We start from the raw sequence: 72089 nt of genomic DNA on the forward strand, positions 1-72089 counted from the left end.
GCAGAAAAAAGTTCCGCAACTGTCCTATTAACATACCAGATTTGATTTGACTCCATTATATTTCATCAAATAGTTTAGAAAGCCCCCAGCATAAAACATCATCATAATTGTAATCATATATTTGGAGATTTAACGTGCACACCATAATGTACCATTAGTTACACAAATAACTAATAATTTGCTAATGACAATATTATGTTAAGTCAGTTTAGGGGCAATTAAAGTGAATGATATTTACATATGCCTAATGAATCACAGTCGATGGCAGATTAAGAGATTCTAATGAATATTCATCCAGACATTCGCAACCAGCTTCACAGTTTATAAACTGAATTATGGTTGATTTGCCCTTTTAAAAATGAATATGTGAGTATCTTCTGCATGGAGAGAATGAACAATTGGGCCTGACTGTAAAATTTTTTTAAAGCAATGTACTGGTCAGAACACAAAACATTTTTATGCACTCTCATACCCCCGGCTTCGCTGTTCTTTTTTATATCACGGATCAGTGTTGATGAACTATCTCCATTTTCATTCTAATCCATGACATGAAATATAGAAATTGTTTAGTATAAGATTAAATGGGATTCAAGTTTTATGCAGCCCCACTGAGGAAATAATTACAGGTAGTTTTTGCCAGTGAGACAGTGAATACAAACTCTATGTCGTGCTCTCTCTGTCCCCGTGTGACGCGGAAGACTGTTTTGTAGCCGTACTTGGTCATGATAAAATTGGGCAAGATTTACCATCCTTTCAACCTGGTCCTTTAAAAAAATAATAAAACAGGCAGAAACACCTTCGTGCGGCCCTGTTCATACAGGTGCAGACCAAACAAAGTTATGGGTTGAACATCCACTTTTTCCTCAAAACTGTAATCCTTCCGGCTTTTACTAGCCGTTCCTCAGAAATATTGTGAGTCTTAGGCCTGTGGCAAAGGTGAGAGTCGAACTCTGTCAGTCTTTCCCAAGATCCTGCAATAGGTCTATGAGAGACCGGATGTCTACAGCTTGTTTCCGGTTTACCTTAAATGAGGCGAAGTTGCCTCTCTGTTGTTTCGTATTATAAAGGTATTCATTATTGCTAGCATTTTGTTTTTCTTCATAGGGGGTTAGAGGCTGGAACCCCAGCATCTTGGTCCCTGGGAGTGCAGTAAGGTAACTGAACGTCTGCTGAGCAGCTGCCCACACGAGATGTCAAACTCCGACTACTAGCACTACAAAGCGGGGGGCCTTCTAGACCGACAAGTGGTCTCAAGGCATGGGGATAAACTTTGAAGCTGACCTTTCATTTTGCGTATTTCCACGTGGACCTTAATTTCACTGCATACGATTAAAGCTTTCAAGGATCAACTGGTGTGACCCGTGTCAAAGTTAATGACTTCTTGCTTTCCGGAAATGTCAGTAGAGTGTACGTCTTACCTGTCAGGTTCAGAAAAGAATTGATCTCTAGTGTTTCCTCTTGTTCTTACTCTTGCTCTCACTGTATCCGGGTGTTCGTTTATTTTTTATGTGGGGTTTGGCATTCTCAAAAGTCTTATAAGTATTTCCTGAGTTTTATAAGCCTTTATCTGTAAGTCTTGTAAGTATTTTTTGGGGGAAATCATCGATGCAACATTTATCTTTTTATTGATTTTTTTAAGTTTATTTATTTATTTATTTTGAGAGAGACAGAGACAGCCTGAGTGGGGGAGGGGGAGAGAGAGAGAGAGAGAGGGAGAGGAAGAGAATCCCAAGCAGTCTCCGCACTGTCACTGGGGAGCCAGATGTGGGGCTCGAACCCACGGAACTGCGAGATCATGACCTGAGCCAAAACCAAGGGTCTGATGTTTAACCGACTGAACCACCCAGGCGCCTCTAACATTTATATTTTTAGAGGTTTATAGTAGGAGGAGGGAGCTGGTGCCTTAGAAATAAGCTGGTATTCTCCTGGACGAGGTACAAGACATCTACAAGATGGGATAAGTGGGATTAACCCAGAACCTACTTTCCCCCCCGAGGAATGCATCATCCTTCACTTGCTTCTACTTGGAGCCATAGGGTCTAGGTCATGGACATTTAAGCCAGATTAAACATTATATAATGTGAGGGAAATTACAAACCAGCGAGCTAATATGTTACTGGGGTCTGGTACATCCTATTGGCCCCATCTCATTCTTTGTCAATCACAAGGCCCAGAGGAGGCCTTGTGGAGGCCTGGCCTCCACATGGAAGAATGGCCCAGAGGATTGCAATATATATTGGTGGAGATCAGGAGCCAGGCTTGCTATTCCGGGTCTCTAAGCACTGCAGCAGAGGACTCTGGGCAGTCCGGTGACTGGGCACCCCAAGTGAATGCTCAAAGCCTGTGAGGATGTCCCAGGAACCCATGGGGGTGGGGGAGAGAGGGAGGAGAAGAGCTTGATCTCCATTCATCTACCATGGAAGAATCATTCCACTGCCATCACTCCTATATGTTAGGTTTCCTTGTGAGACTGTGGCACTATTAAGGGTGGGGGGCTATGGGGGGAAAAAGGCAAGTAACACCAATAACAAGAGTTCACAGATGTTTGAAAATTACTAGGGCAATAAAACACTAAGAAAAAAATATGTATTAAAGGAAAACTTCAAAACTCCTCCTACTTGGAAGAGGTGTCCAATGGTAGGTACAATGAAATGTACGTACCTTCTTCTCCATTACTGTAAGAAGTCTCTAGTAATCCTCGGGAAAATGGAATGTTCCTCCTCAGCTTTGCCCTCATGCTTTCCTTCAGAGCATGACATGGACCTTTCACTGTGACAATTATCACCAATCACCTTGTCCAACACACACAGTTTTGTAGCTTTAAGGCATTTCTCCTTTTTATCACAACCTCCCTTCTTATTCTTCACTGACCTACCGTATACTATGGGCTGGGTTATGAAACTTCAACTCAGGATGAGAGGAGCTGGTTGTTTACATCAACTTCCTAGACAAGTTTTATTTTTATTTCATGCCATTTTCATATGACATAGCAAGACAGCACTGAATGAGCTCTACTTTGCTGCCCAGTGATGAGGAGAGCTTTCCCAGTGGTCCTATTTTATTGTATGTATTTATTTTTAAAGCTTATTTATTTATTTTGAGAGAGAGAGAGAGAGAGAGAGCGCATTAGCAGGAGAGAGGCAGAGAGAGAGAAGGAGGGAGAGAATCCCAAGCAGGCTCCATGATGTCAGGCAGTCAGCACAGAGTCCGACATGGGGCTCGAACTCACAAACCATGAGAGCACGACCTAAGCCAAGATCAAGAGTCAGACACTTAACTGATTGAGTCACCCAGGCCCCCCACCAATAGTCTTATTTTAAAGTGGGGAGGACAAAAGGGCATGTTAAGGAATGAGAACAACTGTGGTCCACTCAAAATGTGGTTCACATGAGTAAATCTGGGACACATTCATGAATATGGTCAGAGTTATGTGCAAAACAACAGGGGCGCTGGCATTTTAAAGAGGCATATATAGTTATGCTTTTTCTGTGTCACTGAAAAAGTTGGCCACTTGAATTTCATTGAAGTCACAGACTGCTCTGTGAGATAATCATTCCCTCTGTAGTCTCTAAGTTAGGAGTTCTTCATAAACCCTTGTATATGTCTTGCATATTAGATTCACTTGATATATTGTTGTCATTTGGTATTTTCACATTTAATAGCTTGAAAGACTCTAGTTCATTTTACAGATGAAAAAAGGAAGCCAGAGAAAATTTGAGTTTTTCAAAATCACCATGCAAGTCAGTTGAGTTTCAAACCCATGCCTCACAGAATCTTACTCTTGTTAGAAATTCTGCATAAGTAAGATGCTCATTGTTTTGAAGTATGGTTACCAAGTAGACAAGCAGAATCCTTCCACTATACCTTCTGCAAAAAGCTCTATCTGGATTCAATCAAATACCTGGATCCTTCTCATCATCTGACCCAGCCTCCCTGCGTGGCCTGGACGGCCACATACCTAGGCTGGTGACAACTCATGTGCCCCATTCTGAACCATCATACCCAATGTGGACCAGAGAAAGTGAAACCTGAGCCTCTCATTTTTAATGTACCAGAGATCAAAGTAAGTGGGTTTACAGGCTCAGAAGCTCTTTTAAGCTCAGAATCGTATGAAAAATACAAAAATATAGGCTTTTATCTATTCTCTGTATGCAAATGAAGTTCCAGGAATGAAGAGTATTTATATCATTCCTTAATTCAAAAACTTAGTGATAGTAAAGATGTCAATTCTCCCCCAAATCAACTACAGATTTAAAGGAACTCCAATAAAATTCTCTGCAGGATTTTTTGATGGTACACACAAGTAAATCCTAAAGTTTATATGAAAAGGCACAGAAACCAGAATAGCTCAAACAATTTGGAAAACATAAGAATAAAGTTGGAGGAATCACATTATCTAATTTTAAGACTTAGTATAAAGCTCTGCTAATGAACACTTTATGTATTGGCTAAAGGGAAGTTAGATAGATTATGAAACATAATATAGAATTTAGAACTAGATTGACCATTTAGATTTGGCCAATTGATTTTTGACAAAGAAACAAAATTTGATAAAGAACAGTATGTCAAAGAATGGTGTTGGAATGATTGAATAACCATAGGCAAAAGAAAACAAAACACATGAAAACCAAAAAACAAAAAACCTTGACCTCATCTTCGCATTTTATACAAACATTAACTGAAAAAGTACCTAACTGTAATACATAAAACTATAAAACTTCTAGAAGAAAACACAGACCTGGAGTTAAGCAAAGAGTTCAACAGGGTTCAGAACAACTTACCCCAAAATATGGCACCTTGGCATAGTGAATATTTGAAGCTGAAGAAACATAAGAAAATGCAGGTGCAGCAGGGACTTTATAACATCTCCTTCTTTCCTAAAGCAGGTCATAAGACCCTCATGTGAGAGGTGCCCTCCCTACACCTGGAAGAAAGGACCATCCTTATCTCTGAAGATGGAGAGGGGTGGAGAGGAATTCAAATGAAATTGCTAAGTTTCCCCTAGTTTACTATGCTTGGCTCATACCCTTTGGTCCTGTCACCTTTTTTCATGACTTTCCACTCTTCACCAAGCCTGGTATAAACATGCTCAAGTTTAACTGTTTCTTTGACTTTTCATTTCCTTCTGAGGTCTCCCATGCCACATAAAACTTACATTAAATAAATCTGGATACTTTTTTCCTGTTAACCTCTTTTGTCAGTTTGCATTACAGAGCCCCCGCCAGAGAACCCAAGAGGGTAGTGGGAGCAAGGATTTTTTTTTCTTCCCCTGCAAATTCTTAGACATGACACCAAAGACAGGATCCATCAAAGACACTGATAAATTGAATTTGCTCAAAATTAAAAATTACAGCTTCATAAAAGATGCAGGAAAGAAAAGTAACAAACTGGGAGAAAATATTTGCAAATCACATATCTAATAAAGAAAGAACTTGTATCCAAAATATATGAAGAGTGCTCCAAATTCAACAATAAGAAAACAAAAAACCCCACTTTAAAAAAAGCCAAAATATTTGAACAGTACTTCATCAAAGAAGATTTACGGAAGAAAATAAGCACATGAAAAATGTTCAACCTCATTAGCCAGTAGTGAATGCAACTTAGAACTACAATACAATAACATATCTATTTTGCGGCCAAAAAACAAAAAACAAAAACAAAAACAAACCCAAGCCAAAACAACAACAACAAAAATCGTTAATACCAAATACTGGCAAGGATGAGAGTAACTAGAATCATCACACATTTCTGATGGGAATGCAAAGTGACACTACTCTGGAAATCAGTTTCACAGTTTCTTAAAAAGTTAAATACCCACATACCACATGACCCAGAAATCTTATTCCTGGGTATTTACCCTAAAGAAATACAAATGTTTGTTTACACAAAAGCTTGTATCCAAGTGTTGACAGCAGCCCTATCCGTAATCATCAAAAACTGGAAACAACCCAAATGTCTTCATTTAACAGATGAATACAATGGAATACCATTCCATAAGGAATAAACTATTAAAACACACAATAATTCGGAAGAATCTCAGAAACACTGAGCTGAGTGAAAGGAGCAGGTTCCGAAGGTTACATGCCTTTCCATTGGAGAGGTTATCTAATCAAGTGGAATCCACATAATTCCATTTATATGACATTCTCAAAAGGACCAGCTACACTGAGGGAGTACACATCAGTGGCCACGGAGGCTGGGGATGGGAGAAAGGTGTCACCACACAGGGCTAGCACAGGAGAGAGTTTTGGAGTGATGAGACTGTCTTGTATCCCAATTGTGGCGGTAGATACGAAGCGTACATATGTGTTAAAACTCCTAGAACCACACACACACAATATTTATTGTCTGTTAATGTAAAAAAAATACCTGTAGTGGAATTTTGTTTCCTACTGTGTCAAATCTAAACTTTGTCTGCCTACTTGTGAGACCCTCCATAATTTGCTTCTCCACTTTGTTGCAAGATCTAGGGACGTTTTCTTGCTGTCCCATGAGCGACCTCAGGTATGTCCCCATACCATCCATCTTCTATACTTTGATGAACAAACGTAATTGATCCCCTAGAAAAGGCTAGCCATAGGGGCTGCAAGATCTTCTCAACTATGACGTCCTCTCCTCTCTTCTTTTTATTCAAAGTAAGTCCCGCTGAAGCCTTAGCCAAGCCTGTGTTCTGGTCATTCCTGCAGCCACTGTCCCCTGTTTTCTCAACACTTCTAAGTCATTGACGCCAGTGAACTAACACAACCCTGTGGCTGTACATGACACAATTCTGTTGCATTTCTCCAACTAAGTTTTAGGTTCTTTAAAAGCAAAACCTTTTGTGTGTTTGCTTGCTTTTTTAGTCGGCCCTGAGATGATCAAATGGCTCTTAACACAGAGTCAGTGCCCGTTAAACTCTTCATTTCAAAACATGCATTGGCATGAAGAGTGAGTAAGCCGTTAATCCCTCAGAAATATGCAGACAGTTCTGAATTTGAAGGAGGTTTGGGTTTTTCTTATTTCTAGTTCCACTGCTTCTCTTGGCATTGCTATGAACTCTTTGCCTTGCCTGACTTTTCTCAGCAAGAATCATATTGTTTTATTCAAACTTTGCTTCATGGGTGCCTGGGTAGCTCAGTCGGTTAAACACCTGACTTCAGCTCAGGTCATGATCTCGTGGTTTGTGAGTTTGAGCCCCGGGTCGGGCTCTGTGCTGATAGCTCAGAGCCTGGAGCCTGATTCGGATTCTGTGTCTCCTTCTCTCTCTGCCCTCCGCTGCTCAGGTTCTGTCTCTGTCTCTCAAAAATAAATAAATGTTTTAAAAAAACAAACAAACTTTGCTTCACACCCTCAACCCTTTTCCTGACCTGTGTCTCTCAGAAACCTGAACATTTTCCCTTTTATCCTCTGACTTGTAGCTTATGGTTTTCATTTCGTTCTATCACTTTCCTAGAACTTTCTTAGGACTAGATGGTTTATATTTTTTTTAAAATCTTTTATTTATTTTTGAGAGAGAGAGAGAAAGAGACAGTGCACAAGCAGGGGAGGGACAGAGAGAGAGGGAGACAAAGAAATCTAAAGAAGGCTCCAAGCTCTGAGCTGTCAGCACAGAGCCTGATGCAGGGCTTGAACCTATGAATGGTGAGATCATGACCTGAGCCGAAGCTGGAAGCTTAACTGACTGAGGCACACAAGTGCCCCAGGACTAGATGGTTTATACCCTACATATGTCTCCTCCACACCTCATGTATTTATCTTTACATTTTTTATTCCAAATCTGTTGTTTCTACGTGTTGCATGCTTATGGGCAGATGATAAGAAAGACCTAATCTTAAAGTACTGAGCATTACGGTCTGTTTGCCCATTTCTTCCTTCGGTCATATGTTAGCATCCAGTTGTGAATTACTGCAGCCACTTCTGACCTAGAGTTCCTGCTTTGTCTCTTTATCTTTGCCCTCCCTTACTGTCCTGATGGGAATTGTGGCTGCTGTATGCCTATTATAATCATACTATCATGTTGGATGGGAAATGCAGCTTCTTAGAGAAGCTCAAAAGCAACAAGAACTTGGATTTGAGGTTCTTGATGTTATTTTTATCTTGGTCCTCAAAAGTCATGTAAAGTCTCTTCACTGTTTCCATATATAAAATAACCTGGGTTGGGGCGCCTGGGTGGCGCAGTCGGTTAAGCGTCCGACTTCAGCCAGGTCACGATCTCGCGGTCCGGGAGTTCGAGCCCCGCGTCAGGCTCTGGGCTGATGGCTCGGAGCCTGGAGCCTGTTTCCGATTCTGTGTCTCCCTCTCTCTCTGCCCCTCCCCCGTTCATGCTCTGTCTCTCTCTGTCCCAAAAATAAATAAACGTTGAAAAAAAAATTAAAAAATAATAATAATTAAAAAATAAATAAAATAACCTGGGTTTACGTGGTATCCTTTCAGCTGAGCATGGCCATTTTTATTTTCTGGAAGGATTTTGACCAGATACAAGAGGTAGATAAAGGTGGTCCTAATAGAAAAGGAAGGTGACAGAAGACTGGGAAACCAGAGTCCCCAGAAGAAGACACAGCCCATGTCCCTCCACCCCAGACAAATTGCAAATCTCTGTCTTCCAAGAAGTAACTTATTTCTTTGCATGTTCATCATAATCAGCTGCTTAAGCAATTTTAGCAACAAAATCAGCAGAACATTTGCACATTTTTTTACGTTTGAGAGAGAGAGGGAGAGCAGGAAAGGGGCAGAAAGAAAGGGGGAGAGAAAATCCCAAGCAGGTTCCATGCTGTCAGCACAAAGCCCCCACACAGGGCTCGATCTCATGACCTGTGAGATCATGACATGAGCTTAACCGACTGAGCCACCCAGCCACCCCAGAACATTTGCACATTTTAAGATAAATCAGAATCTGCTCACCTCCTAACTTCCAGTGCAGAACAAAAAATAGATAATATGAAAATCTTACAATGTAGTCATGTTTGCCATCCTGTGGCTGAAGCCCATGTTTGATGGCCACATTGGCATTGAAGAAGAGAATTCACAATTCATTCCCAGAACGGTAGGTTAGTTGACGAAGTCAAGGTTAATTCAAGGTGAGTCAAGTGTGGGCATATTAGAGCCAGAGAGGAAAGATGGACAAGTTTCGAATGGCTTTATCCCTTAGGTTTGCTTATCTGTATACACTACGTTTTCTACAACTATGCTAATAATGAGAAAAAATGTTATATTTTACTCAATTGCTATACAGGTCTGCTTTGTTTCTTAAGAAGACATACAACTTTTATTTATTTTTATTTTTTTAGGACCTATTACTTTTAAAATAAAACAATAATTATTCATACTGTTTTAAGCAAGTAGTCTGGAGCAGCATCAGAAAGAGGCAGGACTTTTGTAAGGTAAGGATCATTCCATCCTCAGAATGGAATCATCAGAATGGAGATTGAGGAAAAAAAAAGGATTCCAATTAAGAAAAGAAATCTACTTGTATTCATTCATTCATTCATTCGTTTGTTCATTCACTCATTCATTCATTGAACATTCCAAAGTGTGCACTATTTGGTAAGGATACAAAGTCATTTTAAAGTCCTGAGAGGAGGTCTCACGATTCCTACTTAAGTTGACAGAATAGGTTCAGGTGGAAATTCACACCCCTTTCCCTTCATATAGAGAACGAAAATAAGTAAAATATGTTTTAAATTACAAATGTATAACCCCTATCAATAACAAGAGAGTATGTCTGTGCTCCAGAAATAAGACTGTGAGAGACGATGGGGGTTCTAGTGTTCTAGGTGCTAGAAGAGGAAACTGGCTGCAGCTTCTGAGAGTTCCCTGGGCAAAGGGAACAGACCATGAAACTTCCCGCATGGAGTTGGGCTGGCTCTGCGATCCAGAAGGCAGAGCAAGGTGGCCTTCCTAGAAAGACAATGTCGACAATGCTGCAGTTATGGCCTGGGGCTGTGACTAATAACCAGCAGCTGCCTGAGGTGCCAGAAGAGAAAATTTGGGATCCCCCAACCAGAGCTTGTGCCTAGTAGCACGTGCTGGTGGACAGGTGGGATCAACAACATTCTCATAGACAAGACACCCCAACTATCCACACACCAGTTGGTTCTCAATGGAAACCTAGGCCAGGTGGGGGCAACCACAATTTCTCAGACAACAAGAGGCCAACAAGAGAAGAGGGGCAAGAACACAAACAAAAAGACATTTCCACTCAAGACGGCATGACAATTAAAAATTGAAAGCACGGAAGCGAAACTCATACCATCATTGACGGCCAAAACCCTCAACAAGTCAAAAATTCATTCCTAAAAGAGTGGAAGTAACACTGTCTGAAACACATTTTAAAACTCCCAGTGAACTAAAGGAAAAAAAGAAATACCTCCAAAAATAATAAATTGTAGGAAGGAATTATGAAACAAAAGCAGGTGGATGTGAGAAAGAACCAGGAAAAAATCCTGGAAATAAAAGCTATCAACGCTATAATTGGAAAAAAAAATAACACTACTCTAGAGGAGCACAGCCCATTAACGAATTGGACAGCATGCCGGGGTGTTCACTCAGCATACAGGGCGGATTGAAACCATGAGACAGAAAAGTGTAGATTTAAGCTTCTGCTAAGGTACAGTGGAAGAGTTCCCAAGTGGAGAATCAAGGACACGGTGGACATTCAGCATAGCTGGGAATTTTCCAGAACTGAAAGGCACACGTGACCAAATTAGGCTTTGGAATAGGATGGTTCGTGTTACCACACGCCCAGCGGTAGTCCCAATGAGACAGAAAAGTGTAGATTTAAGCTTCTGCTAAGGTACAGTGGAAGCATTCCCAAGTGGAGAATCAAGGACACGGTGGACATTCAGCATAGCTGGGAATTTTCCAGAACTGAAAGGCACACGTGACCAAATTAGGCTTTGGAATAGGATGGTTCATGTTACCACACGCCCAGCGGTAGTCCCAAGTGATAGGCAAATGGAAACAGCTCACCGCTTGCCTAGCTCTTGCTCTACCCTCTCGTGCTCACTCTCACACCCCCAGGGTGGTCACAGTTACCTCTGGATACCTCAGCCCATGACTCTTCTTCCTCCTCGTCTCCCACAACGGTGGGAGTACCGTGCAGCAGGAAGGCACCTGAGCTAGGCGTGGCCAGGCCTGGTGTGCCTCTGAAGCTGAAGCGTGCCACTCTCCTTGGCACACGAAGTGTATTGTTTCACTGAAGTCGTAACACAGGTTAGCAGGGACCATCTTCCCAGCTCAAGCCCGTCTCTCCCCACCTACCCCATTTCATGTGTCAATTCTAGGTTGCCAAAGAGAAAGGTCGGAAAGGGTCCAGCCTTTGGCCAACTACGGGACAGACATCAGCTGTCACCCGGAGACCTCCTTCCCTGCACTCTGCTGCATCCCCCAGGCTTTGGGGTGATATTTCTAGTGAACATCTCTCCATTCCATCAAGCAGCAACATTTAAATCTCTTGTTCCACACTTTGCTGGCTGTGGCTTATAAATGTTTTATGTGCCGCTGAGCTTGCAGCATTACTATTTTATTAGAAGGTTAAATATCTTTTCTTCGTAGCTGTTTTACTAGTGAACTTGTCCTTTCTCTTAAAATGTTAGCTTCGTGCTTGTTACGAAATGGAAACTGGCAGGATGTTGTCGTAAATAGATCTTCAAAAAGGGTTTGACCCATTTGAAAGCAAGCCGGGACGACGCTAGGGCTTTTTCTTCTTTTTTCCTTTTGGATCGATTTCAAATAATTTGGGGAGAGAAAGGGATTTTTTGATACTCTAACAACCTCATACGGTCCTTCGGGCCTCAGTCTGTGATTGCCGAGATGTATTAAATTCAAATTCTGGCAACAATCCAAAGAACCATTTGTGAATTTATGCAGGCGCACATCAGAATGGAGCAGGCAAAAATAGAGAATCAAGTTCTGGATGATTCTGGACAAGCCACCGGACAATTCTGAACATCAGTTCTCTCATCTATCCTGTCTCGTACATTCGTACGCTGCCTTTCTCCCAAACTGAGAATCAAAAAGTTGGGGGAGTAGAGTGGGGACAAATCACCTTTCTAGAAAGCTGGACTGGGCTTCTTGTCCTCCATGACAGAAGAATGGTGTTACAAAAAGAAATCACGCTCTCTCTAAGAAATAGCTGACATTACCACCACCAGCTTCCTTCCCAAAGGGAACCACACCAAACCATGTTCTTTCACTCTCCCACGTCTTTGTTCATACTGCCTCCTTGACCGTCTGTCTCTTTTTCACCTTAAAGCTCCTCGTCTTCAAAACCAGGTTCAATGGTCATCTCTAGTCTGCAGCATTTTCTAGACTCACCCCCATTGCTCACACATACATACATCAGGTGAGAATCACTTCTTCATTGCTATTCTCATCTTAAGCCTTCCTCTATCTATTCATTGATCTATTTCCTCAAAAATCTTCTATGAAATATCTGCCATGCACAGCGGCACATTGTAGGCATTTCACAAACGTGTCGGTTGACATTCCTTTGGTTTATGGACATCTTTTAATTTTTTTAATGTTTATTTTTGAGAGAGAGAGAGAGACAGAGTGCGAGCAGGGGAGGAACAGAGAGAGAGGGAGACACAGAATCTGAAACAGGCTCCATGAGCTGTCAGCACAGAGCCTGACATGGGGCTTGAACCCATGAGCCATGAGATCATGACCTGAGCTGAAGTTGGACACTCAACCCACTGAGCCACCCAGGCGCCCCAGTTTATGGACATCTTTTAAAAGTGCAGACTTCTCAGGGAGGCTTAATGACTATCAATTATTCACACGTAATTGTAAATTGATTTAATCGGATAGCTTTACTCTTAGCTCTTGAAAGCCAAGAGGAATCTAGTAGTGACTAAGACCACAAATTGGAGTCAGACTTCTGGGTTTTTCAGATCTGTATAATTCTGGGTAAGCTGTTTAACTTCCCTGTGTATCAGTTTCCTCATCTGTAAAAGTGATACTATAATATGACTTACCACATAGATTTGTTATGTGCACTAGATGAGCTGATGCATATCAAGTATTTAGAATAGCGTGTGGTACATAGAACACCTTAAATAAAAATTAGCTATTGTTGTAAACTGCGATGAAGGAAAGGGGATTACAGTTGTTAGTTTTGACTATGGTTGTTTTTTGGAACAGAGGGGAAGTAAATTATTTTTAAGCAAGGAGACGTATTGGATGTATCCCGGCATCTATCTGCCAGAGGGCATTTTCAGTGGCTTAAAAGTGACCAAGCAAAAATATCAAAGCACATTTCAAAAATACATTTCAAACCTGTTATAAATATGGGTCAGGGAAAGAAAACTGCTTTCTACTCTCTTCTATATCTCTTGGCCTCTGATCTGGACTCAAGATTGACCCATTAGCCTGAAAATAAAGAGGCACAACAAGAAACAAGCATTTATTTGGGATCCAAGAATTTCAGTTCTGGGACCACAGATTCTGGTAGAAACCCAAGTAATGTGTCCCATTTGTAGGGTGAAAGCAAAGCGTTTTTATTTAGGAAAAGGAAGGGCGGTTCCATGAGTTGAAGGAAAGAAAAGTTTTCTGCGGGGGTTAACAAGCTATGCTAGTCTGAGTTACGCATTGACTACTGATTCTACCTTCAGAAAGTCCACAACCATCAGCCTGATATAAAGGTGTTCATCCTCAGGGTGCCTGGGTGGCTCAGCCAGTTAAGTGTCCTACTTGGTCTCCGGTCATGATGTCACGGTTTGTGAGTTCGAGCCCCGCATTGGGCTCTGTGCTGACAGCTCGGAGCCTGGAGCCTGCCTCAGATTCTGTGTCTCCTTCTCTCTCTGCCCTTCCACTGCTCTCTCTGTCTCTCTCTCAATCAGAAATAAACATAAAAAAAAAAAATGCCCGTTCTCCTGCTGACTTCGCAAGCAATTGGTTAAAAAAAAAAAATGTATGCCATTTTACCCAATCTAAAGGTTTTGGCCAAGTTCAAATAAAGATGGGTAAGGCAGTTTCCCTGTGGTGGCCACCCCAGCTCTATTTTGGTGTTTTTTTTTTGTTTTTTTTTTTGTTTTTTTTTTTTTAATTTTTTTTTTCAACGTTTATTTATTTTTGGGACAGAGAGAGACAGAGCATGAACGGGGGAAGGGCAGAGAGAGAGGGAGACAGAATCGGAAACAGGCTCCAGGCTCTGAGCCATCAGCCCAGAGCCCGACGCGGGGCTCGAACTCACGGACCGCAAGATCGTGACCTGGCTGAAGTCGGACGCTTAACCGACTGCGCCACCCAGGCGCCCCTGCCCCAGCTCTATTTTGAAATGTCTCCATTCATGTCAGTTCTTCACAGAGCGACAGATCACCTCACTGTCAATTAGGAAGAATTTTCTGAGCTGGCCTAAGGCTTCAGCCATTAACAAAAATGGGAAAATATTACCTCAACTCGCAACTTACCTTTCAAGTGAACAAGGAGGTGTCTGGTCAGCCAGCGTTTCCCCGCCCAATTCTCAGGGTGTGGGCGTGGTCTTGGAAAAAGAAAGGCAGGAACCGCGCAGAGCAGATACGCCACAGCCTGGAAGAAGTGTGAGCTCCACCTGGAGCAGGTGTGCAACCAGTTTCATTCCCTTCGAGGTTACGAAGTCAGATGAAGCAATGACTTTGGTCAAGGAATATGTTTCTGAGACCGTTTCCGGCTTACCTCTGGATGGATCGTCTTGATAGGGGCAGAATCCAGTTACTTGCTCTCTACTTTCCCAGATGATGTTACGACTGTCTATCTCTTAAATCAATTTCTGGGTCATTATTTAATCTTAATCAGAAACCTGTTCTCAGGTCACTAAATAAACATGAGGGTGAAATAAAAGACACAAAGTCATGTAATGTATAAATTCACTTAAGTCCTACAGGGAAAAAAACTCCTTTTGTAATAATATTTTTTTAAGTTTATTTTACTTATTTTGATAGAGAGAGAAGGGGGGGGGGTGGGCAGAGAGAGAGGAAGAGAGAGAATCCCAAGCAGGCTCTGCCCCTGAGCCAAAATTAAGAGTAGGGTGTTTAACCGACTCAGCCTCCTAGGCGCCCCCAAACTTCTTTTAATGTTGGGGGAAAAGTCACCTCTTCTTAGATTGTTGTGGGTCAGTTGCAGATTTGCTGTCCCTGCCCTTCCCCACCTGCCCTCTGGCCCTCTGCCCTATATGAGAGGGGACTACATTTCCCAGAAACCCCTTGCCTCTTACTCCCAGGTCAGCTCGGCCAGTGAGAGTTCCTGGTGGAAGGCTGGAAGCTTGAAAGGCCAAGGAGAAAGCAGATGCTTCCTGAGACATCTCCAGCTGATGTTCCATTGGCTTGGCAGCACTCCTGCCTCGTTGGCCCAGCTCCTGCCAGGAGTCCTCACAATTGTCCTAACTCCTGCTGAACATCACTGACTCCTCCCACAGCTCTTCTTCCTCAATGGTTAGTACTAGCTCACTGCTCTGCCAGGCTCTGGGTTGCCTCCATGGGTCCCATCTGGCCCCTCAGTTCTGCCATTATGCATGTAACCAATCCCCTGTACCAAAGCCCTTCAGGGTGAAGTATCTACAATGGTAATTGTTCTCCTTTTTTTTTTTTTAAAGTATTTAACTACTATAGAGAGAAAGTACTCTACACATGTTTTAGAAACAAGAAAGAGGAAGGTCCGTTTCTACCTACCTAGTTTTACATGGTTTATGGTGTATTATTTTTTCATTTTGTCTCTCTTAATAGATAGCTTTATGGAGCAAACAATAAATCAGAAAATGTTTCCTGAACGATTCCTATAGTGTACTTTAGTCATAATTTAGGAAACTATCTGTGAGGATGACTGCTCTCAGCTCCCTGCCTGAAGCAAACAAATGCAGTTCATTCTGATAAAGGCCGCTGAAGGTTGAACTTTCTAGACTCTGGCTCTCCTCCTAGGCTTTTAAGATCTCTGTGCCGTTCCTTTTTACATTCTGAGGAGGCTGGAGCATTAATGCTGCCCTCTAGCACCTTCCACGTCCTGCCTAAGTGCTTCACTGACGACCGTGAGCTCGGAAATCGCCACAGGAGCGAGTAAGACCCCGGTTGTGGCAGAATGTACTGACAGTGCAGGTCCATAATGGGCATTTGCCCATCTGTTGTATAGTTAGGGTTTTTTTCTCTTTTAAGAGAGTAGCTTTAGAGGCATTACAACAACCGAGCGTCCAGACCTCAGGGGCCACGGATGGCCTCATTAACAGGAGACTCCAAGATGGCCCTTACTTCAAACACTCCAAGAGACATGTAAGCGTACTTTCTGTCCTTCAGATGATGCCCTTTGGGTCTGGATACATTTGTAACAATTCTGCTTCACTAGGTCTGAAGTACTAGAAGTGCTCAGGCAGGAAGTTCCTCTGATGGACCACAGGAAAAGACACCAGAATCTCAAAGCAGAACAGAAATAGTCCAAACCAACCTGACAGAGTGCTTTAGGATTTGCAAAGTACTTTCCTAAACAGTAACTCAGTCTTGCTGAGGGTTTTGAACTTTGTTCTGACAAAGAAGATAAGGCCTGGACGTGCTCTCCTCAAACACATGATTTCAGAATTGACATGAGGTGATATTTTAAGTACTCTCTACTCCTACCTGGGCAAAGTCATTTTCTTATGATTTAAAATTTGTTATCGTGCAGGGCAACCCTTTAGAATCCATTGATGGAGGGGGCGCCTGGGTGGCTCAGTCGGTTAAGCGTCCGACTTCAGCTCAGGTCACGATCTCGCGGTCCGTGAGTTCGAGCCCCGCGTCGGGCTCTGGGCTGATGGCTCAGAGGCTGGAGCCTGCTTCCGATTCTGTGTCTCCCTCTCTCTCTGCCCCTCCCCCGTTCATGCTCTGTCTCTCTCTGTCTCAAAAATAAATAAACGGTAAAAAAAAAAAAAAAAAGAATCCATTGATGGAGACAAGTGAACTCTATGACACATTCGATCTCAAAACTGTGCTTCTCTAAACAATAAGTCTATTTCCTTTTTTTGTTTAACAAGAGAACTTTCACTGGTCTGCGTTGTTTTACTCTTCTGATCTCAGGGCCACACCTAGCATAAGAGTGCTTGAACTATCACACAACTCTGACATTTTCATAAATGTAAAAACAAATCCAAACTTGCCTTAGGCCTGCTGAATCCAGGAATTCCACGTTATCAGGTGCCATTTCACCGTAAAGTAACTGAGTTCTCTTTCTTAGACGTAAACAAATATCCTCAATCGACTTCGACACTCAAATAATGGCAGTACAATTCACTCCAATTCCTCTGGAACATCTGCTATTTCCAACATTATGCTGGGGGTGATGATGTAAGTAAAGGAAGACACGAGCCTTCCTGAAACTTTGGTTTAGGGGGAGAAACAGATTACTGAGCTCTTCATTTTTAACATAATAGACTTCCCGGGGCCCCCTGGGTGGCTCTGTTGGTTAAGTATCTGACTCTTGATTTCAGCTCAGGTCATGATCTTGAGGTTCATGGGACTGAGCCTGCATCCGGCTTCTGTGCTGGCAGCATGGTACCTGCTAGGGATTCTCTCTTCCTCTCTCTCTGCCCCTCCCCTTCTCTCTCTGTCTCTCTCTCAAAATAAATAAATAAACATTGAAAAAAAAAAAAAGGATAGACTTGTTGTAACTCTAGTGTTGAAGGACAGGCTAAAAGTTTTCCACGTAGTAATAACATTATTTTTTTATCTTTTTAAATTGTTTTTAATGTGTATTTACTTTTGACAGAGAGAGACAGAGACAGGGTGTGAATGGGGGATGGGCAGAGAGAGAGGTAGACACAGAATCTGGAGCAGACTCCAGGCTCTGAGCTGTCAGCACAGAGCCTGACACACAACTCGAACTCACAAGCCATGAGATGATGACTTGAGCTGAAGTCAGTTGCTTAACCGACTGAGCCACCCAGGCACCCCAATACTTGACATTATTATATGTGTATATATAAGCATATATACATAGTATACACATATGCGTGTATGCATGCATACATATATACAACATATATTACTTATCTTTTCCTGGGTGATGTGCATCGAGAAATGATTCAGTCACAACCTGGACTGTTGCTGGGTTAGAAGCGCAGGCCTTCCGTCGTAACTGAACTTGAATGCAGCTCTGCCACTTATCAGACGTTGGCCTAAGCAGACTATTTAAATTATGCGGGGGCGCCTGGGTGGCGCAGTCGGTTAAGCGACCGACTTCAGCCAGGTCACGATCTCGCGGTCCGTGAGTTCGAGCCCCGCGTCAGGCTCTGGGCTGATGGCTCGGAGCCTGGAGCCTGTTTCCGATTCTGTGTCTCCCTCTCTCTCTGCCCCTCCCCCGTTCATGCTCTGTCTCTCTCTGTCCCCAAAATAAATAAACGTTGAAAAAAAAAATTTAAATTATGCAGACTTTATTTTCTTTCCCCTATAAAATAGGGTAAAACAATAACTTTCGGAGGGCGGATTAAATTTAAAAATGGTCATAAAGCAACTTAGCATGCAAACCAGTACATAGTAAGTGCTCAATATACGGTAGGTATTATTTTCATGAGCTTTCTTCCCGAAGACGTGTACGCAGAAATCACAAAGTAGTCTGTACATGTTATGGTGGACGCATAAAGCGAAAAGGAGAGTACGGTGCAGGGGTCTTCACAGTGTACCCCCACAGCGTCCTAGGCATCGGCAGATGTGCCTTGGGTGCTGAGGGGCAGGGGTGAGGTGTGGAGAGGCTATGAAGTGTGGAGGGAGGAAATGACACCACCACCACCCCGCTACCCCCTGTTGTCATTTCAACCAGAGCAGCTCTGGTGAAGTGTGTGTGTGTGTGTGTGTGTGTGTGTGTGTGTGTGTGTGAATATTGGCCTTTCCTATCACATTGCACTCAAGAAAGGATCTTGTCTAAAATTACCACTGAGACTAGGGGTCTTACACTGACGTTCTCGTTTTGAATCTTTTCTCTGGAGGTTCTTGAGTAAGTCGTTCCTCACCTTCCTCGACTTCACTTTCTTCTATGATGTGAGTGATTCATTTATTGTCCTCTCCGGGTATCGAGTCCTGTCAGTTTGGGGACATGTGGGGAAACTATTGCTAGGCTGACTACCCCGAAGAAATACTTTCTTCTAGAAGCGCCTCCCCTACTTGGAGCATGTTTGTTGGTTTGTTGATACATCTTTACTTGTATCACATTTTGCTTGTCTCTACCTGTGAACTCGGAGACGCCCTAAAAGCTTCCAGGCAGGCCATGGTAGCTCTCAAAGCAATTAGGTGGCGCAGGAGCGCTCTGGGACGTAGGTTCTGGAATCGTACCCATTGGTCAACTGCAGTGTGAGTAGTTTTACTTGGAGAATGGCTTTCTCTCAACAGAATTACCTCACTCGTGTTCCCTCTACAGTAGCAACTGAGTTCATTAAAATCCATCGGTTCAAGGAGAAGGCACAAAAGCATCTGTGTTTTTTTAAATTTTTTTAAATGTTTTTACTTAATTTTGAGACAGAGAGAGGGAGACAGAGACAGAGAGAGAATGTGAGTGGGGGAGGGGCAGAGAGGGAGACACAGAATCCGAAGCAGGCTCCAGGCTCTGAGCTGTCAGTGCAGAGCCTGACGCAGGGCTCGAACTCACAAACCATGAGATCATGGCCTGAGTCGAAGCTGGACACTTAACTGTCTGAGCCACCCAGGCGCCCCATCTATTTTTTTAATATTGTAAAAAGCACATAAGAAAAGATACCCTCTTCATAATTTTAAGCATGTAGTTCAGCGGCGTTCGGTCTATCCACGTCGTTGTGCAACAGCTCTCTACAGCTTTTTCATCTTGCAAAACTGAAACTCATACCCATTAAACAACTCCCCCCAGCGCCCCACACCAAGCTCCTGGCAGCACCATTCTACGCTCTCTTTCTGCGAGTCTGACTACTTTAGACACCTCTTATGAGTGAAATCATGCAGTGGTTGTCTTTTGGGACTGATTTATTCCACTCAGCTTAGTGTCCTCGAGGTTCATCCCTATTGCGGCATGTTGACAGGATCTCCCTCTCTCTCTTTTAAGGATGAGTACTATTCCACTGAATGCATGTGAGACATTTTTTAAATCCACTCATCCATTGATGGACACCGAGGCTGCCTTCACTTCTTGGTTACTGTGGGTAATTGAGGTCCTGCTTTGAATTCTTCTGGAAACATATCCAGCAGTGAGATTGCTGGATCATATGCTCACTGAAGTGGGTCGACTTTCAGTGCTCTCCCACCACAGGCTGCCCGAGAAACTCAAAGAAGAATTCCCAGATCACATTTGAGAACTTTTATGCTGCTCAGAATCTTCTGGTGTTCTTCTGCCCGATTTTATCAGGAAGTGACTGCTCCGGGAAGAGGCAGGAGCGACTCCACAACTGGGAAAACCCCTGCTCTCCCCCAATAGATGTAGAATGCTACATCTAATAAAAGCTTATCAAAACGCTTTGTGGGCACAACCCTCTGAGGCATTCTAGAGTCGGCCCTCAGAACTAGAAACCACAAGAATACCCATAATGCAATTTAAAATACACCAGTTTTCACTCTACTCATCCGTAAAGTAAACAATTTACACGAAAATCCCTGCAGTCTTGTCTCCCCTATAAGGGGAAGTTTAACAAGGGAAATTATTGGGAAGGTTTCAGTGATTTGGAAAACATTCAAGCCCAGCTTCTTGAACACTATGCCGCAGTACTACATGAAGTGGATTTTGTTTAATTGTTTATTCACAACACTCCATAATTGAGCCACTAGGTACCATGGTGACAGAAATGAAGGTAGATGGATAGGAGTTCTAGAAGACAATGGGTTCCTTGTCTTTAATGTTAATTAGTTGGCCCCTGTCTTATATTCCATCTGTTCACATACTGTGACCTCAACATACATGCTGCGTCAAGAAAAAAAAGAACAAACTATACGTTAAATAATTATCATTAGATTTGGAGATTTTTTTTCCATATGGATCTAGAATGCTGATATTTAGAAAGTCGCACTGTTTCCACCTTGAAAATGAACTGAGGATATAACGTTATTATTAAGGGGAGAATATTTTCATGTCTTAGCTATTTTGTCCCCTTTCTTAATCATCAGTTATACTTTACAGGAGAAACCATTATGGACAATTGCCAGGTAGTCATTGACCAGTGAGACGTGAGGACACGGCCTTGGTCCAGGTACCACTCTGGGTTTAGAGAAGAAGGACCCGGGATATTGATTTCTTTAAATGCTAGTGGTGTTTCGGCTACTTTTCAAAGCAGTGAACCAGTCAAAACACCTGCATTGAGTTAGACTACCATATATGGTGTCAGTTTTAAGAATGATCTAGTTAACTCTATAAAGACAAAGTCTTGAAATCCAAGAGTCTTTTAAACATGAGGGAAGTGAGTATTTTTAGTCTCAAAGAAAGAGACGAATCAGAAGTTTGTAAGTATAAACCTAAAAAATATTATTTAGAAAAACTGACCAAGAGGGACAATTGGAAACATGAAATACACATCTCTAGAAAACAAAACTAATGAACGGCAACAAAAATGAAACCCGAGCAATCTTTGGCGAAAAAGTCCACGTGGAAGTTTTTTTCTGTTTATGTTTGCAAACTCTAAATACCTACCTTCTATCAGCTGTGGAAAAAAGAAAGAGGGGGTGAGATTTCTGACTTGTTTTCACGGTGAAAACAAATTTGAGTGACTATTGCACCTCCGATGGAAAGGGCATGAGTCGCAAGTTTGGGGCTTGCTGCTTTCCATGAACCTAGATGTTGGGCCTAAGTGGACAAAGGTACAACTGTACGGCTGAGTTGCATTTGTGTGATGGCCCCATGACACACACTCACAGAGAAAGAGAGAGAGCGAGAAGGGGAGGGGGTGAGGGTGTGTGTTGCGGAGGGGTTGGGAGGGAAAGGGAGAGGGAGGGAGAGAGAGAAAGAGTCATCCTTTAAGGGCCAGGGGAGCTGGGAAAATTCCTGGGCCACAGTTGCAGATACCCCCCAAGAGGGAGGATAGAAAGAGAGTTACTGCATCACTGTCTGAGGTCATTGCTTTTTATAATAATGGCTATATGTAAGAGGCAGTGTGGTGTAGAGGTCAAGTGTACAGACTGTGAAAATGAGGCTGCTTGAAAATAAATCCTGGCTTTACCACTGAGAGCTCTTGGACACCTAGCTCGTCATTCTGCACCTCAGTTTCCTTATTTCTAAAATTGGCAAAACAACATTTCTGTATTTCTTCGGGTTGTTGGGAAGGGGAAATGAGTCTCTTTATTGGCGCTCCTAGCAGAGCGCCTGGCACTTGTACGCGGTGTGAAAGGGGAGCCATATGTGCTGGTGGGCAAGGGGAGACCCCTGCTGAGCAACCTGACAAACCGCCCTGAAGCACGTGCAAACTCTGACATCCTGCTTCCAGAGCACGGGGCAGTGGGCTTCTTGTTTAAAGCTTTAGTAAAGCAGGGCACCTGACTGGCTCCGTTGGGAGAGCATGTGACTCTTGGCCTCAGGTTCGTGAGTTCAAGCCCCACGTTGGGCACGGAGCCTACTTAAACAAATAAATAAAAAAGAAATAAAATACAACTTCAATAAAGCTGGTACTTCATTAAGCCACTTGAGTCTGAAGTAGTCTCAGTCCACTCTCGCCAGAGCCTTAAAAACATCAGAAAATAAAAGGCAAAAATTGAATTTGACTGCAAATTTTCTTTATGAACAAACAATCCTATTTTTTGTTTGTATGAAAGAAGAAGGCTTTCAAAAATCTCCTTTCCCAGCAGCCTCTGGGATTAGGCAGAATAACCACATGTGTATATAAGATCACAGGCCACAAGACTTGGGGCTTCAAAATCATCACCTGGTTAGGCAATGACTACTGTCTTAGATATAGAAATGGAAGAGCTCTTAAAAACTGAGAACAAACTGAGGGTGATGGGGGGGTGGGAGGGACGGGCATTGAGGAGGGCACCTGTTGGGATGAGCACTGGATGTTGTATGGAAACCAATTTGACAATAAATTTCATACTAAAAAAATAATTTAAAAAAATAAAGAAAGAAATGGAAGACGAAGTATAACATGGGGAGGGGACATTTTAGGGAGACTAAATACAGTGGTTTGTTATTTCTAAAAGTCTAAAGCAAGGACCCCCGAACCTGAGTCTGTGCTTCAGCTTTGATAAATCCCTCTGAAAAGGAATGTATCTTGTTAGATACATGTGGGTTTTTGTTTTTGTTTTTGTTTTGTTTTTTGATGAGGGTTGTTAGCTCGTTTTCAAAAGTTTTGAGCTTTGAAACTCAAAGTTTTGAAAGTTTTGAAAGGGTCTGTTACCAAAATCATTAAGATCCACTCGACTGGCAACGTATTCACAGACTGAGTGACGGAGAGGAACAAATGTAGTGTTTTTTAAAGCTGCATTTCCCCTGTTACATATGACCTTGGATACCTCCAAATGTTCCGTTCAAATTCCCAGATGATCCTCCAGCTAAAATGGTTTAGTACCACTCAGGTGCGGACAAACTTTTTTCTCTCCTCATGTTCTCCTGACACCATTTACCTGAGTCCCCAACAAATCATCTTGCCTATCTCTCACGTGAAAAACACAGAGAAACTTATTTTTAGGGGAAAACATCTTATTGTTCATAATAACCTAACATCTCTGAAACGATTATTGATGTGGGTTGCAACACCAGAAGGTTAGAACAGGACACACATATGTCAGTGGAAGAAACCGCTTTCCGCACAGTCTGTAAGGCGGCAGAAGGAAAATGAGACCTCACTGCCTTGCTGCGGCGGCTTGTGGCTCAAAGTCTCACGGGTGCCAGCATCTCCTAATGAAGGTCTCTCTCAGAAAAGACACCTGGGGCGCCTGGATGGCTCAGTGGGTTAAGCGTCCGAATCTTGACTTCGGCTCACATCATGAGGGTTCGTGAGTTTGAGCCCCACATCAGGCTCTGTGCCGACAGCGCGGAGCCTGCTTGGGATTCTCTCTCTTTCTCTCTCTTCCCCCCCCCCCCCCACCAAAATAAATAAATAAACTTAAAAAAAGAAAAGGAAAATAACTGCCTCTTGTCTCCCTACGTGGTCAGTTCCTGTCACGCTGATATTCTGATCAGCTATCTGGGTTTTACATGGTTTAGATATTTGGTGTCCTCATCCTTGGCCTTTTTACCAGGGAGGTAGTGGCTCTGAGCCCATAGAAGCAGCCGCCGGGCCACGGCGTCACGCTTGCATCGACACACACACAAAACACACACATACACCATAAAAACCTGCGCACGAAGGTTTACGGCAGCTTTATTCATAACTGCCGAAATTTGGAAACAACCAAGATGTCCTGTAGGAGGTGAATGGGTAAATAAACTGTGGTCCCTCCAGACAATGGAGCATTATTCAGCACTAACCAGAAATGAGCTATCAAGACACGAGGACACGGAGGGACCTGAAATGCGTATTACTAAGTGAAGGAAGCCAACACGGAAAGTCTACATACTGTATGATCCCAACTATACGACATTTTGGAAAAAGCAAAACTATGGAGACAGTGAAAAGATCAGTGGTTGCCAGGGGGTGGGCAGGGGGAGGGATGAACAGGCAGAGCCCAGAGGAGTTTCAGGGCAGTGACAATCCTCCGTATGACACTGTAATGCTGGATACATGTCATCGCACAGTCGTCCGAGCCTTTAGAATGTACGACACCAAGAATGAACCCTAAGGAACACTACAGACTTCAGGTGATCACCGCGTGTCAGTCTAGGCTCCTCAGTGGGAACAAATGTACCTCTCTGGCAGGGGTTGCTGCTAGTGGGGAGGCTACGCATGTGTGTGGGGAGGGGATACAAGGGAACCTGTTCCTTCCCATCAATTTTGCCGTGAACTAAAATGGCTCTAAAAACGTAATGTCTTTCAAAAAAACACGTGCATGCATACAGAATCTAAACATAAATGCTCTGTCATGTTCACCGTCCCTTGGTTTACAGAACACAGTCCAAGTCTTTTGACTAAGGTGGAGCATAAAAAACTAAGCCTACATAAGCCAAACTCTTCAACATGGCGTTCAAGACCCTCCAGGCTCTGCTCCCCTCCTCCCTCTCCCAACTTTTGTCCTTCCCAGCCTTTTCTTCCTGCACACCTCCTCTTCTCCATCCTGCCGCCTCCTGGTGCCTTGAGATGCCCCGTTGGAAATGGCCGTCCTCTGCCTCCATGTTTCCTCCAACTAAAACTCCCCTCACACCCATCACATCTCCATCCCACTCTCTGCCACCATCACAACACATAAGACCCATCTCAAACACCCTTCGTGCTTCGACTCCCTAAGCCAGAAGCCGTATCTTCCTCATCTGGGGATATTCTGCATTCTTCTCACTACAACAGTTGTAAGTTTTTCTCCACCTTTGGGTATGTCGACCCCACCCAAGCCCCCCGCTCCTTCTTGCCTACCCCAGGCTCTGCCATCTCCACCTACTATGAATATTGAGGCCACAGGGGTAGAAAATACTCAAAAGAACAATAAAAAAGGTCGGTATAACATTTTTCCTTATTCTATATTCATGAGTATACCATTTCTGCAGATCCTTGAGATAATAGTTAGTGAAAGGTGTATCCACATTCTATCTGAATGAACAATAGAAATGCATTGTGCATATGTAGGTACCTATGTTAGGCATGCATAGAACACACTGGCACTTTTGGCCTTCTCTTTCATCCTGACTACTTAAACTTGCCTTTGTACTGGGCTGCTACCATCGAAGAACTGGAGTATCCGGGCACCGAATGGGTCCTTGCGTAGCCATCTGATACCACGTATTTATTTTACTAAGAGGCAAGCAGGCCACAAAGAATGCAGCTAGGTGGAGCTGAGCTTGGTTTCTTACCTCCTGTGCTTCAACGCAGGGATTTTGTCTTGCTCGTTGTAGCATTTAGCTCAGAGCCTGACACAGGTGTTTCTGAAATAGTTTCTTCCTATTCTTTCATGTCGAAGTGTTTTTTTTGTCTTATTTCCTTTCTGCCTTCGTTTGTATTAACTTTTTTTGTTACTGTTGTCACCAACGCTGTTGTACTAGATGACACCCTGGACTCCAGGAGACCCGAGCAGTGTGGTCCCTGAGCTGCCCAGGCATGGCCTCTGTTTTGTTAGCAGATACTGCCCTCTGCTGGTCACCGGGAAAGTGTTACCGATTTACTCTCGCTTTGCAGAAAAATGCATTCCAGGGGCCAGTGAATGACTGATGGTAAATGGGAAACAAAACCCTCCCGATGTTAATAATCTCATCCCTTTTCAACTTTTAAAAAACTCTGCAGTGCTACTTTCCATACTGTTAGTAACTCCAAATGTTTTGCAAATATTCTTAAAATTCAAAACTCCTCATTCATTGCCTTTCCGTTTTATATTCCTTTCTGTGTAAAGCTTATTGTAATATCTTGAATAAAAGGTGGTCTTGATCTTTTAGTCACATTTTTTTTTCTTCCTTTCCAGTTCACTTCAGGGCCCTTGGTGGTGGTGGTGGTTTGTTTTGGTACCAGATCCGGTGGAGTCATGCACAGGATCTGCGTCTCTGTAACGAGGCAGTTGGGGGCCAGGACAATCCTCAAGTTTAGAACTTTAATCCAGATATGGTTCTAGAACTATCTACCGTGGCTTCCTCACCGGGGACAAAGGTCAAATGAAATGCCGTACATGAGGGGCGCCTGCGTGGCTCCGGCGACTGAGCATCCAACTCTTGATTTTGGCTCGGGTCACGATCTCGTGGTTTGTTGGTTCAAGCCCCACGTCAGGCTCTGCACTGACAGCACGCAGAGCCTGCTTGGAGTTCTCTCTCTCTCCTCGCTCTGCTCATGCCAGTGTGTGCACTTCCTCTCTCTCAAAATGAATAAGTAAATAAATAAATCTTTTTAAGGAGACAAATATTGTACTTGGAGACATTTGGAAAACTCTAAAGCGCTACCTTCGTATGAACTATGATGATTATTTCTAAATAAAAAAGATAATTTTTTTAATGTTTATTTATTTATTTTGAGAGTGCGACAGAGTGCCAGTGCCCACATGCATGTGTGCAGGGGAGGGGCAGAAAGAGAGGGAGAGAGAGAATCCCAAGCAGGCTCCATGCTGTTGGTGCAGGGCCCCACACGGGGCTCAATCTTACAAACAGTGACATCATGATCCGAGCCGAAGTCAGGAGTCGAGTGCTCCACCAACTAAGCCACCCAGGTCCCCCAAAAAAGGACAATTTGAATGAGAGATAATAGGTGTTATAATATGAAGTGAAGAAGAGGTTCATAAAAAGGAAGCTTGACTTTTTAAAAATTGTAAAGTGTGTAGTGACGTATGAATGTATAAAGTTTTTTACCTCCTTCCCTAGAACCTTCCAGAATAATATAGAAAATGACTCATTTTTTCTGAGGACGCTTGGCAAAGGACAGGAAAATGGATTTAAAATCTAGAGAGTCCTCTTAGCCCTGTGATTCTATTTTTTTAAGTACAAGAATAAGAGTCTAGCTAATGACAGCATATAGCCTTTAAATGCTTTATATCTTTAAAATAAAAATAATAAAACCGCCATTAAATGTGCATTTATTATGACCACATAAAATGGACTTTACATACACTGTACCCTCAGAAGAATCTTGCTTTATTTCTTTCTCTAATAGGGGAGGACACTGAGGCTCGGAAAAGGTAAGAAACTTATCCCAGGTCACATGACTAGCAAATGATCCTTAAGATCCACAGTGGTTCTGACGTAGCTGTGTGTTTAATTGGTGTTAACCTCCTTAATTTATGCTCCGTTAAAAAAAAACCAAAACCATCAAAGGACAAGTGACACTTGATTTCTTAGGAATTATTCTGCTTTCCTTTGCTTCATTCTGCTAATATAGGCTTGGCCAAGAACTAAATTCTGAAAAACAGCTGCCTTGTAAATGAGATCTAACAAAATAAAATACTCCTCCTAAGTTCACTGCGAAAACAATACACCGCCTTTATAACTAAAAAATGCAGTCTGAGTATAACATTTAAAATGAATTAATATTGTTATGCATTTTTACTTTCAACTCTTTTTTTTTTAATTTTTTTTTTAACGTTTATTTATTTTTGAGACAGAGAGAGACAAAGCATGAACAGGGGAGGGGCAGAGAGAGAGGGAGACACAGAATCGGAAACAGGCTCCAGGCTCTGAGCTGTCAGCACAGAGCCCGACGCGGGGCTCGAACTCACGGACCATGAGATCACGACCTGAGCCGAAGTCGGACCTTAACCGACCAAGCCACCCAGGCGCCCCTCAACTCTTTTGAGTGACATAAAATGCTTCGTGTCCCAAGTACGCTGTTAAATGTTACGAACAATTATGCGAAGAGAAATGAACACAGTCAAGGTGGAATTATACTTTAAAAAGTTTAAGTTCTGGCCTGTCACTTAATACAGTTGTGAGTTAATTCTCCAAGTTTCCTGTAAAGAGGAGGTAGATTAACCTTAACATAAAACTGACAGGATATTAACAAAATGAGTCTAAATATTAAACGATATGTATGATACATTAGAAACTTCACATGCATCATCTCATTTCACCCTCTCCAAAACCCTCTAAAGTAGGATGTTTTGTTCTCATTTTCCAGAAAGGTAGCTCTAGCAACCTTGTCGAAGTAAGGGCACTGGGCCAGTCAGTGGCAGGACCTGAACACCCTAACTTACAAGGCGGACAAAAGGTCTGGGGCTCTGGCCAGTCCCGAAATCTACCCACACTTGTCACCCCTCAGCATACAGCCCAGTTCTAACGCTGCCTTCGGCCCAGACTCCTCCCAATTGACTTTTGAGGATGGAGTTCTGGACTCTAGTCTCTACCTTGGGTTGTGACACCAGTTAAGCCCTTTCTCCGCTCTGACCCCTACCCTGAGTCCTGACCAGGTGTGTGGCCCATAGGGGCAGGTGACCAGGTAAAGTGTGTTTGTCATGAGCTCAACCATCATCAATAGGTCCATTTCACACCTGTGGCCCTGACAAATCCAAGTCCCTGGACACCCTGTGAAACAACCCAAAAGGCCACTCACTGGGTCTTCGAAGACAACTTTTGCCTGAATTCTCCTTCCACTTTAAGGAGTTTCTTACTTATTAGATGGTATCCTGATCAGTCTTTACGTCACAGCCCCCAAATCCTTGAACTTAACTTGGAAGTCCTCAAAACATGCCTAAAATAGAAATCTTATCACTACATTATGGCTAATATGATTTTATTTGACACATGATATGAAAAATAATTCTTCTCTATAAATAAAGGCTAATTGGTTCCTGGGCAGGGCTTTAGCCATTGTGAGGGTCACCAATGTCCTTAAAGCAAATCACTTTTTGCTTCAATTAACCAGGGATTGTTTCTGTTGTTTCAAACAAACAAACAAACAAACACCCTAAAAGATATACCCTCTCTCTCATGCCGCATTTAGTAATCATCCGTATACTTCCCTAGGGGAGGATTGTTGTGTGTTCCCATTTGTTTTCCCCAAAGTGTCTCCAATTGTTGATAAATGTAGGAGAGAATGACTTGGGCCTGTTTTTTATTCTTTTCTTCTAGATTTTTCTTTTTCTTCTACTTTTTTTTTTTTTTTTGGTTTCTCTTTACATCCCCTGTGGTTCTTCCTCATTCAGGTTTTCTAACGGAAGGGAAGCCTCAGACCCCATCCAGAGTCTCCGCCAGTGGGGGAACTGGCAGGAGACTGGAGGAAGGGAGTGAGATCAAGGATTCCTCCTCCTCCTCTCTCTCTCTGTCTCTCTCAGAGAGACAGAGGCTGTCTCTCAAATGGAAGTCACTGCTCCTTTCAAGACAGCTGATGCTGCACGACCCTTTCCTTCCCGGTTTGGTGAGGCCCACCCCTCAAGCTGTCCCTTTAGGTGCTGGGGGGTACACAGCTCTGTCACTACCAAGTACCTCCCTGGACTTATATGGCTCCTTAGGCCCCACACATACATCCTTGAAAAATTCTCCTTTTATAAATAAACCCCCCTCAAAGGTTTCCATTTCCCGCAGGCCCTACCTCTCCTAACATCCACACAATGTAAGAGATCCTGCCCTGTGCAACGAAATCAGAATGGGAGCTTTACAAAGGTGGACTATTCTAACCAGCACTTCTGATGGCTTGCTCCCCCCCCGCCCCCCCCCCCGGACACCCTCCAGGAGGGCTTGATGCCTGTTGCTCAAACCAAGAGCACCAGCCTCACCAGGGAGCCTGTGAAGCATGCAGTCCCGGGCTCTGTCAGCATCTGCCCAGATGCATTTGTACACATTCAAGTTTGGGACGCACTGGTCTTAATTATCCGGAAGTCTAGGATTCTACCATACAGGGCACTCCCCGCATTTTCTATGGCCTCAGGGCTCAGTCCTGTGGCCAGATGACACCAGAAACCATGCAGGGGAAGCCTACACTAGCAGTGAGCCAAGACTGCACCGTGGGATGTCAGCTGCTAGAATTTGCCCTTCCGAGGTGTGGGGTGTGGAGGGAGAATGGGCGTTCAGAGAGATGGGGGAGAGGGGAAGGTGGATGTGGGGCTGGTCTCAGCTGTGGAAAGTGCCATGACATGACAGTGGACCAAGGGGGGGGGGGCGGGGAGCCACACACAGCAAAGTCACACCTGCTGGGGACAGCTGAGTCGTCTCTTCCGGTAGGTGAGGAATTTTCTCTGTCCTGATATGCTCATTACCAGTCTTTTTGACATAGATATATACAGTCTCCCCAGCCTTTATATACCCACCAGCCACTGACAGTGACCCACACATTATCTATATCTATATCTATATCTATATCTATATATCTAAATAGATACAGATATATAGATATATCTCCACCATATGTACCCGTATACTTATGCAGATTTTCCCATTTGATTTAAATCAGAAAAAAAAGTTTCCAAAAGACTCTTTTTTTTTCCTTTAATAATACCTTCTTCCCCCACCTAATTTCCTTGCATGTACTTTGTTTCCAAAATGGAAACTGCCTTTTATTTCCAAGTACAAAGGTATAAAACAACAATAAAAGATAAAGAGAATAAAAAATTATTCTTAATCATTCTTAATCCTACAAACCAGTGAAAGTACCGTGAAAGTTAAGGTGTATATCCTCCCAGAATTAAAACATATATATATATATATGTTGTTTTGCTGTATTTTTATAAAAACAGAACCATAGTAGGCATACTTTTTCATCACTTACTTTGTTCACTGAGCAATATATATTATGGACATATTTCCTTGCCAATAAATTGAAACTTACATCTACTTGGAAAGATTCTGCTATTAAAACATAAGGTTCCTAAAAGAGTATTTTGCCACATGCATGGCATTTTTCTGGCAGGTGATATTAAGAAGACCACACACCTCGGTGGTGGGGGTGAGCCGTACACAGGCGGGTCTAGAGTAAGCCGGTAGTTGGTAATGCAGCATGGAAACCTGCTGATAAACAGCTCCTGTGAGACAGGAAGGCTTTTTCTCTGGCTCTGATTCTGGGCAGGTTTTCGAGTCAAGTGGGGTGGTGCCCAGCGAGGCCTTTGGGGTCCACAGTTCCAGTTCTGTCCTGAACTGCACTCGGTTACTGTGGTCATTGACAAACAACTGGACCGAAGTTTCCAGTTCCTCCTTTGTAAAGTGAGACTGATCTAAGTGCCTCAGAAGGGGCTGCCGGGAGGAGCAGATGAGGTAACCCCTGCAAAGCATGTGACGGTGCCTAGCCATAGAAAATTCTTAACTATGGTGGCCATTCTCTCTGGAGTAAAGCAAAAAAAAAAAAAAAATCCTCAAAATCCCTTATACCACTTTTAGAAAGAAAATAGAAGGAAAGAGAGGGATGGGGGGAAGGGGGAGGAAAAGAGAAAGAGAGAAGATGCAGGACTGAAAGAATATACAGTCCACAATCCTGCAAAGATTCCTCCAGCAGGAACTTTTCAGACCACGCACCTCAATGGAAATGACTTCACCCTACAAACCACCAATCTGCAGGGCTGAGTGAGCGCTAGGGGCAACCTTTTCAGTGCGAACCCCGAGCCACTGGGGAGGCACTGAGAACACTGCCACAGGGACGTGCCCTCTTTCGCCATCCAGTGCGGCAGGAGGGTGAGGGTGAGAGGGAGCACTCCCATCTATCAGCTGTGTAGCCTGGGCAGGACGTTTGATCCTCGTGTGACTTGCTCTCTCCAGCCGTAAGATGGGGATAGCATCACTGTATTTCACGGGCTTACTGTGGCAGTCCCCTGAGTTAATACATGCAAAGGGCTTAGAAGGTTGCCCGACACATAGTAAGTGCTATATGACTGTGTTATTTTTGTTAAGGTATACTGGCATGAGTCATGGACTATGAGACCCCAAAGGGGGGGGGGGGGACGGTCACCAAACTGTAGAGAACCAGAATGATTTAAAAGTATCTCTGTCTTTCTAAAAGTCTCTCTGAAACACTGTGTACTTGGTCTTATCCACGTCCCATAGAAAGTACCGTTTAAATTCTGCTAGGGGTACCTGGGTGGCTCAGTCGGTTGAGCGACCGACTTCGGCTCAGGTCACGATCTCGCGGTCCGGGAGTTCGAGCCCCGCGTCGGGCTCTGGGCTGACGGCTCGGAGCCTGGAGCCTGCTTCAGATTCTGGGTCTCCCTCTCTCTCTCTGCCCCTCCCCCGCTCATGCTCTGTCTCTCTCTGTCTCAGAAATAAACATTAAAAAAATTATAAGTTCTACTAGAAATATCACATGTGATTAGCAACAGAGCTATTTTCCATTCTCATTAGGGGGATTCTGTGCGTGTGTGTGTGTGGGTGGGTGGGTGGGTGAGTGGGTACAATTCCAAATAATAATACATGCCGTTTATGAGGCCTTTAGATTTGCTAGGCTAGATAATTTATATACGTTAACTCTAAGTCACAAAGCAATCCTCTCGGGAAGATAAGACTATCTTCATTCTACAGATAGGAAAAGGCAAAGTTCAAGAACACAGAACTAGTAAGTAATGTGGCCCAGATGCTAAACTAGGTCAGCCAGACCCGTCCTTTGTCCTCCAGTCTGGCCTCCACCAAGCCATCTCTTCTGCCCAGGCTCCTTTCATTGGACCCCTTTGTAGTTATCAAGCTGTTGTAACAACCTCTGTCTCGTCTCTCTGTCTCTCTGTCTCTGTCTCTGTTGCTCTTTCTTCTCTCACCCATTTGTATGCAGTGAGGTGTCCACTGACTGGGACCGCGCTCTAACATTTTGTAAAGCTGAAGAAAATTTGCCCCTGGACCATTAGAAACCATTCTTACCAGAGTTGAATTTACATCCAGGGCAGACTCTTCCTCTCCCCTTTTTCCTAAGAATAGCCCACAACACAAATCTGAAGTCAATCCACACCAGTTGAGGACGGGCTGTGGGCACCAAAATGACCACAACGTGACCGCAGATGCCTTTGAGAAGTTAGTTAGAATGAGGTCATTCTAGCTAACGTGTCCATGCTGAGCGTCTGCCAGCCTGGGTTTGAAACACTTCACTTATATCATTTCTTAGGCTCTCCAAATGTATCCTGAGAGGTGGCAGTTATTAGTAATCTGAATTTATAGATGAGGAAGGTGAGAAACCAGGAGTTGAGTGACATACTCAAGGTCAGCCTGTAACAACAGGGTGGATGGCACGTTCAGGTTCAGGCTCAGGGTCTTTGGATGCCAATAGACAGAGAGATAGAGAGATAGAGAGACAGACCCTTTAGCTGAATTTTCCTCTGTACAATCAGGATAAGCAAGGGTGACCCTTATGCTGGCATAAAAAAATGTGCCAGGCCAATGACAGGAAGAACATAGCAGTATTTTAGTGGAAGGAGCCAGGTCTCCAGGCCCTCGGGGGCAGGGGTAGGGGAGGCAGGCAGGGAGGCAGCTCTACAAGGGGAAGGACGAGCCTGGGCTGGTCGGGCTCCCAGAGAGACGCCACACCTAGTGATAATAATGTGAGTTATGCTCTGTGCGGTATTTCCCGTCATGTATAAAGTAGATTTTTAAAATTATTTTTTAATGTGTATTTATTTTTGAGAGAGAGAGAGAGAGACAGAGCATGAACAGGGGACAGGCAGAGAGAGAAGGAGACACAGAATCCGAAGCAGGCTCCAGGACCTGGGCTGTCGGCAGAGAGCCCGATCTGGGGCTCAAATTCACTAAGAGATCATGACCTGAGCTGAAGTTGGCTGCTTCACTGACTGAGCCACCCAGGAGCCCCTGCCTGTCATGTTACACCATATATGGAAATACTCCTGGTCTCCGCTGTGCAGTGGGCCACGGAGGGTAGTGACTGTCCAGTTCTACTGAGCAACAAAGCAGCACATCCTGTCCCTTCTGGGTCACAGAGGCGGGCTCCCTAGAGAGCCGTGTCCAGAGCTTCCTTCTCCTGGGAGTTTCAAGATGATAAATCAGGCACAGTGGAGCAAATGCCTCGTTGAGAACTCCCAGAAAAAGCTAGGGAACAGCTTCAGGTCTCTTCATTTCTGGCAATCAAGCTGGTGAAGGTTTATCCTTTATCTGTAAACATAGGGATGTAAGGCCAGTACACGGGTTTTTGTTCGTTTGTTTTTTATGTGTTGTTAAATATATGCTTGAAAAAGAAGAAAAAAAGGAGGAAGAAGAGAGGAAGAAAGAGGAGGAGGCAGAGGAGGAAATGACAACAAGCAAACAGCATTTAGTAAGGCAGGACACGTGCATGCCCTGTGACTTAGCAATTCTATTCCTGAATGTTTACCCAACAGAAATGGGTACAGATGATCACCAAAGCCTGAAGTCTTAAAAGCAGCGAGCGCTATTTGTAATAGTCACCAAACTGGAAACTACCCAATGTACACCAACAGTAGAGAGGACAAAGAAATCGAGAATAGTCATCAAATAGAACATGATCCACCAATGAGAGTAAACAATTGATGACTTCACGCAACCGCATGAGTGAATCTCACAGACACAGCTGAAAAAGAAGTGAGATGCCAAAGTGTGTCAGCTCTATGAGTCCATCTAGACCAAGTTCAAGAACAGGTCAGGCAATCTATGCTGGGAGGCCAGGGTGCTGCTGATCCTTGTTGAGGGAAGTGGGGAAGGTTGGAAGAGGGCAGGAAGGGAATTTCTGGGTGCAGGTAAGATTCTGTCGTTTGCTCAGGTGATGGGTCAGTTGAAAAAAAGAAAAGAAAAAAGATGTCTGATCCCTTAACTAAGGACCAGAATGCCTGGGCAGGGCCATGGCCCTGTCACTGGCCCCACAGAGAGCAGAGCAAATTTTCATGCCCAGATTTGGAGGCAGGCATGTGAATGAGGAGTCCCTCTCCTGTGGGTGACCGCATAATGCCATGACAAGACAAAGTGGGAGAGGGAGACTGTCTGCATGCCACATGCAGGCTTATATAGGTCAGGGATGGGGCAGTGTGGGGACGGCAGAGAGACGGGGAGAGGACATTTTGTGGGCAACCATAACTCTGGGAGCATGTGGCTTAAAATCGTATCTGCCATGGAAGGGACCTTGCTGATCGTGGTGTGCAACTGGCTAACCTTCTATTCGGAGATCAAAAGCCACAGTCTACTGAAATAATCAATTTCTCTATTGACTATCTAAAGTCCTTGCGTAGTAGCCTCCTCATGGACTGAAGACCTTTCAACTCTTTGGCCTCCAAAAGCAAGCCTGAAGTGACTCACCGTTCCAAAAAACTTGGGCTTGGCTGGTGATAAGAGGGTTTCAAAAATATTAGTAATTGTTAATATCATCTTCTGGAACAAAGCACTTCCCAGTAAAGTGAGTAGGCTTTTCCTGAGTCTTTGACATACCACAGTGGCCTATAGAGTTTCTTATTAATGCTGCAGGCTCCTGGAAGAATAGCGTCACTCTTGTTAGCAGTGACCCTAATCAGACACTGAACAGGGCTGGAGACCATTGTCTTTGACAGCTTATCTGAGAATCAGCTGCGATGGTCGCAAAGAGGCCTCAACTCAGCATCAGACTCTATGCGGGGGATCCATGACCCTCATCACTCTTTAGCTTCTCTAAGCGTCTAGGGTACCTGCTTCTCTGCACGTAAAGAAAGACGATACACGCCTATCGAGAAAGTTCTGAGAAGAGTGCTTTCATATATGATGTAATTTGAATTTGGTGTAGAGGTGGTCGACCTGCTCATAAAACGAGAAAGATTGGACACATAACATATTTCCTCTTGATGCTGGAATTGATATGTGACTTGTTAGCCTTGCATTCATAGTTTGGGGTTAAACTTGCATTTAGCACACAATTATGAGCTTAAGGTATCAGGAAGGCTACCGCCCAGAATGAGCTAGGACTTGAAAAGGATACAAAACTCAATATTAGGAAAATACAAAGGGAAATTACAGGAGGGGTTTTGAGTTTTATTTGAGCAAGAAGAACAAGGAAGAAATCTGCCCACTGCCCGGGGCAAGTGAGGTAATGTTGATAGATTTCAGAGAGATCACAGAATAGCCCAAGTGTGGTGTTCTCTGCAGTGAAGGCTTTTCAGAGGGGGAAAGGCAGGTCAATGGAAGTCCAAGATTTGTGGGTAGTTTACAGAAGAGGTGAAGCGGATGGCATGTCACCAAGCAGAGGGGGTCAGGTTTCTCTGACTCGGGCAAATGAGGATGGGAACAGAGAGGAGGTTTCTTAACTACCTATCATGATCTTTGAGCAGTCAGAGAGAGCAAGGAAAGTATCCAGAAAAGAAAAAGAAGCACATATAACATACTGATTTGGTCTCAGGAAACTGTGGATCAGCAAGATGATGTTAGTACTAGGTAAAATCCTAGGGCGATGTATTAAAAGGATGGTCCGTGATGTAGTGATATGGTGATCCCTGGGAGACGTGCTGCTTTCTGGAGACAGCATCTGGTTCATTAGAACAAGTCCATCTGGACAGTGCTCATTTCCTTAATTGATGGGTTTACGAGAGAAATAGGAACAGTGAATACAGATTTTGGCATGGTTTTGACCAAGGGTCCCATGACATCCTTGCAGACAAAAGGGAAAGAGGTGTCCCTATTAATGGATTCATAGTTGTTTGCAGCGATATAGCGCTACCATGCTGGTTAATGCATCCTGGATGGAGGTCTCTAGTGGAAAGACTCAGCACCGACGCTCCCTCCTGCTCCACAGTTTTACAACTATCTTAAGGGGATTTATATGGTGCCCAGATCACATCTGTGAGTGTTGGAGAAAATCTACATTTGTGGTAGGGATATAAAGACAGAATATAGACTAGTCTGATAGAATTGGAACCCTAAAATGGTTTTAATAGACTGGAGTAAGGGAACCAATTTAATCTATCCAAATCTCAATTTTCTCACCTGTAAAATGGGGTTAGCAATAATCTCTTTCCCACAGGCCTGCAGTGAGAGTCAATCAAGATAATGGATTAAAACTGAGGAACAAAAAAACCTCAGGTGAGCAACAAACAGCAACAGCCTGTCCAGTAGCATTTGTATTTCCAAAGAGTGGATGACATTTTAATTAAGTTTGTTGAAATTCAATCCACTTTTTCTAAAACTTGGAATTAAGTTTCATATTCAAGTGTTGATCTTTATCAATTTGCACTCTTGTCAATTAAACATTTGTATGCGAAAAGCAGATATTAGCATTCTTATGCCTTTTGCAAAGTAAAATTATGGGCAGAAAAAAAAAAGACTATGGATTTAGTGCCATGTTTAGCACACGGTTACACTCAAATACTATTTCCGCTGTTATTACTAATAATACAGTGACAGGCAAGAAGTAAAAACAAAATTTCTGGACTTAGGTCCAAAAATCAACTCCATTGCTATAGAACCAGGAAGGTGTAAGTTAACAGAAACTTACCAGACGAATACATAAGCCTTTGTGTTAACCTTAAACCCGGTCTGAGCCCAGAGTGTATATAACTGTCACTAAAATCCCGTATATGACATAGGTTGTGTCAACAGAACGTTGGTGTCCAGAACCAGGAAAGCAGCTATTTTATCGGCCTGTCGCAGCTCTCCACACCAGAGGTGCTAAGTTCAGGGAAGGGGCACAGTCTTCTCAGCCCCTGATGAAATCAGAATCATTTGGGGAGAATGAAAAACTACCAATGTCTGGGTCCCAATCCAGGACTATGAAATCAAAATTCTGGGGATGGTGTTGAGAACTACCATGTTTAAATTAAATATTGACTTTTAGGAGCTTTTTCCTTACAGATCCATCTAGAATGGTGATGGGATCTGAAACTCAACTATCTGAAGAATGATTAAAGAAAGATCCAGGGTTTAATTAAGAGAGGTAGACAGGTGCCTTCAAACAACCAAAAGACTGTGATGTGGGAGGGTAAGAATTATTTTTCCTGTCTGCAGAGGGCAGAGCTTAGACCATTGTACGAGTTACGCAGAAATACATGTTTATTTAAAATAAGAAAATAAAATACATGTTTATTTAAAATTTTAAAAAGCATGTTTATTTAAAATTAAACGTTTTTATTTAAATAAGAAGAACATGTTTATTTAAAAAAATACATGTTTATTTAAAATATCCCAAACAATTACATTTGCTAGAAAATTAAATGAGTTACTTTGGGAAATGATTAAATTCCTGTGGGTGCTGGCATTCAATATTTTCATAACTGCTTTCCAGGGATGTTTTAGAAGGGGGTTATATACTTAACGGAGTCTATGTTTCTTTCTTTTTTAAAAAAGATATTTTTAATGTTTATTTATTTTTGAGAGAGAGAGAGAGAGAGAGAGAGAGCATGAGTGGGGAAGGGGCAGAGAAAGGGAGACAGAATCTGAAGCAGGCTCCAGGCTCTGAGCTGTCAGCACAGAGCCCCATGTGGGGCTAGAACACGCGAACCGTGAGATCGTGACCTGAGCCGAAGTCAGATGCTTAACCTACTGAGCCACCCAGGCGACCCAAGGAGTCTATGTTTCAATCAATTAATGAATTTATAATTGTCTTTAAAATTAGTATCCTTTTAGATGATGAAACTGACCGAATTCACTAAGTAGTCAGGGGTCAGACACTGGTATCTTTAAAAAGCTCACTTGGTGACTTGTCACCCCCTTGAACTCTTCTGGCCCCAGACTCCACCCTCCATCAAGGACTCCAGTGATAAGAGCACTGTAAGACTGGACAGGGGTTTGTGGGAAATGACCCGTTACCCTCCAATCATAGCGCATCTGTGAGAGACTTAATCGAGCCAGAGATTCAGATAACAATGAAATCCGGAATCCTGGCCTCTTTGGTAATTTTCTATTGCTCTTTCCTACTATTCTAATCTCTGAGGCAGATTGAATCCTGATAAAGGTACTTCATAGTAAAAGTCTTCACGATAGTACAAAAGATTTTTCATCTTCAGCCAATGACCCATTTATTTGTGAACAGTCAATACAACTGAATTCCAGTAAAATCAAGGATTTGGATAGTCCCTTGACGGTTATGACAATAGAGGATTAAATTTGTACGTCAGAGCTGACGGTCCTGGAACACCATCTGTTTAGTCCCCTCCTTGCTGTTGCTATTTTTAATGCGCTGTTCTTTCTGAATATGAATCACATTTCTGTGCCAATAAGTCTGCATTGCTGTAGGTAAATGATTATTAGTTCATCAAAAGGGATGAAAAGCACCTTGGCAAAGAAGAGAGGTTTATTTCATCCAGGTTATTCATTAGTGATCAGAGAACAAGAGCTATCATATTAATTCTGTGAAATTCCAACCCATCTCTTTGTTTCACCGCCAAAGATTACGAGGGAGAAAGTCTTTTCCTTTTAACCTTGAATCTCAGTCTCAAGACAATTTGTTTTTAAAAAAGGCTTTTTGGTCTTTAATTGACCCAGTAAATGGGGAAACTGTTTTAACCTGATGACTTCACATCTTTGTTTATGCGTGTGTTTTATTTCATCCAACATGACTTTCCAAATGATCGTCTGGTTTGACCAATGTAGTATACCATCAAAGGGTAGGAAGACATATCTTCATGGTTGAATTCAGTTAGATTGTCTGGAATCCACAATCAAAATGGATCAAAGTAGAATTCATAGACTTAGAACATTTCAGATGTTTAAAAAATATTTGTTGAAAGAGCACCTGGGTGGCTCAGTCGGTTAAGTGTCCGACTTCAGCTCAGGTCATGATCTCACAGTCAGTGGGTTCGAGCCCCGCATCAGGCTTTGTGCTGACAACTCAGAGCCTGGAGCCTGCTTCGGATTCTGTGTCTCCCTTTCTCTCTGCCCCCCCCCTCCCCCACTGGCACTCTGTCTCTGTCTCTTGAAAATAAATAAATGTTAAAAAAAATTAAAATAAATATCTGTCGAATTAGTAATCCCCATGATATTAACAACAACTAAAAAATTATTTTTATGCCACCATTGATTCATGTGATTCACTTTATGCTAGAGGAATTCTATAGCTTTGTGGCATGTGCTGTTAGTTACTTTCCCACTATCCCTTCTGTCACTTCTCAGTTGCTACCAGGACCCCAGCTTTGTTGAGGGCAGCAGTGTGCTCAGGAATATACACTGGGCACTAGTAGGAGGCATTGATACAGTCCTAAGCCAATGAGAAGAAAGCCTGACCTGCCGGATGTATTTGAGAAAGCTTTTCACTTTCTTATGGAGTGCTTTTAGAAGAAATAGGTCAAATTAAAGCATGATGTCAATGTTAGAAAAAAAAGTTTTGAATTTTGTTTTTGTGTTCCAGGATATTTTACAGTTGAAACACACAAACAGGTTGTTTAGCTGATGACGCTCTCTGTTAGATGGAGATCACCAGCTGTGCAAATTCCATGCTGGTTTCAGGGCTGAGCTGGAGCTCAGAGGTTTAAACAGTGTGAGCTGGTCACACCACGTGCAAAGGCCCCCCCCCCCCCCCCCCCCAGTCCCCTACCGGTCTTCCAGAGAAGTTCCAGGCTTCCCAGAGCCCAGGAGAGAGCAATCACATCAGGGCTTCCGGGCCCATCAGAGTCCAGGGGCCTCCTGAATAGCTACTAACCTGGCTCTCAAAGGCAGAATGCTCACTTCTAAAACAAAAAGGACCCCAGCTTTGTTAGAAGACTGATGGATGAAAGGTAAGAAAAGAATGAGCCCAGGTTCTGGGAAGTGTTCAAAACAATGTGGTTATCTGCTTTATTCTGGGCAAATCTAAATAGACCAAGCCTGTCCTCAGCCCTCCATCCTTCGGGGCTCTCTCATGTCCAAGTTAACATTTGCACTACTGCCCTCTGTTGGATAGAAACGGAACTTCACTCTGGTATCTTGTTTTTCTTGCAAGCCAACTTAAGTAGGTCAGAAAGATTTGAGCTGAGCTCTAAGCCCAGTCAGCTCCCAACCGCTTATTCAAAGCCAAAATTCTCAAGAAGCACATTCTTCCCCCCCCCCCCCGCCCAGAAACGGCAACTGGGAGCATTGATGGCTCCTGTGATTCTAAAACCAGTGCACCCTACTTTACAAACTGGATGGATGGTTATCAAAGGCTCTAAGGCAGTGATTTCCAAACTTTATTTTTCACTAGCTAAGCATATTATTCAGGCAAACTCTTGGATAAGCTGCTTAGTGTAAAGCCAGGGCTCATATCAGCCCCACAGCAGCCCCTGCAACGCCTCCACAGAACCAAAGCACTCAGCAGAGGCCAGTTTGAAAAAAAATCCAGGGGCGTCTGTGTGGCTCAGGTGCTTAGTTAAGCAGCCAACTTTTGATTTTGCCTCCAGTCATGATCTCAGGTCATGAGATCAAGCCCCAGGGTGGAATCTGTGGTGGGCAAGGAGCCTGCTTGAGATTCTCTTTTCTCTCCCTCTCCCCCTGCCTTTCGCCAATGCATGTGCTCACTCTCTCTCTCTCTCAAAAAAACAAAAAACAAAAAACAAAAAACAAAAAACAAAAAAACAAAAACAAAAACAAAAAACAAAAACAAAAAACCACTCTGAGAGATCTCATACTTGGAGAAAACCTAGAAGGAAGAATGCTTTGCAAATCACTTTCTCTGTTTAAAACTGCTTTTTAATGAATTGATTTCCAAAACACAAAGTACTTCCCCCGCTCCAAAAAAAAATTAAAGTATCGATTCTCATACTTCCTCGACAAAAATTCTGCCAAGTCTCTGAAGCTTAGTGAGCCAAAGTACGTCTGCAGGTAACGTTATGGTTATCAAAAGAAACGGGAACAATCTGGAATGTGCAGAAGTTAGAGGTCTTGTTCATACAAGATGGTCTCTGGGGCTATCTTCTAACATACCCACAAGCTGCTTGTTTGTGACTAATTTGATGCTATAGGGAGGCCCTTAGCTGTGACGCAGGATTAAAAATTCATTTTCTTGTTTCCTAATAACAGATCTATCTCCTGGGCTAGACTCACTATGGGCAAGAACTGAAATTTTAAGAAGCTAAAAAGAACTAACATGCAGTGAGAAATATGAATGCTCCCATGGAACATTCTCTACTATGGCAGACCTACGGGATGTCTTAGCTCATCAGCCCAAGACCAACAGGAACAGATCTGACATCTAAAAAAAAAAAAAATCACATTTCTCACAATGTAAAAGCATTGTAATGTGAGAGGCTGAACTCCAGAGGAACTACGAAACATCTCAGCCATTGAAGGCAGAGCTGAGTTATTACAGGATATGAGAAAAAGTGGAATTAAGGTGCACATTAAGTTCAGGGCTGTGAGGAAAGGCTCACCATCGAGTTTGGACTGTGATGTGGAACTGCAGCACTGTTTCTCTGGACACAACAAAGTTCAGATAGAGTGGAATATTGTGTCCAGACACCCCTCACATCTGGGTTGGAAATCGAGGCAGCTTCGCTGTATCAAAATGACTGAGATCCTCTAGGCAAAATGGACTGTTTCCTCCTTACTGATTAATTCCAACCACAATATTTCTGATACCTATGATATTAGAGAAGAATGCTTCTCAGTGAATAAGGAAGCAGTGGTCACTCCAACAAGAAGGTTGCATGACACTTTATAGCTGCGGCATGTCCTTGGGAGGAATGTTGTTTCCCATAAACTTTGCAGCTGGCTCTCTCATGTCTGTTAGCCCAACTTGATGAATGGCTGGCCATGTGTTTACTTTCTCAGTCCAAGCTAATTTGTACTTTCTCAGCAGGATAGCGGATGACTGACGATCTGAGTTAGCTGGGCAAGCACAGAAATAGACAACGAGAGCAAGATAGCTGGTGATTCCCATGTTTGAGAGCATCAGGCCAGGATAGGTCCCCTCGAGTTGGCCTTCGACCCTTACTCTTTTCCTTTCCTTCCATTGCTCCTAGGCCCTTCCTTATCTTTCCCTGGGGAGAAGGTGAAGGATGGCAAAGCTTTTATGTGACACGTTCTTCCTTTAGATGTGCTAATATTTTCAGTCAAACTTTTCTTCTTTCTGTTATGGTCCATACTGTCTTGTCTTCATAGTTTAATTCTGAGGGGGGTCATAGCTAGTTTCTGAATTATTGGGGGAGACACCTCACAGGTTGCCCTTGATGGGGTTCAGAACATGCTATCCCCCAAATATGGCACCTTGCCACACTGAATATCTTAGGCTGAAGGAATTTGAGAAAACAGCAGAAGCAGGAAGGTGACTCTGACCTCTCTCTACCCACCTTGTTCCTCTGAAAGCAGGAGATAAATCTCCTATGTGCAAGCTCCCACCACCAGGAGGAAGGGAGACATCCTTATCACCAAACACAGGGAATTGGGCTGAGAAAGCTGTATAAACAAACCTTGTTATTTCTTCTTCATTTTATGATCCCTAGCCCAAACCTCTTTGTCTTCTGGATCCTTCACAAATTTATTATTTCTTTGTCTATACGATATGAAAGTTTCCTGCTCTGGTCACTTCTTCAGGTTTTCATCCTCTTGTGAAGGTTTCTGTATACCTGCACAAATTCAGTAAAATCTGTATGTTTTTCTCTTGTTAATCTTTGTCGATTTAATTTTCATGCCCAGCCAGGGACCGTAAAAGGGTCGAGGGAAACGTTTATCTCGCCTACATCCTAAAATATACCTGAGAAATACACTTGAGAAACTATATTTGTTTAATGTGAATGAAATGGGCCAAATAATCTTTGGTAAAAAGATTATAATTTTGGTTGAAATTGTAATTTGACCTCAAGCAAACCAAAATAAAATCCTGAAAAAAACTTCTAAATGAAACTGAATATCCCATATTTATTTAGAAATATGGTAGCTTGTTTACTGTGGCTTAACTCTTTGCCAAACTAATTGGGGGAGAAAAGTGATTTTCAGCCCTGAGCCTATTTTATATTTAAAGGAAATGCTTATATGTACATATGTCCCTTTTTTAAAATGTATGAGAAAGTTAATAAATGACTCTTAATTAGCTTTTAAATCAAAGGTTTTCTTGATGGGACTTCTACATAATTTTCTGAATTTTCCAAATGAGGTGGATCTGAAATCCCCAGGGCAATTTCTGCCCATGGAAAAGTGGATAAGCCTGGACTTCCCGAGTGATGTCACAGTGAGACTTGAGCTTTGATAATCAGGAATTTCGAGACCACGCCAACATTTCAAGAGACTGTCCAAGAAAACAAATATGAGATTTCTGTGTGAGGTTCAGTTGAAATAATAGAGTGCTGTTTCCATTAAGTGCCTATAATTGCATATTCAAAACTCTTAAAATATCTTGCTATGCAATATCGAAATATCTTGAAGAGCACTCTTAAAAGACTGTCTAGTGGGGTGTCCACACTACAACAATTTTATGAGATGAAAACAAGTTGTAGAACAGTAGGGACAGCAATCCCAGTTTGACTGGGGAAAAAAATCGGAAAGGAAAGAAAAAGAAAAAAAAAAAAAAAAGAATGACCTGTGAGTGGTTGTGTGTGTGTAAAAAAAAAAAAAAAAAAAAAGTCAAAAATACCTGGGTATCTGGAAGGAAACCCAGAAAACTGTTAAATGTAGTTTCCTCCTGGAATACAGAGAGAAGGCAAGGGATTTTCATTTTTTATTTTACAGCCTTTTGTGTTGTTTTCATTTGTTATGATTAGCATTACTGCAATTGTCATTTAAAAACTCAATTAGAAAAAGGCTCATCAAATTCTGAAACCTCACATGTCTCATTTGACCCATAACTTATTTAGGCTCGGATATTGTTAACATTTAGCAGGAACAAGAATGTAAAGCATTTTTAATTTTGATGTCAATGGGCTGAGAAAGCTCCTCCTGATACATTAAGATGTAAAGGAACTATATCGAAGACTACAATCTTTAATATCAATATATGAAAGAAAATAGTAATATGTAATATGAGTACATATTCTCTGAAATTGTCAAAAGTCTAATCTATTTGTGAATTCATTCATTCATTCAATTAATGTTTAAGTACATTCTATGTATAAGGCTCTGAGCTAGATGTCAGGGCAACAAACATGAAAAAGTCGTGGTCGTTATTCGTGAAAAGCTTATGCTTTGTTGGCCTGGACCAGCATGCAGAAAATACTTGATACACCAAGAGGAGAGGTATAATAGAGATAAATCAAAGGGATACAGGACAAACCATGTGAACGAGGGATAGGGAAGCCTCCCAGGAGTTCACTCTAACTGGAACTTGAAGGATAGAAAGTTTTCCAGGCAGAGAACATGGACGAGGACACTCCAGGCAGAATACATAACATGAATGAAAAAATAGGGACACCAAAATGTCTAGCACAAAATGAAATGAACTTATTGAGGATATCGTATTAGTTTACAATGACCTCACTCGTTCTGGGAAATGCTCCCAGATGTACTGGGTTGGTCCCCTGGTAACCACGCTTATATTATATGACATCTTCCCCTGTCCTCACCTATTAGAATAGATACATACTCGCGGGGCATGGGTGGCTCAGTCGGTTATGCGTCCAACTTTGGCTCAGGTCATGATCTCATGGCTCATGGGTTTGAGCCCCTCGTTGGGCTCTGTGCTGACAGATCAGAGCCTAGAGCCTGCTTCAGATTCTGTGTCTCCCTCTTTCTCTGCCCCTCCCCAACCATGCTCTGTCTCTCTCTCTCTTTCTCAAAAATAAAATAAACATTAAAAAAAAAAGAACAGATACATACCTTCATACCAATAGCATTTTAAAGAAATACACGTATATAAAAGCTACAATCTTTATACAATTGAGTGTTGGCAAAAATTAGAGACAATTGTACTGGGTACTATTATGCATGTCAATACATTTAGTTGATGGACCAGCTATGTTTGGATGATCAATAAAATGACACATATATTAATAATTTAATACATGTTCGTTTCATAAAATATATTTTTCTTTCCTTCTATTTTATTCAAATTAATGATATGCTGTTATGATTCAGATTTTCACAAAATTTGTATTCTATCAGCAGTAATGCATGATATTTTTTGCATCATTATAGTTCTGTTTTAATTAGTTTCAGTTTGGCTCAACTTTACTCTCTGGAGGCATTAGCAACAGGAATTATTGACAAAATCTTAAAGCAATAGTCAGATTCAGAATAAATAATAAAAGTTACATATGATTTTTTAACTTGAAAAAAATTGCAATATAATTGCCATACATATGGTGTTTAATCATTGTAATGGAGCTACATGTAATAAATTACCATAATCAAAGAATCTAGTATAAACTATTGTTTATTATTAAAAAATTTTTATTATTATTTTTAGAGAGAGCATGAGCAGAGGAGAGGGGCGGAGAGGGAGGAGGAGAAAGAGAGAGAGAGAGAGAGAGAGAGAGAGAATCCCAAGCAGGCTCCAGGCTCAGCACAGAGCCCCCATGCAGGGTTCAATCCCACGACCCTGGGATCATGACCTGAGCCAAAATCAAGAGTCAGACACTCAACCGACTGAGCCACCCAGGCACCCCTATTATAATATACTACTTTAATTTTACATGTGACTATCACTTGTATAATGTTCATGGTCTCTTACCGCAAGATCCATATGATAGCTCTTAAGATTTTCTTCTTTACAAAATTTCCATGTTGTAATGTTATAAAAGATGAAAATAGCAATTAAAATTTTGCTCAACTTATTGAACTCTCTCTTTAATCAAGACTATAACTGAACCTATAATCTGTATAGAAATTGGTTTGGAGGTTGGAGGTACAGGAATCTTCTCTTTTGTGGATAAACGTGCTCAATTTCCCTTTTCTTTACTGGAATGCTACTTTTGTTGTTTAGCTTATGTGCTGTTTCAACTCAGAGAAAAAAAAAACAAACATTATCTCTAGATTAAAAAAATATATACTATTGATTATTTAACAGTGGTCCAAATACATCTTTTGAGTTTCTTATAAGCTTTTGCTAACATGGTTAGTAGCAAATTATAGTACATACCAAACAGCCAAATTCAAGATTAATTCATTCTTCGGGGCGCCTGGGTGGCGCAGTCGGTTAAGCGTCCGACTTCAGCCAGGTCACGATCTCGCGGTCCGTGAGTTCGAGCCCCGCGTCGGGCTCTGGGCTGATGGCTCGGAGCCTGGAGCCTGTTTCCGATTCTGTGTCTCCCTCTCTCTCTGCCCCTTCCCCGTTCATGCTCTGTCTCTCTCTGTCCCAAAAATAAATAAAAAAAAAAAACGTTGAAAAAAAAAAAAAAAAAAAGATTAATTCATTCTTCCTCAAAGATTGATTTCTTCTTATTTTGAATCGTCCCATTATTTTGCTTTCCTCTTCTTGGGTACTTCATACATTTTGCCTAAATGAAATCTAATTGCTGACAGAATTTAACTGCTGACATTCTCATTGCATGCAGTGGTGAGGTTATATTTGAAGGGCAGGCCCAGAAAATATTTATTATCGTAATTGAATTGTTCCACGGAATGTCATCACTACTGAGCTACTGACACAGTACAAATGACATCTCAAGTGGCAAATTCACACTGTGTGCTATGTGGTACCATGAATTCTCCTAGAATTTGGGCCAAAATTCTGGTTTGCATACTTGTTTTTTAAGCCAACCATGAGGATGCCATTTTCATAGATTTGCCTTGAAAATCTTTCAGATTAATACCTAACACGGAAAATTGTGTTATTGATTTTTATTTGTTTGTTTTTAACAAAAGGTGTGATTTAACATTGGCACATGGGGTCCAAAACCAATACTGCCTACTCAGAGAGCAAGGTGGGACTGTGCAAACCACAGCCAGTGTAAGTCATAAGCAGAAAGTGGTGTTTTTTTTAACGCCTTCATTTAAAACTCACACCCTTTCCAAAATATATAAAACAAATTAAACAGTCTTTAATTTCAATTTTCGTGTTTTTTATTTTGGTAGTTCAAAATTTCTACAATAAAATTATTTTCAACATGAATTTTGTTTCTGATAACAATGTCATTGAACGTCGTACTGTTAGATTTTGATTTGGGGGATAATCTTTCCCACTTTATCATACATACAAGATTTTAAAACCTCTTTTGAGTTTCTTCTTTTTTTATTAAGCTTACATGTTCATTCATCATGATCTATGGCATAAAATTTCTAAATCATCTGCAATAAAATTAGAAGTTTTCTTTAAGTTACTTTCTGTAAATGTTGTACTTGTTTTTGCTATGAAAAGCTCAGGGTACATATTGAATGCATAGTATTATTTTTTTAATTAAATTTCTTTTTAGATGTTTACTTACTTTTGAGAGATAGAGAGAGAGAGAGCAGGGGAGGGGCAGAGAAAGAGGGTGACACAGAATCCGAAGCAGACTCCGGGCTCTGAGCTGCCAGGACAGAGCCTGACGCGGGGCTCGAACCCATGAACTGTGAGTTCATGACCTGAGCTGAAGTTGGAGACTCAACCGACTGAGCCACACCCCCAGCATGGTGTGTTTAAAAGAATAATACTGGGGTGCCTGGGTGGCTCAGTCGGTTAAGTGTCCAACTTCAGCTCAGGTCATGATCTCACAGTTCATGGGTTCGAGCCCTGCGTCAGGCTCTGTCCTGACAGCTCAGAGCCCAGAGCCTGCTTTGGATTCTGTCTCTCCCTCTTTCTCCACCCCTCCCCTGCTCGTGCTCTGTCTCTCAAAACTAAATAAACATTAAAAAAAAATTAAAAACACCAGGCTGAGGTGCTTGGATGGCTCAGTTAGTTAAGTGTCCCACTCTTGGTTTTGGCTTGTCATGACCTTAGGGTTCATGGGTTTGAGCCCTGCACTGGGCTCTACGCTGCCAGAGCCTGCTTAGGATTCTCTCTCCCTCTCTCTCTGCCTCTCCCCCCACCTCTAAATAAATAAATAAGTAAACTTAAAAAAAAATACACATACCATGCTAACATCCTATATCAGTGTTAATTTCTTTGCTAAATAGTACCAATTTTTTGCTGTTTAAACAAAAAGTTCTCGCACGTTTTGTTTTGTGCATGTTTGTATATTTATGCACAACAGACATTTTGTATTCTTTTGATTGTGACCTTAAGTGTTTTTAACAACAAATACCTCGGGGCGCCTAGGTGGCTCAGTTGGTTAAGCGTCCAACTTCAGCTCAGGTCATGATCTCACGGCTTGTGAGTTGGAGCCCCATGTCATTAACTCAGAGCCTAGAGCCTGCTTTGGATTCTGTGCCTCTCTGGTGCTCTCACTCTCTCTCTCTCTCTCTGTCTCTCAAAAATAAACATTAAAAAACAACAACAGCAACAAACACCTTTATTGTAAAGTTAATCGTGAAGATTGGATGTGAAGCCTTTGACAGAAGAAACATAACCGCTTGTCTTTGAAATTAGAATATAAAAGGCAGTTTCCACAGATTCCTTTTCCTGTTGAAAGAATTTTGATACAAAATAAAATATTAAATTCTCTGCCCAGTTCAAGCAATGTAATCTCAAAACAATTTTTTTTTGCATCAGAGTAAGTTTTGCAAGAAACATTCTCACACTGTCAAAAAGCTGCCTGGATCATTTCCCAATATCATGATTAATAAACAGTAAAGCCCCAGAGGTTTCCTCTTTCACATCCAATTGGCAGATTCAAGGATGTCAGTTTTTCATCTTTTAAATGGAAACATGGAGTTGCATTTGGTATTTCTGGTTGGTGGTGTTGATGTGAGTCATTATCTTTGCAAATCTTCACTTAGTAAAGAAGCTTCATTTTTACCAATATGAATTCTTGAATATTCTTTAGTTGCAAGAATCCCATCTGATGCATTCGGTTCTGGATTTGACTGGAACAATGTTCCTGTTCATTTTCTTGTTTTGATCAGTTATTAAAGCTTCAATAAATATATTTGTAATATCTCATTCAAAAGTTTTATGTGAATTATTTAACATATGTTCTCAATTTTAATGTGAATTTTAGAGTTTTAAGGAAAGTTTTTTGCAAGTTTTTTATTTCTAGTTTCAATTTTGAATTTGCTTTTATATTTTCTACTTCTTTCATAATTTTGGCTTGTAGTTATTCCTAAGACCCAAAGAATTAAAAATGAAATGTAATTTTATCATATTTTCATCCAAAATTGCAACAAAATACATGTAAAAAAATAACTAGACATAGGATACCTTAGAAGTATTCTTATAAAACTTATAGAACAGGGGTGCCTGGGTGGCTCAGTCCGTTAAGCGTCTGACTGCGGCTCAGGTCACAATCGCTCGGCTTGTGAGTTTGAGCCCTGCGTTGGGCTCTGGGCTGACAGCTCAGAGCCTGGAGCCTGCTTGGGATTCTGTGTGTGTGTGTGTGTGTGTGTGTGTGTGTGTGTGTGTGTGTCTGCCCCACCCCTGCTCTCACTCTGTCTCTTTCTTTCTCAAAAATAAATACACATTAAAGAAAAAACTTGTAAAACGTAAGTTTTCCCCCGAAAGTTCTTTTTAAAGTATTCTAAATCATCTATACAAATTCAAAAGCAAGACCCAAACTGTAATTAATTTGGTGTCATAATTTTAATCAAAATTAATCAAATCATAGCCAATTTAAAAAGTTTTGTGACTTTATTGAATTCTTAACCTTCTATAAAAATAAAACTGCGCTTTACCCATCCAATGTGCAAATAGTTGCCAGTGGGAAGACAGTACTATGCTTAAGTGACGTTACAGATCTACATTGATGCAAGTTTTAAAGTAATGTGAATTGCTTAGCATTGCAAAGTGTTGCCTCTGCGTGGCTCTATTGCTATAGACCACTGTTCCTAACGGTGGCAAATCAAGAGTGCCTCGGGAACCACAAATGGTGGCCTGAAGAGAGATGAGACCAAGATGGTCAACGCTCCTGGGAAACAGCATTTCGTTTTAGAGAGATCTATTTTATCTGCGGTACCTGGGAAGAAGGATTTGACAAGCTAAGCAGTCCTCTCGCTTTCCTACATGCAAGAGCTACTCAAATCTTCCCCGCACCAAGCGGGATCCCAGGGATAGACCGCATGTCCTTTAGTGTGCTCAGGTCTCACGTTTTGTGCGGTGCGGGACCTCCGGCAGCCTGGAGCCCAGGGCAGAGGGCTGTCATGCCCGAGTCTAAGGGAAATACTGGTTGGGTCTTTTGGATTCTTCTCAAGATTTTGGAATTTAGAACTAAGGCTTGTTGGGAAGCTGAGCCACGTTAATGGCTTCGGATGGAACTTCCCATTTTGGAAGTTCCTGGATATTCCAGGGGTTGGGGAGTTTGACCTTTTCCTTGGATTCCATGAGTTTTCTTAATGCCCTTTTTGTGTTGACGGGTTTGTTTAATTTCTGTTACATGTAACCAAAAAAAAAAAAAAATTCTATAATGTGTTGGTCTGTCGTGGGAAAGGAGGAGATGGAACTGGTGTGTTGGCTGAACCCAGGTTGTAAAGTGACTCTAACCCCTTCACACCAGGGGGATGTGAAACATGCTGTCTCTTCAGTGTCTCAGATTGCCTTGGGGTTGTTGCATAAGGTCCCTTTCAGCACTTTCCTTTGTTTCATGTGTGATTATACGACATCATATAAACAGGGTGGGTTTTTTTTTTTCTTCTCTTTTTTTTTCCTTTCTTGGGCGTGGGCTGGGAGATGGGGGAATAGGAATTCTAATCGTCTCCTTTTATTGTCCTGTCTGGCGTCAGGTTCTAGCTTTCTGACTGGATTCTATATATCTCTCTGTCCCCAACTTGTTCAAGTCAAGTCTTTCTGATTTCAGAGTCTTTCCTACAACACATGATCCTTTTTCGTCAATATTACTGCATCCATAAGAGCGGTAATTGATTCAAATAGCTAATGTAGTTCAGTCTGCCTGGGTGTTCATACTTGAGGCTGGAGAAGACCGTGACTTTCTGAGGTACATTTCTGTGGTACATTTCTAAATATACCCTGTAACACAATGCAAGCCATTTTCATTCATTTCAAAGCTATTCCTCAGGGCGCCTGGGTGGCTGAATTGGTTGAGTGTCAGACTCTTGGTTTTGGCTCAGGTCATGACCTCAACAATTCTGTTCGTGGGTTCATGCCCCACGTCCGGCTCTGCACCGACCATGCAGAGCCTGCGTGGGATTCTCTCTCTCCCTCTCTCTGCCCCGCTCCTCCTCAAAATAAATAAATAAGCTTAAAAAGAAAAAAAAAAAGAATGTTTCAATGGTATTTAGATGTCAGTTCTCCCTAAAATAATTTATAGATTGAATGCAATTCCAACAAAAGAAGCTTTTTTTCTTTTGTAGCTGGACAGGTTACTACTGGAGTCCATGTGGAAAAACAAACTTGCCAGGAAAACACTGAAAAGGAAGAGCTATGGTGTGGGAGGAAAGTGGAGGGATGGAGAGATTAGCCAGATATTAAAACATAAAGCCCCTATGTTGGAAACAGTGTGGCACTGCTACGTGAACAGACGGAATAAAATACAAAGTCCACAGACAGACCCATTTCATACGGTAATCTAGAATATGATGATGATGGTATCTTAAACTTCTGGGGATACCAATGGACTTTTTAAAGGTACTGAAGCATTTAGGGGAAAAAAGGTAAAATTATGTCCATTTTTTTTGAGGTTTTAAATTTTTTTAATTTTTTTTAATTGTTAAATTGAAGTATAATTGATGTATAACGTTGTGTAACTTTAAGGTGTACAATGTATTGATTTGATACATTTATATATTGTTATATGATTACCACTGCAGCATTAGCTAACACCTGTGTCATATCACATAATCATCATTTTGTGTGTGAGGGGGCGGGAACAATAAAGATCTAGACTCTAAGCAACTTTGAAGTTTTATAATACAACGTTGTTGACTCTAATCCCTATCTGTACATTTGTTCCTCAGTATTTCTTTATCTGCTAGTTCCCAGTTTACCCTTGAACCATGGATCCTCAACTCTTTCACCTCCCAATCTCTGGTAACCATCATGCTACTCTATTTTTATGAGTTTGGAGTTTTTAGATTCCACAGGTAAAAGCATATCCATTCCTTAGGTATACAAGAATAAGCTCCAAATGGATTGGAGTTGTAAATGTAAAAAAAAAATAATGTAAATATACAAATAGTAAAAGAAAACATGAATGAATGCTTCCAAACTTTAAGTGTAGGTGTAAGATTTCTAATTATCACCCCAAATCCAGATGCAAGAGAAGTGCTTAACACATTTGACTGGTAAAATGCTTTTAAATGGCAAAAACCATAAGCAAAGTAAAGGACAAATAACAAATTGGTAGAAAATACTTATCACAGATAATGGGTTAATATATATCTATATCTTTTTTTTAATGTTTGTCTATTTTATTTTTGACAGATAGAGACATAGCACCAGCAGGGGAGGGGTAGAGAGAGAGGGAGACACAGAATCTGAAGCAGGCTCCAGCCTCTGAGCTGTCAGCACAGAGCCTGATGGGAGCCTTGAACTCATGAACCATGAGGTCCTGAGGACCTGAACTGAAGCTGGATGCTTACCCAACTGAATCACCCAGGCACCCCTATCTATATCTATTAATATAATATATATATATATATATATAACTAATATATATGCAATTATATATAATATAATATAATATATATAACTAATATATAAAGAACTTTGAAAATTTGAGGAAACACTGAAAATCTTGTTTTAAAATGGGCAAAGACAAGAACCATCCCCAGAAAAGATATAAGCATGGCCTCACTCATAAGGAATTTAAACTGAAACCACACAGAGATACAATTTCTCACCCATCAGATTGGCAAACAGTCAAAAGCTTGACAATGCACATTATTGACAAGACTATAAGGAAATACGCACTCACGTATCTTGATGGTGGAGATACAAAATGATTCACTCCCATGAGAGGGAATTTGTCAGTATCTAACAAAAGCACAGGAATCCTCCCTCTAGGAATTTACCATGAAAGTAAACCTTTGAATTATGAAAATACACAGGTACAAGGTTCTTAATTGCAGCATTATTTGCAATAACAAAATATTGAGAACGGCCTGAACCCCTAGGAGTACTTCGCCCAATGGAGTAGTATATCACTATCATCATCATCATCATCATCATCATCCTATTACAAACTCCAGAAGACATTACTTTTTTTTTTAATGTTTATTTGTTTTTAAGAGAGAGAGAGAGACAGAGTGTGAGCAGGGGAGGGGCAGACAGAGAGGAAGACACAGAATCTGAAGCAGGCTCTAGGCTCTGAGCTGTCAGCACAGAGCCCAACATGGGGCTCGAACTCATGAACCATGAGATCATGACCTGAGCATAAGTCAGATGCTTACCTGACTGAGCCACCCAGGCGCCCTAACATTAAGTTTTTTTTAAAAACAAATTGCAAGAATAGAGTACTTACAATACACTATCTTTTATGTAACAAAAAGAAGTAAGAGAACACATGAATCTGCTTATTTGGGGGACAAGAAACGCAGGAAGGAAAAACCAGAAAGCAATGAAAATGGTTACCTACCAGAGGTGAAGGGGAACCAGGGATGTGAGAGGGAACAAAGCAGCACTTCTCTGAGTGAGGCTTCAGGAGATGGGTAGGTACCGTGACGCCGTTGAAAGGGGTGGCAGGGGAAGAACAAATTCAAGTCACTTGAGACCACAGTACTTTGAACGTATACTGTTACTCTGAGGAAAAGTGAAGAACCGCAGCAAATACATCTTAATTTCCTTTGATTCTATTTGGCAAGCAATAGAATTTGGGTGATTTGGGTACAACACTTTTGAGATGATTTTGTGTGGGGTCTAGCCCTGGGAAGATGAGTCAGTGTGTTGATGGTGTTGGAGGTCAACATTCTCACTGTGGAAGAAAGGAGATAAAACGATGGAGCAGAGGACGGCAGTGAAGGACCTCATAGAGCAGGATGGATATTGATGGCACCAGTGCAATGTCAGGATTTCTATTATATATATATATATACATATATATATATATATATATATACACACACACATATATATACACATATATATATACATATATATACACACATATACACACACACACACACATACACACACACACACACAGACAACCACCATGTGTGTGTCTGTGTGAGTGTGTATGTGCATGCGCACCTATAGTTTCCCAGCTTTGTCCCCTGAAAGGGCCTAGAGACAAAGACATCCCAGTAGCAATGAGAAGATGTAGTGCTAAGACCTCGGTTTCTAAATACGATTTCCCATTAAAAGGAAGCAGAGGCCCTTGAAGAAATGGCCAAGTCTGGTACTGGGCAGGGAAGGTACATGAGGAGTCTGGAACAGCTTGTTTGAACTAGAAACAATGAAAGTGTTTTAAAGATAATTATGGGAGTGGGGCGCCTGGGTGGCTCAGTCGGTTAAGTGACCGACTTCGGCTCAGGTCATGATCTCACGGTTCATGGGTTTGAGGCCTGCGTCGGGCTCTGTGCTGACAGCTCAGAGCCTGGAGCCTGCTTCAGATTCTGTGTCTCCCTGTCTCTCTGCCTTTCCCGGACTCCAGTTCTCTCTCTCTCTCTCTCTCTCAAAAATAAATAAACATTAAAAAAAAAAAATTATGGGAGCATGTTAAAAGCATCCAGGAGCCGGCTTAAAGGGGCACCAAACTGCCAAATCAGAGACAACTTTAGTGTTAAAATGAACAGTGACAGGAATGGATTATAGCCCATGGAATAAAACTGGAACCTATAGATCTGTATTAATAATAGCTAGATAGATGAGAGGGAGGGAGAGGGGGTAACGAAGCGGGGGGTGGAGAGAGAGAGAGAGAGAGAAGGCATTTCTTATTGAATAACACTACTAATAAATGTGGAGGGACCGGGTGGACATGTGACATCAACCTTTTACAACCATCATAGCAGATATTGATTAGGGCAAAAATCATCAAGTTTGGGAAGGAAAGTATAATGAAGAGTAGGATATTTGGACGGGCCTAAAGGGTCTCCTCCCTGCTAATTGCTTACTAGCTGCAAGGGAGAAAATAGAAACTACAATGGAGAAAATGGATAACAGTCTAATCAAGTGATCAACACTGACATCACGAATGAGGGGCAAATAGATATCTTACACTTGGAATATCTGAGAGGACACATCATCATTTACGTAGTTTTCTGGCGAAGGATGTGTAGCCTGAACCTAATCACAAGGAGACATCAGCAAACCAAAATGGAGAAACATTCTATAAAATTATTAGCCTTTGTCATGAAAGGCAAAGAAAAGACTAAGACTACAGAACTGTTCCAGATTTAAAGAAACTAAAAAGACAACTAAATGTGGTACACGGTCCTGTATTAGATCCTGGGGGAAAAAATGTTATAAAGAACATTATTAGGGTAATTGAAAAAATATGAATGGTAGATTAGATAAAACTATTGCATCAATGTTAAATGTCCCACACTTGATGACTGTACTGTGATTATGAAAGAAAATGCCCTTGTTCTTAGGAAATTCTCAGAAAGTAATATGAGGTAAAGGGAAGTATAGAAGAATAACCCCTCAAAATGCTCAGGAAAAAAAATAAAGAATAAAAACATGCACAAATAGAGAGAATGATAAAACAAATGTGGCACAAATATAAGCAATTTGGAAATCTGGCTAAAAAGATGTGAATTTTCATGAATTATTCTTATAATTTTTCTCCAAGTGTGAAATTATCACAGTTAAAAAGTTTTCTTAACTATATGATTAAAAGATTGTATTAATTCAGACTGTTCTTTGTCCAATTAGTTTGAATTAGTTAGTGGCTCTAATTTGTTAAGCGGTACTGGGCAACCTATGAAAAATTCCTATCCTGGTGGCCACAGAGCCCCTATGGGTGACTGAATCATATGCCAGAAACATCTGTTGTGTGATTCTACTGGGACTTCTGACTTCTATAAATTTGAAGGAGTGTTTGGGAAGAAAAGCAGAAGTTTCCTGCTACTTAAGTTTAGAATGAAACAGAATTCATACACTTTATATTTCAGGGCTAATCGAGTGGAAATGTCAATGGGGAAATCCAGGTCAACTATAATTCCCATCATGACTAAGTGGCATAAAGGCTCAGAATACAGTGACCTAGAACTAACCTCAAGGAGAAATCAGTCAAATCAGAATCACTCATTTCCAGGATTCTTGGTAAAGTTTACTTGACGATTCATAAAGCTTAACGGTTACAATAAACACAAGTGTCAATCACTACACGCATTTTGCTCTCTTAAATAAAAATGAAGTATAGTATGAAGCTATTTCTCAGGACTATACACATTGTTTATATTCTTGAGAAAGTTCAGCTAAAAAAACAAGTTACCAAGTATACAGGGGATATGTATGATCATCTTAAATCTGAGCATCAGATGTTAAAAATTTGATATGCTTATTATCTGCTTTGGATTTCTTAACTCTGGGAAAGCTCAGCATATTTTAGCATAAGAGAAGCATATTCCATTTTATGCTTAGCATAAACTTAGCATATTCTTCAAAAACAATCATTTTCATTAACTTAAAAACAGAAACAATACTGATTCCTTTCAAATCTGTTCAGTCCTTTTGGTCTCATGGCAGGTATGCTTTCATCTGAATGATACAGAAATTTTAGACATTGTCTGACCTTCTTTCTATAGACTATAATTCCTGACGTTTTACAGTATAGCACCATTCACAGTAAAACAAAAAATCACTACAGTGTGATTCAATTTATTGCAAATAACAATGAGTACAAATTTCAGCTCTGATGCTGACCATTTTTTTTTTATTTTGAGCAAATAACATTTCTCTGGACCTCAGTTTCTTCATAAAATAGAGCTTTGTAAGAATGGCAAGCAGAACAGTGGGGGGCCTGGAAATTGCTTGGCTTAGAGAATTCTTTACGAGAACTGGAATACTACCACACACCTATTAAAATGACCATGGGGGAAGGGAAGGGGAAAAAATAGTTACACACAGAGAAGGAGAGAGGCAAACCATAAGAGACTCTTAAATACAAAGAACAAACTGAGGGTTGAGGGAGGGGGGGCTGGGGGGAGGGGAAAATGGGTGATGGGCATTGAGGAGGGAGCTTGTTGGGATGAGCACTGGGTATCGTATGTAAGCGATGAACCACAGGAATCTACTCCCAAGACCAAGAGCGCTCTGTATACACTCTATGTTAGCCAACTTGACAATCAATTAAAAAATAAATAAAATAAAATAAAATGGCTGAAGTCGAGACCAACAACAACACCAAGTGCTGGCAAGGATGCGGAACGATAGAAACTCTCATGCATTGCTGCTGGGAATGAAAAATGATACAGCCACTTTGGAGCATAGTTTGGTGGTCTGTCACAAGAGGGAACATACTCTTACCATATGATCTAGCCATCATACTCCTTGGTATTCACTCACAGGAGTTAAAAAACTTATATCCACACAAGCACCTGCATATGGATTTTTATAGCAGCTTTATTCCTAACTTAGAAGCGACCAAGATGTATTTCTGAAGGTAAATGGATACATAATCTGTGGTACCTCCAAACAATGGAATGCTAGTTAACACTAAAAAGAAACGGGCTATCAAGCCATGAAAAGACAGGGATGAGGCTTAAATGCATATAACTAAGTGGAAAGACTACATACTTCATTATCCCAACTATATACTACATTCTAGAAAAGACAAAATTATGGAGACAGTAAAAAGATTGGTAATTTCTGGGGGTTGGGAGGGAAGGGGCAGAGGGGAGATGAGTAGGCGGAACACAGAGGATTTTTAGAGCAGTGAAAATATTCTGGATGGTATTATGATATCCATTACCTGATGGACATGTGTTTGTCCAAACCTATAGAATGTATAACAACAACAGTGGACTCAAAGTAAACTATGGACCTTGGATGATTCTGATGTGTCAGTGTAGGTTCATCAGTTATAACAGATGTACCTCTCTGGTGGGGAACGTTGATAGTGGGGGAGGCTATTCATGTGTCGGGGAAAAGAGTATATAAGAAATCTGTGCTGTCCTCTCAATTTTGTTGTAAACCTAAAACTGCTCCAAAAAATAAAGTCTTAAAGAAAAAGAGAGAACAGGGGAGATGTTAAATCCAGAGCTGGGGGTGTGTGGGGGGGTATGATAGACATGTTCCCATTACAATGAAGGAGGAGAGTGAGATTTGGTTTATGTGAGTCACTGGGTAGAATTAAGCTCTATAGGTGGAAGTGCCAGAAAAATAGATAGTAGATAAAGCTTAAAATACTAAAGAATTTCCTAATGAGTGAGCTGTGCTATGTGGAAGGGACTATCTAAGGGGTCACTAATGGGGTCAAAGGAGAGACCTTGGATGATTTGAGATAGCAAAAATCCAACACCATGCAAGAGATTGGACTTCTAGATAACCCAAATGCCCGACTCCCAGTTAATGTGATTCTTTGCCTAGGTTGGTCTAAGATTGCACGAGTCTTTTAAAGAATTAAAGCAAGCCCTTGACTCACATTAAGCGTGAACTCAGTTAAAGCCCCTAGATCTTTTTCACAACAGGAGACTGCCTGCCAAGTCAAGACTTCCCCAAACCTGTACTCGTACAGTAAGTTCTTTATTTTTCTGGGTGATGTAAATAGGGAAAAGCTCAGCATAGATAACTGTCAACACATGAAAATAAGGCAACTCACTAGGCAAATTATATAGCACGTGTGAGTGAGCCCCAACTAATTACATTTGTTAAGCTGGCTTACTATTTTAACATCTTAGGGTGACCAATCCAGGCTTACACACTCTTTTGGGGGTCTTTTAAAACTGTTCCTAAAATGGCATGTAATCTAGGATCCCCCCTGCAGTTATTACTAACTGTCCCATTTAAAAAATTTTTTTTGCCTATGTAAGCTCTATTGTTTTATCCCAAGCCAGGGTGATTTCAATTACTTGACAACAGGAGAGTTTGAACTGCTGGGGATGAATGAGTCTCATAAATCAATAAATACTTATTGGGGGGGGGGGTCTACCATATGCTTTGCTTAGTGCCGTGGGGAATACAAAAGAGCAAAAGGCATTAATTCCTTCACTCAAATAATGTCTATCCTACTTGCGCATATATAACTTACAATTCAAGCAGTTCACGGAAAAGTTCAGTGAGTGGAGGAGATGATAAATATCCATATGGATTGGGGAGATAGCTTTGCTCCGGCTAATGTAATCAGGAGAGTTTTCATAGAAGTAAGAGCTTGGAAGATGTTAATGATCGGGTCTTATTTTAGTTTTTCTTTTAGTTTCTATTGCCAATAAGGGAGAGTTTATTATAAGAATAAAGGTGTATCTTAAGAACTCCAAGAGGCAACCAGGCTTCTGGAAGCCACCATAACAAGGTTAGGAAAGCCCCAAGGCTTCCCTTTCCATATCTCCCTCTGCTTCTCTCAAGCCACCTGCTTTATAGTCTCTTCTGCCTCTTGGGTACTTGGAGAACCATCCCACAGCTCCAGAACTTAAACATCATAATTTCAGTCACCTGTAGAGAGAAAATTCCAATATAAACCTTCCTGGGGGGGGGGGGAGGATAAAGCTATTAGCTCAGGATAAATAATCTAAAAGAAGTAATTTAGGAACAGTTGTCAAAAGAAAAAGAATTCAAGATTCCAAGTTCACCACCAAATCTTCTCCCAGACATTTCTCAAAGCCTGCTTCTTATCTCCCTGCTGTTTAAGACTCTTTTATAGCCAGGTCTTCAGACATTGTTAAGAGAGTAGAACACACTAGGCAAAGTATTCATCAATTAATTACATTTGCATCAGCTTCCATCTATTAGCAGATAACCAAGAGTGGACCATACCACTTCTCTACTAAAAGACTGTGTCTTAATTGGGATAGACCACTATAGAGCAATGGCCCATGCAGATGGTCACCTCTTCCACTGTGTTCTCAAGTGATCAGTCAGATGGATGAGTTCGATTAGTGCTTCCAGTCTGCATCTTTTTATAAAGATAGGGACTATGTGTGTTAGATTGCTTACTGGGAAAGGTAAAATGGGATGGTTTCTTGTGTGGTGGTGGTGGTGGTGGGGAGCTTAAGAAATGAATCCAAAGATTTCTATCATGACGTATAAAAACATCTGGAGTAGTTGTGTACCAATCAATTTCTAAGCAAGGTCCAAATCCTGCATTTTGTGGTTAGGCCTTTTAAGTCTCTTTGATTACACAGTAGCCAATCATCTCCCTTCCCTTCTACCTCACCTTATTATGCCAGGAATTTGTTGAAGGAAATGCGTCACGAAAGATCTTACAGATGGTACTGACTTGAAAAAATACATTTTTAAGAAAGAATACGGTGGACAGCGTGGGGAGTGAACATTGAAGGGGACATAAAAATAAAGTCTGGGAGAGTATATTCAGGAAAGAATTGCTGTATTCTGGGCAAGAGATGATGGGGTGAGTGAGGAGCTGCAGCAAAAAATGGAGGGAGGAATTCATCTTAGATCCAATCCAAGGGACATTTCCAAATTCTGAAAAGCATTATAGCAGTTATTGAAGATCTGTAGTAATCTAAAAAGTGAAAGCGATATTTAATAAGCTCTTATTTAAATGTTTAGGCGATATCATTAGGTGGTGATCTCTCCCAAGAAGTGTTCAAGATAAAGGCTAGATGAGCAGCCACCAGGGCTGATGTAACCTTCAGACAAGAATCTCTTGTCTCCTCCTCCTTGGCAAGTGATTGTCCAACCTGTATTTCAAGAGTAAGAGTGAGGGGAAGCACCCAGCTTTGTGAGCCAGACCACTTGTGTGCTGAGCATCTATAGTTATTAGAACATTTTTCCTGACAATTTGCCCAAAGTCTACGTAGCTGGCCTTGGTTCTACCTTCTAGGACTATAGAGAAGAAACCCTATTCTTTATCACCTTTTCTTCTCCAGGCCCAATTTTCAGTTCCTTTAATTGTTTCTCACTTCCTATCTCCATTCCTCTTTTCTGGCCATGCTCCCAATAGTCACTATCCTTTTTGGAGAGTTCACCCAGAACTGAACACCCTTCGTGAAGTGCAGTCAAACCTGAGCAGAACAGAGAGACTGTTAACTTCATCGTCCTAGGGACTGTATTCTATTAATGCAACCAGAGATGACAGTCTAAGTTTTGGCACCTCCTTCATACTCTTCATTCATTTTGAGTCGACAAAATCCCCAGAGGTATTCTTTGCATATGCTACTGTTTGGACTTGCACATCTGTGAAGCTCACCTTGGAATCCAAGTGTTAACCATATTTGCATGTTTCTTTGTTGGATTCATTGTTCTAGCCCGTCAAGTTCTTTTTGAACTCTAATCTGACATCTAGTGTTTGTCATCCTTCTCAATCTTCAGTCATCTGAAACTTTACTTAAGAGGCCAGCTGAACCCATATTAATTGAAACAGAAATGGATAATAGGATAAGGTGGTGGATGAAAGCTCCTGGAGACCTCTCTCCAGGATTACACGGTTTTATGAGCAGCATTTCCCTGGCTATGGCCCCTTATCAGTTAGAAATGTACTTAATTGATAATATTTTAGCCCCCAATTTTCCTTTTCATCTTCAAGGGTATTAAAGACTATTATATTCTTTGCCAACAGCCTTCAGTTGGTCTATTCAAGTAAGAACTCTACGAATAAATGAAGTGAGTCCAGCATGGCTCATTTGTGGTGAATCTACACTGATTCCTGATCTGTCCTGGGCAAGCTTGCCAGATAATGGTTCATGGACTTCACCTTCCTCCTGTTTGAAGATCAAAATTGCATATGCTGAACCCCACTTTTGTGAGGCCTGTGCTATTTCTTCACTGTCTCAGATTAATATAGCAGTGTGATCTTTCTGGCGACTTCTCTCAGGCAGTTCTTTAATCTAAGCCAAGAGACTTAAGCTTACTTAAGGCAGCTGGGTTTCAAGCCTTTTACCAGAGTTTGGTTCAACATTGCAGGTCTGAAGATTATTCTCGTTGATGAAGACAATGGAAGTGAAATAGGAGTAGAAGAGTTTGTTTTTCTCCGAGTTTCCTATTGACACTGCACCATCTGCTTCTGGAACAGGTCTTTGCCTTCCTTGTCCTACTTCCTGCTTTGAGTACAGCCCCAGATGCCTGTACTTTGCAATTCAGCACTTTTCACCAGACTAAGTTCTTGCCAAACTTCAGTATTCCAGATGCTGGATGTAACCTCACTTGTGTGTTTCTCCCTAACTGGGAGCTTTTCTACCTTTTCTCTGTATCTTTCTAAAATCTGAGCTGAGCTCCTTGAGAGTCACATCGATCCCTTTGCTGACCTCTCCAGCTTTACTCAGGCTGGGTTATTTGCAGAGATTGTTTGTCACCCAAACATTTTATGTCACTTCGTGTTTGTGATTGAAGTCATAGGCCCACACCAGCCTTTAACTGAATTCTTTCTGAAGTGTTTTCCCAGATGTAGTTCAGATGCCTGACACTCTTCAGGGGACTTGGATATTTTTTCTCAAGGTTCTCAAGGAAGCAATGTGATAGTGGAGGAGGCTTGAACTCTGAGTCAGGGCTCTACTCCATGCTTGCACCCACTCAAACTAACTGGGTGACCATGGGCCAGTTCCTTAATCTCTCTGAGGCCAAGTGGAGATACTCACGCCTTACCTAATGAGGCCACGTTAGATCTTACAGTCAGCAAGATGGATAAATGAGATGATATATTTTAAGTGTCTTGTGAACTCAGAAGACGTGTATGCTCTGTGCTCTTACCCTTCTCACTTCAGTTCACTAACCTGTTCTCACTCGTTTTTCATAATTCATTCGAGGTAGAAGTTCCTCTCCTAGTTTTCTGTTCCTTTGGCTTGGACTCAACGTCCAGCCAGGTAAGTCAAAGACTTACCAGGCTTGGCTTTTAGCTTGGTTGAATCTAGCTGTCTGTATAGCAGAAATCCCCCATCCTTGCCACATCTTGCCTCGGCTGCTTTTGCCACCCGGGTCATTTTCTCCATCTGGTCAGGTGTTCATTACTATTAACACTTAAAAAAAAAGAAAATGGAAAACATTTTCAGCTCCTTGGATTTAGCTCTTCTTATGTTTATCTTCCCGTGCTGCAACATCATCTTTTACACGACAGGCATAATTTTTTTCTCATTCTGGAGAACTCTGAGGAATCTGGATGGAAAACTGTAACGGAGAAGCTAAACCAGGGTTCCTTCAACAATGTCTGGAATAAAGAGGGACCGATTTGAGGTCGGCAATTTTGGGTGGCACTCCTCATAATCACTAGTGCTCCTTCATTTCCAGATTCAGGGCTAAACCGAAACCTTTCACTTCCTCAAATGCTTCTTTAACTTTCCTTGCTTCCTCCAGTTAAAAATGTCTATACTTTTGGGTTTGAATGGGGATAACCATTTGCATTAAATATCCATTACTACATATCTCACTTTGTCTTTACTCATTCTCTGGTTCATTTTCTACCTACTGCTGTGTCTTCTTTAAGGGGGGGGGGCTGATCTAGACAGCTTAGGCCACCTCTCCTAAGATGCCTTGAACTAAACCTCCCCATTGGGCAAAATATTCTTATCCATTTCTGGCCCGAGTGTGCCTCACCCAGGTGACAGGGAAGGAAATAGGAAATACAGGTAGGGAGCACATGCTCCCATCACTCAGCAAGTTCTTCAGTCTTGAGGGACAGCCTGTTGAAATAAGGCCACTCTAAACTTCATTATTAACCCAAGTTTGTTTCTCTGGAATTTTTTAAATATTTTTATTTATTAAAAAAAATTTTTTTAATGTGTATTTATTTTTGAGACAGAGAGAGACAGAGCATGAACGGAGGAGGGTGAGAGAGAGGGAGACACAGAATCTGAAACAGGCTCCAGGCTCTGAGCTGTCAGCACACAGCCCGACGCGGGGCTCGAACTCATGGACCGCGAGATCATGACCTGAGCCGAAGTCGGCCGCTTAACTGACTGAGCCACCCAGGCGCCCCCTCAATTTACAGTTTTAAGCAAAGTTTCAAAAAGTCTTGGTCACTAGACTGTATTTCGGCAACAACGTCATCCTTCCCAGAAGACACAAAATGGACTCCAGTTTGGTCAAGGATCCAGAAGTGACTTCTCGAGTTTGCAATTTGAAATGTAACGCTCTATACATTTCTCTGTTTCCAAAATACCAGGGTCCATTGTATTTTTAAAGTGTGAATCCCATTTCTACTGACAAACCTATCTTCCACATCAGAGTGCCTTCCTCGTTTTCATTCACTCTTCACTCTCTTTGAGTCATATTTTGTGTTTGGGGGGCTTTTCCCCCACAACACTAGACGACCAAGCTCATATGTTGTTTGGGACGTATCAATAACGGCATATTAGAACTCCATATTTATTCGGCAGCACAGATGTGGAGACAGACCTTTCATCTGTGGTGGCTCGAATGTCTACAAAACAAGGAAATAGTTCCATGCTCAAATTTTAGGAGGTAGAGGAAGGCACACTGAATCAGTGGACAAAGGTCAAAGCTGGATGGAATGTTTTGTTCAAGGGCTACATCAGTTGAACTGAGGTGGCAACACACCAGAGCCTTGTAGGAAACGGGCATGGAAGTCCCCACCATCCCATGCCAAGTGGTGACCAGAATAGATGGAAGCAGGATGATAAGCCCAGTATCTCACAGCAGTAAAAATGTGGAAACTCACTTGGAAAGAACTGAAGTAGAAAGGTCAAGAACAAACGTCAGTATCTTTGTGTGGGTGAAAATATGCCTGAGAAACTCCGCTCCAAGAAATATGAAGGCAAAGGGGAGTGCCTTGGAGTTGGAGCGGAGATGCTTTCAGTCTCTTTATCCCCACTGAGGGAAGACTCTGGGACTGCCTACGCCTGATTAAAGTTGTCTCTTACCTTCAGTGTGTGCTCTTTGGTCTACGCTTGCTGCTACTTGGTCTCAGAAAGTCGGGGAAGCCGCTGCCAATGAGCTGCGTATGAGAGAAAATCCCTTGGCGATGAGAAAGACAGGAAACAATTTTCCCCACCCCCTGATATTTTTAGGATACTTAGACAAACTTTGGGAAAGCCATTTTGAGCTGATTGTTCAATGTTCATTCTTTCTTTCTCATGTTGTTTTGATGTTGCTTATGAATTTATTGACTTTTATGGAGTATTTACTTTATATTAGGCTGATGGGAAGTTTATGACCAGCCGTGCATACCCAAGGGCCACTACACTGGAGAGTTTAGTGATGCATGGGACCAGTGACTCAGGAAAGGAAAGACAAACAGAAGACATTGAGAGCATTAATGTGAATATTAATATTAACATGAGAGCGCTGAAGAGAGATAGGTAGTGAGTGGAGGAAGTACAGAGTCTCATAGCTTAGCAGCTTTAGGCCTTGTTTTTCTTTGCACAAAACCCTTTTTAGTTTCTGGTGGCTATACTGTGCCTTTTGAAAAAAATCAAAAAACAAAAAAAAACCCAACTTGCTTACCCCTCATCCCCCATCCCCACGTCATGTTATAAGAATATATCCAGACGTTCTAATATTAGCAGTGGAATAAACATCCTACATTCAAAGACACAACTGGACTCTAGCTCTGACTTGTTCCTCTTCTTGGGAAGTTTCTTTTAATCCTCACTGGATCACAATAGCCTCTGGCAGCAATAGCCTCTGGCAGCATTGTTCTCTCCTTTACATTCTTGTCTATGCAGAAAACAGGGCCTAGTGCCTCAAACTCTCCTAGAAGAGTACTTAACAGAAGTAATATAAGACAGAAACGCTCTGACTCTAGATAACGGGATTCATAAGCTGCATTTACCATCCAGCACCTCCAGGCTCCTTCCCTTTGTATCTCATGGCTTAACCTCCTGAGTTACACAGCATCTCAGCACGCAGACCCCATATTCCTTATGCTTCTACCCAAGAGAGCACGTCCCAGGGATAAATACAAGTTCAACATTCCTGCACAAGACCAGTGAAATTAGTGGTTAAAATTGGGCTTTGGGGGCACCTGGGTGGCTAAGTAGGTTAAGCGTCCAACTTTGGCTCAGGTCATGATCTCACAGTTTGTGAGTTCGAGCCCCGCATTGGGCTCTGTGCTGACAGCTCAGAGCCTTGGATTTGAGCCCTCACTCACTCCACCACTTACTAGCTGAGTTCCCTGGGTTTTCAGGTACAAAATGACAATACTTGGGTGGTTGCGAGAAGTAAGTGAATTAATACAAGTAGAGCCCTCAGAACTGGCCTGGCACAGACTTAAAGCTCAATGAATCTTAGCTTCAAGCTGCACTATAATCATCATGTCAATGAATCCAATGAAGCCCATAGGGTAGCATTAAGGTCATTTCACAGTTTGTTTCTGAGGAAATTTTGTGACCCATAAAATCTTTTGTAGCAAGGTTCTGCTTAAGTCAGAACTTTCCTGAACGTTGAGTGCTCGTTTCCGCTCTGTTAAAATAAATGTGCTGTGAACTTAAAGCTGCTCTAGAAAATAGTCTAATAAAAAGAAGAAGAAGAAAAATATCAATGAACGATTCAAGCTGAACTCTCTTCCCTTTTTCAGAATTACTCAGATAATTGTCTCAATTTTTATTTCATATTGATGACTGAAGCCTGACTAAACAATACAAGTTTAAAGACAGAAAGTACCATGCTGGCTCAAAAATCATTAACGTGGGAGTAACCCCAGCCTTCTCCTGTTCTCCCAGGATCTATTCATCACCGATGCTATCCCCTCCCTCTCCAGCTTTCCCAACCCCTCAAAGATGGGGTCTCTCTGATAGGAGACGTGATAGAAGCAGATGCAGAGGGAGGGCGTGGAATGGTCAAGAGAGACGAGCCACTTGGGGCTGAGGACGGAGAGATTTAGCACATGCTGGAGGCAGACAGAGTGTGTGGGAAGCATGTTGCAGACGAAAGGAAACTGTTGTATGAGTGGTTTTGGTCGTGCATTTGGATCCTTTTCACAGGTTTTTTGTTGGTGGTGGTGGGGAGTGTGCGTGGCTTAAATCACTTAACTCAAGGATTAACGTAATCTTATTCAAAAATTTCTTTTGGTCACTGGACTGTATGTCTGCCAGGCATCAGCAGTCCAAGAAAGCACAAGGCCTATTCCAACTTGACAAAGGATTCGGAAATAAGCTTTGAACTTGTAAATCCAAATGTGATGGTCTATAGACTCTGTTCCTTAAACGCCAGGCTCTATTCTGTTTTAAAATTTGAATTCTATTCCTGTTATAATGCCTATCTCACGAGTCGAAACACTTGCCTGTTTTTCCCTTACTCTTCAGACCCTGTGCCCCCTTCAGCCTCTGTGCTATCACAGGTTGCTTTTCCCAGAAATAAATCTGACAGCATTACCTGCCTTCCTTAGCCCCTCAGTGGCTCCCTCTTTCCAGCAGAATCTAAGCTTCTCAAATGACCCTGATCTTTGTCCTCCTAAACTGCCCTCCTGGTTCCAGCACCAGAACACTACTAGCAGCCCCCAAACAGGCCAGGCTTCTCCGGGTCCCTGGCCTTCAGGCAGGCTTCTGCCGCACAAAATGTGCCGCCGACCCTTCCCACCTATAGAATGTCTACTAGGACTCCTGTACAAACCTCCCTGGCCATATACCAGACCTATCCCACCTCTGATCCAAAGAGGAGCTGGCACTCCCCTTACGACTCCCTTTGCCATGAGTAAATTCTGGATTTTGCTGTAAATATTAGCTTTTAACTGTTTCCTCCATTGACTTCCAAAAAAGCAAGCCCGTGTTCGTAACATCCGAACTCATCTCCTGGGGGACACTCAGTGCTGGAGTACGGAATAAATGAATGAGTGTATCCACACTGGGCGGTCTTGTGTTTTTAAAGTAAACCTAAGGCATCTGATCACTATTTGCCTTTGCTTTTAACCCAAAAACATTTAAAAATAGCCTGCAGAGACATTTTCTTTTTCATGTGACTTTTTTCTTTTTTTTTTCCATTTTGACAATATATAATCTCACAGTCAAAGATCATTAAAAAAAATTTTTTTTTTAATGTTTATTTATTTTTGAGAGAGAGAGACAGAGTGTGAGCAGAGACAGAGGTGCAGAGAGAGGAGACACAGAATCTGAAGCAGGCTCCAGGCTCTGAGTTGTCAGCACAGAGCCCGACGCAGGGCTCGAACTCATGGACCATGAGATCATGACCTGAGCTGAAGTCGGGTGCTCAACCGACTGAGCCACCCAGGCGCCCCAGTTGAAGATCATTTAATGCCATGAAGTCAGAGATCTGGGGTGAGAGCTTCTGAATTTATCTGGGCCAACCTGGAAGTCACAAGAATATTCTTCTAGTTTTATGGAAACTTAGGAGTGACTCGTACATGGTAGACTTGTGTTAATATTGAGCTGAACTGATGTCTGGAAGATAATAAAGAGGAAGGCAAGGAGAAGCACCCCCCTGGAAAAACCCCAAACCTTGCTGCCTGTAATGACCTGTCTTCTCCCGGGCTGTTCTGGGGCTGCTGAGCACAGCTGGGGAGAGGTGACCTGAGTGGGGAGGTTGCTGCCGTCATGTCTCAGGTCCCTTAGCGTCCTTCTGATTTTCCTTAAGGCGCTGCTTTCAGATTCTTCACCGTCTTCAAATCTCCCATCCCCCCACTGCCTTAAGAGAAAACAAAACTCCTTAGATGGAAACTCTAGTCATGACCTGGCCCCTAAAACTTCAAGTATCGTTGAAGGATGCTTTCAGTTGCAAGTGGGAGAAAATTCAACTCAACGGGTTTCATCAATAATTTTATTAGCTCACACACCACCAAACATTGCGGGGCCTCCCAGTTTGTTTTTCAGTAGCCCCATGATGTCCTCAGGGTCTTAGGTGTTTTTTTTTTTTTTTTCTCCACCTCTTTTCTCTGTTGGCCACCATGTGTCAAGAGGCTGGCCCCTGGTTCAATGCTTTGCATCCACAGATGACAACCTTTGGGGAAGAAAAATCGTTCCCAGAACGCACAGCAAATTTCCCCTCACATCCGCTTGACCAGACTATCCGTGAATCAACCCTGGCATGAGGGACGATATTTCCTATTTGGCCTCTCATAGTTACAATTAACATGACACGGATGTTCAGGTTCCCTTCACTATATACATACAGAATAACTAAACAAAACTGCAGCATAGACCTTCTCCATCCTTTACTAACTCTGTCCTTTACTAACAGACACTGTGAGTTTAGATGATGCTCTTTCCCTACACATAGTACAGAGTTTGATTAATATGTGGTGAATAAACAAATAAAGCTTGGCTCCAATGATATAATTTTTAACAAATGTATTACATTCCTCAGGGCCTCAGTTTCCTCTTCTGTAGAAGGAAGGATTTAGTGCCGCTGAAGGCAAACTACGGTTGGTTCTAATTCCAGGACCACTTAGGGAACAAAAGGTAGCTGCACCTTAGAAGTAGCTGCACCTTAGAAGTATTTAGTCTGTCCAGGAAAAGGCTGCGACTCTGGAAACGTGTAGGAATTATCAGCACTTATGGCCATTGGGGACCAGGGGTGTAGCAATGATCTTCTGAACCCAGCTGTGGCTCATCGGGCAGGAGTCTGCCTACCAGAGGCAAACCTGCCATCCACCGCCCAGAGGGACCCTCTTGGCCCTTCCCTCCTGCCCAGAGGCTGCAGCTGGGAGGTTGATCTCCATAAGCCATTGTTTTCAAAACACCGAGAGGTCTGGACTTTCCCAGGAATTCCACTGGAATGTAAACAATCTTCAGATCCGAAGCAGAAGCCAGCGGATTTCCTGAGCTGTCACAAAATGGCCCATGTTGGCTCCCGAAGATTTGATGTCTTTTTAAAAATGTCGACATTACTTTTTTCTACCTTTAAACGTGTATATCTCTGACACTAGTTGATATTAATGATCTGAGATGGAATTATGAGGCAACTGGGGAGTAGTTCTGTAACAAAGACATCATGCAAACAATTTTACATGCTTCTTGACTCCAGGAACTGTTAGAAATACACTCTCATCAAACGTCCACCTTTGCATGGGCTCCAATGGAGCATTTCCATCCTGAATCTCTCTGTGTCCCAACATGGCTCAGAAACCACAGTCCCCTTCCCCATTTCTCCAATGCATTGGATGACCAGATGCCCCGCATCTTGTGCGAAGATTGGAGATAGGAAGGTCTGGGTCTGCACGTGGGTTCTGTCCTCCTTGAGCCCTGTGACGGGGCAAGTTACCTAACTTCTCTATGCAGCCATCCCCTCATGTGTGAAGTGAGGGTAATCATACTCCCCCCATGAGATTGCCAGGAAGATAAAATGAGAAAAGCACATGCACAGCTCCTCAGTGTGGCCTCCCTCACGAAGCTGCTCAATAATTGCTAGCTCCCTTCTCCCCTCTCGCAGCTGCTGCTTCCTGGGGTTGCATTCGTTTTCCTGGGGTGGTGGGGGGGGGCATGTGAGACCACCTGCAACAGTCTAAGTAATAGCCGATCTATAAAGGCAGCTTCATCCTTGCCCAGATGTCACTTTACTAGAACAGTCTACCCAGGGAAGAGCTATCTGGCCCCTTACACAGTGGGATGGGTGGATAGAAATTCAACTCGACGATGAGGCTATAGAGATAAATGGTGAGCACGTATTTCTTTCCTTTTTCGGTTTCCTTTTCCTTTGAAAACTTGCAGATCTCAGAGACATGCCGCCTTCACCTTCCTCTTTTAAAACTCTTCATATCCTTCCTTCTGTGCTGGTTGGCGGCTGAGGCCGCATGATTTGAAGGACACTCACAGGCTTATGGTGCGCTGACCCCCAGCTAACTGCGGCCTGGTGGGGGGGGGGGGTGGGAGGCCAGCCTGCCATTTCATTCACCTCTTGAGAGTAATTGTCTGGCATTTTCAGAAACCTCTGTTAAGATGTAAATGTGGAATCTGAATAGTCGGGTCAACCTGGTACGCCAGGACATTTTGGTGGGGAGTCAAGCCTGATGAAGCTTTTCTGGTAACTTTCCCCACCCCCCCCACCCCATTTCCCCGGGGGCAGGAACGAGCTAGAGGCGAAGGATACAAAGGAGCAGTTATTGTACGACATCTAG

This window comes from Prionailurus viverrinus, chromosome B2, assembly GCF_022837055.1.
Source record: "Prionailurus viverrinus isolate Anna chromosome B2, UM_Priviv_1.0, whole genome shotgun sequence".
Lineage (NCBI taxonomy): Eukaryota > Metazoa > Chordata > Mammalia > Carnivora > Felidae > Prionailurus > Prionailurus viverrinus.